Source organism: Nuphar pumila, chromosome 7 (assembly GCF_984573655.1).
Source record: "Nuphar pumila chromosome 7, dmNupPumi1.hap1.1, whole genome shotgun sequence".
Classification (NCBI taxonomy): Eukaryota; Viridiplantae; Streptophyta; class Magnoliopsida; order Nymphaeales; family Nymphaeaceae; genus Nuphar; species Nuphar pumila.
Window position 1 is genome coordinate 81,783,339 of NC_143255.1, and position 72,089 is coordinate 81,855,427.

Genomic DNA, 72,089 nt, shown 5'->3' on the forward strand with positions numbered 1-72,089 from the left:
ATTCAGCCAACGCTAGGTGGGAATCCCAATCACCTTTCTATTCTAGCATACAGGCTCTTAGCATATCTTCAAAAGTCTGTATGGTTCGTTCTGATTGCCCATCTGTTTGGGGATGGAATGCTGTACTGAACTTGAGTTTCGTCCCCAGGGCTCTCTGAAGCTGCTCCCAAAAGTGAGAGGTGAACTTCGGGTCACGATCGGATATGATCGAAATCGGCACTCCATGGAGTCTAACGATTTTCCGAATGTAGATCTCTGCCAATCGTTCAGTTGAGTATCGAGTGTTGATTGGCAGGAAGTCAGCAGACTTGGTGAGTTTGTCTACGATCACCCATATTAAGTCATGTTGTCTCTTGGACCGAGGCAATCCAACAATGAAATCCATCGTAATGCCCTCCCATTTCCATTCTAGAATCTTGATCCGTTGCATTTTTCCACCAGGTCGTTGATGCTCGATTTTTACTTGCTGGCAGATCAAACACTTTGAGACAAATGTAGCCACATCACGTTTCATACCCCTCCACCAGTACTTTCTCTGTAAGTCCCGAAACATTTTTGTACCCCCAGGGTAAATGGTGTACTTGCTATTATGAGCCTCCTGGAGTACTTCCTGTCTTAGCTCAGGGTTATTTGGAACCCAAATTCTTTCTTCCATCCATATTCCTCCATCCTCTTTTAAATGGAAGAAAGTGTCATCTTTTGCAGCACGAGCTTTTAATTCCAAGTACTGGGGGTCCTTGAACTGTTCGGCTACGATGCGATCGAAGATCTCGATATGGATTGTCAGGCATGACAATCGAATCTTTCGTGGGTCAGCCAGGAATGGCTTCCAACGGACAAAATCCTCCATCAGCTTCCATTGTCCGGTGAGGCTGGCCAGAGTGCCAACAGTCTTGCGACTAAGGGCATCTGCTACAACATTCGCTTTTCCAGGGTGATAGGAAAGCGTGAATTCATAGTCTTTGAGGAATTCCAGCCATCGTCGTTGCCGCATATTGAGTTCCTTTTGAGAAAAGAGGTATTTTAGGCTTTTATGGTCCGACATGACCTCAAATTTCTCTCCATAAAGGTAGTGTCGCCATATTTTAAGTGCGAACACTACCGCGGCAAGCTCAAGATCGTGGGTTGGATAGTTTTTCTCATGAATTCTTAACTGACGGGATGCATAGGCGATTACTTTGCCATGCTGCATCAATACGCAACCCAAACCTATTCCCGAGGCATCGGTATAAGCCACGAAGCCTCCCTGACCAGCAGGTAAGGTAAGGACAGGGGCAGTGGTAAGCCTCTGTTTGAGAACCTCAAAGCACTCCTTACACTGGTCAGTCCATTCGAACTTGACTCCCTTTTTCAACAATTTTGTCATCGGTACGGCGATTCGGGAGAAGTCTTGTATGAACTTCCGATAATATCCAGCAAGTCCAAGGAAACTGCGGACCTCAGTGATATTTTCTGACTGCTTCCAGTCTATCACAGCTTCGACCTTCGCAAGATCTACTGCGATTCCATCTTTTGAGATCACATGGCCAAGGAACATTACTTTGTCTAGCCAGAATTCACATTTTGAAAACTTGGCATATAACTGATTATCTTGAAGGGTTTTCAAGACGATTCTCAAGTGCTCCTTGTGTTGTTCCTCATTCTTTGAATACACGAGAATGTCATCAATGAAGACGATGACAAAAGTGTCTAAGTATGGCTTGAACACTCGGTTCATCAGGTCCATAAAGACATCAGGCGCATTAGTAAGTCCGAAGGGCATTACTACGAACTCATAATGGCCATATCTCGTTCTGAAGGCAGTCTTAGGTATATCCTCCTCCTTAACTCTGAGCTGATGGCATCTAGACCTGAGGTCGATCTTGGAGAACACTCTCGTTGTTCTTAGCTGATCGAATAAGTCCTCAATCCGAGGCAACGGGTACTTATTTTTAACGGTTGCCTGGTTAAGCATCCGATAATCGATGCATAACCGAAGGGATCCATCCTTCTTTTTTACAAACAGTACCAGGGCTCCCCATGGTGACATACTTGGTCGGATGAACCCTTGTTTCATCAGTTCTTTCAACTGACATTTCAACTCACTGAGTTCAGCTGGTGCCATACGATAAGGGGCTTTGGATATTGGCGCTATTCCAGGTAAGGATTGAATTCCAAATTCAACCTCACGAAGTGGCGGAAGTCCTGGCAATTCCTCAGAAAATAGATCGGGAAACTCCCGCACTACTTCCAAACTCTCAAGGGGTTGGTCGTTGGATTTTTCCACCGAGAGACTCAACAGGAAGGCCACACAACCCTTCCTAAGGTATTTTTGTACCTTAAGTGCTGATATGAGCCTTTTTTGTGAAACTGGTTTGGATAACCGGTATTCCATCTTAGGCAATCCGGGTCGAGATAGAATCACTCTGCCCTCGCGGCACAGAATCTTGGCATTATTCTGAGCCAACCAATTCATTCCCAGAATGACATCGTACTGTATCATATCGACCAGGATGGCGTCAGTAGGCAAGTGTTGCCCTGCTATCTCAATATCCAAAATTTTCACACACCGGATACATTTGGTGCGTGAACCCAACGGGTTATATACTTCGATCATTTTATCAATCGGTTGCACCGAGGCATGGAGTTGTTCGGTGAAATCATCAGAGATAAACGTATGAGTAGCACCACAATCAAACAAGACGTAAGTTGCATGTCCATTAACAGGTACGGTGCCTTCAATGAGGTCACCGGTTTCGACTTGTTCAGTCGTTACAGCGTATACACGACCTGCAGCAGGCCTTTGTTCTACTCTAGGTGGGGGTCGTTGGACTTGTGTTCGTTGTGGTATTTGTTGAGAGGGTCCGGCAGATCCGGCATTCCTCCTTTGCTCATCAGCAAGCTTCTTCCTGCACTGTCTTGCAATGTGGCCCATTTTGCCACAATAGAAGCATCCACCTGTGTCACGTGGACATGGTCCTCTTGCGTAATTTACATGGCATTTTGGGCAGTTCGGGTTGGACTGCAGATTGTTTGGAGCCATGTTCTGCCTTGGCCTCACGACTTGTTGAGTGTTGTTCCCACCTTGGAACCTTTTCTTTTGAAAGGGTTGTCGTGAACCCTGGTCACTTGGAAACATTCTCTTCTTGTTCCCACCATCAACTACGGGTCTTTTTGCTATGATCACTTTGGATCGTTCCCAATCCACTTGTATTTTTGAAGCTGCTGCCACAGCCGTTTGAAAAGTTTGGGGCATGCTGGTGATAACCCGTGACCTTAGCCCTTCTCGCAGTCCGTTGATGTACTTGTCGGCCCTTTCTTGGTAGGTCTCAAATAACCGGGAGCAGTACCGTTCAAGATTTTGAAATTTGGTGGTGTAGTCAATCAGACTTATGCCACCCTGCTCCAATTCCAGAAACTCCATCTTCTTCTTGTTTCTGGAGTGTAAGGGAAAGTAATTATCCATGAAAGCTCTCCGGAAGTCAGTCCAAGGAATGACTTCAACTTCCGAGAACTGGATAATCTTAGTGGTATCCCACCACTTCCGTGCATTGTCTTTCAGCCTGTACGTGCCAAAGTTGGTCTTCTTTTCTTCTGGTACTCCCAGTACCAGAAAGGCACGTTCGGTCTCTTCGACCCAACTCTCTGCCAGTTCAGGATCGGCTCTACCGGCGAAGACTGGTGGATCGAGCTTGAGGAATTTTTCATAGGTTATTCCCCCAAGGTTTTCGCTTCGAGGTGCGACTGACTCTGGCCTTGTTTCTCGAATGGCAGTAACCAAATTGTTGAGCATTTCCAGCAGGAATCCTTGAGTATGGGACTCCTCGCTCGGCATGGTTCTCCTCGTCGTAGGAGCCATTTATCTACCACATACAAGCAACGTGTTTTAGTTTCACAATGTATATATCGAAGCAAAGTTCTATTTACTTAATATACATCACATTTACACAAGCATCGCCTTAAACAAAACGTCATGCCGCACTGGCAGACTTTTAGGCGTTGAGAAACTATGTACATGAGTCTATTGACTCCAAAACACTACCAGTCTCTTCTAGGAACTGGATTTCTTTCTTGACCCAAAGAACCCGAAGTATCGTTTACTTCCACATTGCCTTGGTGCAGGCACTACTAGTTTTGGCTTGGGCGGCACTTCCGCACTCTCAAGCGACTCTTGTGGATAGATCAGTGATGCCGGTCCACTTTCCCATTCAGTGGCATCATGGCTCGGGGAATCCGAGACCATAACGGGATGATATAGGTTGTATCCCTCTCCTTGGCCATTCAGGCTCGGCGTTGGTGAAGCCGCTCTGTTCCCCCATATAATCGTACTATGATTCGAGGAATCCGAAATCATAATGGGATTATAGAAGGAGTTGTTGCATCCCTCCTCCCGACTGTGCAAGCTAGGCGTACATGATGCCTGTTGATAGCCTTGCGATTGACCAAATCCCTCAAGGAAGTTCAAGTCAAATCCTACCAGAGATGGTAGTTCAGCAGAAGTCGCTGGGGTACGACTACTCCCTCTACTGGAGTAATGTGGCCCACTAACACGCGAGGTCTCATCCCTAAGACCAAGCGATCCCCACCGACCCATATCGGCGGTATGCTTCATTTGGCATTCGTTGGCGGAATGCCCTTCTTCGCCACAATACTGGCAGTCTTGGATCTCATATGGGCATACCCACTCATCGTGCATGATCACGCAACGATAGTAGTATCCTTGGGAGTCATGAGTTGCCATCTATACAAAGATGCACCCAGATCAGAACAAAAAGTATAAAATATACTTACAGTGCGATATGGTGGACAAGACGGATCTCGAACCAGGTTTTTCAGATTCTTGCTCTGATACCAATTCTGTAACGCCCCGGATTTCCAAAACAAAGCTAAGTTAAAATTTTCATGAATTTCTTTTTTTTTTCTTTGCAGCGGAACTTAGAAAAGCTTTTAGCAGCGGAATAAGACGATAATGAGTCGTCGGTTTTAGAAAACTCCGAGCACGTTGCAGGTATGTGGCCAAGCAACTCATTGACCACCAAAGTGTTCCATTTTATCGAAAGCACATGTTTATTACAACACTACTGCTTAGAAAAGCAGTGAAGGTTCAATAAAAAGGAAGCAGTACAACTCTGTCTAGAGAAACCCTGGAACTTGATGCCGCCGTGCTCCGCATATCGCCACGCAGGTTCAACACCTGAAATCCCCATTAAACGGGGTCAGAACTACTGATGGTCTGGTAAGTAGGCAAATACCTATCTATTCAACTCAAGTAAATGCATAGACCACTCAGGGTCGCAGTTCGTAATACGACGCTCAAGCCTCCATGACCTAGCGTATATCGCAAAAGCCTCATCAGGTCTATGAGTTGAACATCCACGCAAGTCTTCATGACTTCGCATAAGCCTCTTTAGGGCTGTGAGTTAGAATAACCTCTTAAGTCTCTACGACTTAGCCTTGACTTCCTCCGAGTCACGAATGGATGTCTAGCTCAAGCCTTTATGCTTGGCACATCCGTATCCTACGAATCTAAGGACAGCTCTCTGAGCTTCACTTAGTCGTACGGATATCAATGGGGTTCTTTCCCAATCGGTCCAGTAGTATACCGACCATGACACATTCACAAAGGTTATGCAGGACTAACTCAACAACGTCATCCACTCATACATTCAAAGTAGCGCTGTACCTAAGCTAATGCTTTGTTTCGATAATTGCACCTCCCCCTGGGCTTAGGGGACTCATATCTGGGCGACAACGCGACGATCTGGGGGTTGATTATTCTATGTATTTTAGATACCCCAGAGGCCTGTTGACCCCATCACCCTAGTAGGACGGTACAGCATACCAGAAGAGATCCTTACTAGGTATCCGAATGCATTCTGCTACTGCAGTAGTTGGGTTCAATCCTTAGGTATTTAAGGATAACCACGACCTCCATACCTCTGAGTGACGAAGGCCATCAATGAACTCTATCTGGTTCGGGTGAAATATATGTCACTCAAGGCTGCGCCATCACTGAATTCCTCGGTGAGAAATTCTGAAAGGGGCCTGCCGGTCTTACAATTACTTGACGAACATTGCATGCCTATAGGGCAGCCTTTGAGAAGTATGTACCCGACCCCAATTAACCACACGGTTTTCACCGTGGAACAAAGGTTTTATTCATATGCATGCTTAACTCTGCTCTCGGCACTTCGGCCTTGACGAGCGCTTCACCTCTTTCGGTGGAAACAACACAGTCCTGCTCAGCGGCCCTTACGAGTCTGGTTGTCTGATAATTCTCAATGAGCATGCACATGACTCGATCTCTACGGATCGGCTACTCGGCGTATTTTTACGCAACGAGCTCAGGACCTCGTCAAGGTGCTACCACTACTTTGGCGCAGCGGCTCTTACAAGTATGGTGCCCTTGCAGGTGCCAGGGAGACGAGTTATTCTGACATCGTTCCAACAAAGGACATCATTGTGCCACTTAACTGGTTCTGGCAGCTCTTCTGCCAACCATTCTGTCAACACCTTCTCTGCTCTACCGGCAGTGGTGCGACGGACCTTTCTACATCGTAAAAGGCGTTCCATAACTGGGTAGCACTTCTGCTACGTTCTTTCTGAGCCATTCTTAGCTCCTTCAGGAATTTCAGCAGCACTTCCTCTCTTTAACGGAGAAAGCGTGCGTTTTCTTTTATCCATTTCAGCGGCATCTCCCCACTTTGGTGGGAAATCGCTACGCTTAACTCGGGAAATGGATGCGCACCGTTGTGCGTACTTTGCATCCATCAAGGTTGCAGAAACCTTGGGCCATAGCCAGGTCATACGTAATTGATTTAGTCTTTACGTAAAGAGCATTTTGCCAAAAGGCGAAGCCTTTCCAATACGGGCTTCATTCGTCAAGCAGAATCTTGTACGAGGAGCGGTAAGGGAATCGCATGGGCGATTTGGGAGTTGATCTCCATTTGAACGCTCACTTACGCGCCATATATGTAATATAAGCAGAAGCCTATGCTTTATACAGCGGCAGCGTAAAGGAAATGCATATACTATTGTTCAGGGTGTGTAACTGAATGAAATATTCTACATATATAACAAAACAGGAGCCTTGGCATCGTTCGACGCGACGGCGTAAGTAAATACATTGTAGAAAGCAGGAGCCTTGGCATCGTTCAACACGACGGCGTAAGTAAATGCATAATCGGAAGTGCTTTAATCGGAAGTACAGAAAGCAGGGAGCCTTGGCATCATACGACGCGACGGCAAAGGTAAATTACATAGCCTGTGTGATATAAGACGCGTCGGCAGAATCAGCAGATATACACCTAGATCTGTATTCAACGATAGTTACGAGGCGAGCGAGTGAACACCGAAGTGTCCTAGAGGGCTCAACCAAGAACTAGGGTGAGATACTATTTTGAAGAACGCATATACTGCGTATTCGAACATATATATCCGACGATAGTTACGAGGCGAGCGCGTGAACACCGAAGCGTCCTAGAGGGCTCAACCAAGAACTAAAGCAAGATACTACTTCAGAAAGTATATGCTATATACAAACAATCAAATACTTGAGAGAGATGGTTTAATGAAGCGAACTTACTTCAATTTGAGGAAGAAACGACTTTGATTGCTTCAAATGCTTCGAACGAGGCTCGACTTCGAAAAAGGATCAACTTCGAACTTCGGACGAAAAAGGACTTGGACTTTGACTTTGAACCAAACCAGGTTCAGGTCAAGTCAATTGGGTTCAGACTTAGGTCAAGTAGGTTCAGACCTAGGTCAGGTGAGTTAGGACCAGGTCAGGCAGGCTCAGACCAGGTCAAGTAGGCTCAGGCTAAGTCAGGCAGGCTCAGACCAGGTCAGGTGGGCTCAGGTGGGCTAGGCTAGGTAGGGGAGGTTTGGGAAAATGAGGAGAGAGAGAGGGGTTGGCATTTTTCTAAAGGAGGGGGGGTCCTCTATTTATAGGTTCTGAAACTTGGGCCCCAAGTTTCAGAATCCCCTCTTTACCCCTTGGCTTTTCAGAAATCCCTTCCATGGAAGGTGCTGGAAGGAGCTGGAAGGTCCTGGAAGATGCTAGAAGGTGCCAGAATATTCTAGAACATTTTCTGAGAAATATTTCTGTGGGTCCCACCCATATTTCCGTGGGTCCCACAAGAATTTCGGGTTTTCGGTGATTTTTTTCTGAAAAATTCTGAGTACGCCGTTATCTTCGTATTGATGCCACTAAGAAAGTTGGCTCGCAGGAATCCTTTGATTTCGTTTAGGTAGGAAGTTATGGCTTCCAGAGTGTTTGAGCATATAATCGCGTTTCGACGAATATCCTAAGTGTAACTGGCTCGCAGGAATTGATTCATTTCGCATTCTGAGAAAAATGTCATTTTTAGCGGTAAATGCCTCATGAATTTTATTCAGATATTTTCTGAAAAATTGCTGGTCTTACAGCCAGCTTCTAGGAAGATGGATCTAATCTCAGCATTAGGCAAAATGAAAGTTTCAGAAGCACCTGCAAAGTCAGCCCCCAAGCCAAAGGGAACTCCTGACTTCCTCAAACAAATCATCAAACCTAGGCTAGAAAGTTCAAGTCAGAAGACTCTGACCGCTCTGTCCAATGTCTCTATCTTTGACTTTGCCAAGAATTCTAGCAAGCACCGACAAGTACTGGATGATCTGCTCAGAAAGATCAAAGTTAAGCCCAGTACCACTCCTGAAGGCATGGCACAGATTGTGAACTCCGCCATGACCAATGCGCCAATCACTTTCTCGGATGAGGACCTTTCAAAGCCTCATTCCTTTCATAATAATGCGTTGTACATTGTCGTTCGTGTCAGGGGCATGACAGTACCACACGTGCTAGTTGATGGAGGTAGCAGCCTCAACATTTGTCCCGAGATGACCGCAAAAGCATTAGGGATCAAGGATGAAGAATACATTCCAGATCCTATTACCATCTATGGGTTTGACAACCACGGTCAAACGGCAAAAGGAAAGATATTTCTGGAGGTATTCATCAACTATTCGGTGGACTCCGTCCTTTTCCATGTGGTTAATGTGCCACCCACTTACAACTTGCTGCTCGGAAGGACGTGGATTCACAATGCTAATGCAGTGCCTTCCACCCTGCATCAATGCGTAAAGTGGTCGAAAGGTGGAATGATTACCACAATACTGGGAGAAGACCCAGAAGAAAGGCTCCTGCAGCCCATGATTCCCCGGCCATCATTTAATGCAGATATTCCCAGCATTAGGGAAAGTGAAGAAATCAGTCACAGAGAGAATCGAGAAATACTCCAGGCATCATCAGAACCACCTCTGCACACGGTAGCCATGACCCAATGGAGAGGTCCTCAATTCTTCAAGGTTGGAGGCCGGATCAACTACAGCACCATTAAGGATCATCCCTTGTTTCCTCAATTAATGAAGTCAAAAAAGGGATTCGATTTGCTCCTGAAACATGGTTATCAACCCTTCAAGGGACTCGGCAAAAACGAGGATGGCCGCATCGAGCCAGTAATCCAGAAGCATCGTCCCCACAGAGCAGGGCTGGGGTTCTCCAGCGGAAGCTCGCCAAAGAAGACGGTTTTTGTCAAAGGGGCACAATAAAGACCATTTGTTATTTCTTTCTATTCTTTTCAAAATAAGTGTCTCATTTTATCAAATGTCATTGATCAATTCAATCAATAAAATTCCAAGTTTCTTTGTCTATCTGGATGCCATTTATTCCCTTTCTGTCTATCTCTTCATTTTATAATTTAATTTTATGCATGGTTCTCTTCAAATGATTGCTTGTCTTACTATAGGCCGATTTATCTGAACCAAAATTTTTCATCCAAAAATTTCAGAATGTCTTCCCGAGCAATCAAGAAACTCGTTCTCAATCCAAAGGCTTTCCAGAAATCGGCAGCAATTCACCGAGTCAAAGCAAGCACATGAGATAGCAAGGTTGCAAAGCAGTTAGATGATTATGCAGAATTTGATCCGTCTCTTCAAAAATTGCAGAGTTCGCCTCAGTTCAGAAGCAAGATGAACCATCTGCTCTAGTACAAGATCCGACTGAAGATGTTCTATCTTGCAGAGAGCATCAGCAACATCTAAAAGAATACTCGTGATACTCGATGGTTCATACAAGGTCCGGAAAGAAAATCCTATCAGTTGAAGGCATTGCATACTCAGTCGCTTCAGAAGAGGAAATGGACTCACCCCGTAGTCAAGGTCAGCAAGCAGAAGATGACGTAGATCCCCAGATGTACGTCATGTTCAAAAAGATGATGAGTAAGATGCTGGCAGAGCAAGCCGAAGACAGTACTAAGCAGATTCAGATAAAGCAGAAGAAAAATGAGAAGGCCAGGGATTTCATTCATAGATGGAGATCCGCTTGCAATAAGATGCGTCAGCCAATAGCAGAAGGACATGCACTATCTTTCATCCTGAGCAACTTCTCGCAACCCCTGAGGGGACTGATTTCTACATCTCCATCAAAGAGCTTCATAGAACTGACAGAACGAGCTGAATGGATTGAGTTGAGTATGAAAAATGGATCTTATGAAGGTTTCATGTTCACCAAAAGCAGCAGTCAGCAGGAATCTAACAAGAAAACCCATTTTACCTACTCTACCAGCAACAACAAGAACCATTATAAGGGAAATATGAAAGATCACAGCTCTGGCCCAGGGGGACCAAACCTCAGCAAAAATGAGCAAAAAGGTGAGTCGATTCCCCAGTATGATAAGCAACCTCAGCGATCTTTTGAGCAAGGGTCGAGACCTCAAAAAAAGTCGAAGCACGACAACTGGAGTTTTAAACGTGACTTTACTCCCCTAGATCAACCGCGTGAAGAAATCCTTGAATATATGTTGGCCAAGTAGATGATTAAGCTCCCAAGAGTCGATGATCCTTCTATCATTAGGGGAAGATTTAAAGATCAATTCTGCAAGTTTCATCGGGTCATGGGGCATGATACCGAGTACTGCTTCGTTCTCAGAAATATTATTCAAGACTATATCGATAAAAATATCCTTGTGGAAAGCAAAGAAGAAGATAAAACAGTCAGCTCATCAGCACCTTAAGAGCGACAAGGCCATCACTCTTTCATTCTTGCATTTTGCTTTCGTTATTTTTTATGGATGGCATGGTCTCATCTCTTTCATCAATAAAATTATCAATCTTCCTCATAGTCTGGAATCATCTTTTGTATTTCTCCTTTACAAAATGTCTTTTTATAAGGAGTAACCTCTTTCAGAGTGTCTCCCGAATTCATCAAGAATGACATCGTCAATCTTTCCACTGTTATCTTCAGAGAACATTCCTCAGATATCAATTATTTATCTTTTCATCCAATATCTTACTCCCCCATTACACTGGGGCATTATTTTGAAAATTGTCTTCAAAACATCCTGTATGCAGGCAGGATCAAACAAATCTCTCATTTTGCACACATGTGCACCCATTTGCATTCATCTGCATTAATCTGCATCGATTTGCATTCATCTACATCGATTTGCATTTGCATCGAACTCCCCATTCAGGATAAGGGATAAATCCTGAGGCCCCGACAGTTGTCCAAGTTGTCGTAAGGGTGAAGACTGAAAATCTTCCATCAAAATCAATTAGTAATTCTTCAAAATCCAGTGTTCGTGCTGGTAATTTTTTTAAAAAATCCAGTGTTCGTGCTGGTAAACTTTCAAAACCCAGTGCTCGTACTGGTAACCATTTAAAACCCAGTGCTCGTACTGGTAACCATTTAAAATCCAGTGCTCGTACTGGTAATCTTTCAACATCCAGTGCTCGTACTGGTAATCTCTGAAAATCCAGTGCTCGTATTGGTAATTTTCCAAAATCCAGCGCTCGTACTGGTAATCTTCCAAAACCCGGTATTCGTACTGGTAATTTTTCAAAACATAATGCTAGTATTGGCACATTTTCAAAATCCGGTGTTTGCACTGGTACACTTTAAAATTCAGTGTCCACTAATTTAGTTTTCCTCCGAGATTCGAGTTCCGACTCGAATTTCCTTTCCCTCTAATCGCTTTAAGTTTCCCTGCGGGATTCGAGTTCCGACTCAAATCCTCTTTCCTTTTGGTTAACATAGTTTTCCTTCAGGAATTCGAGTTCCGACTCGAATTTCTTTTCCTTCCAACCGGTTTAGTTTTCCTTTGGGATTTGAGTTCCGACTCGAATTTCCTTTCCTTTTAATCGATCGAGTTTTCCTTCAGGAATTCGAGTTCCGACTCGAATTTCTTTTTCTTCTAACCGGTTTAGTTTTCCTTTAGGATTCGAGTTCCGACTCGAATTTCCTTTCCTTTTAATCGATCGAGTTTTCCTTCAGGAATTCAAGTTTCGACTCAAATTTCTTTTCCTTCTAACCGGTTTAGTTTTCCTTTGGGATTCGAGTTCCGACTTGAATTTCCTTTCCTTCTAATTGATCTAGTTTTCCTCAGGAATTTGAGTTCCGACTCGAATTTCTTTTCCTTCTAACCGGTTTAGTTTTCCTTTGGGATTCGAGTTCCGACTCGAATTTCCTTTCCTTCTAATTGATCTAGTTTTCCTCAGGAATTCGAGTTCTGACTCGAATTTCTTTTCCTTCTAACCGGTTTAGTTTTCCTTTGGGATTCGAGTTGCGACTCAAATTTCCTTTCCTTCTTATTAATCTAGTTTTCCTCAAGAATTCGAGTTTTGACTCGAATTTCTTTTCCTTCTAACTGGTTTAGTTTTCCTTTGGGATTCGAGTTCCGACTCGAATTTCCTTTCCTTTTAATCGATCGAGTTTTCCTTTAGAAATTTGAGTTCTGACTCGAATTTATTTTCCTTCTAACCGGTTTAGTTTTCCTTTGGGATTCGAGTTCCGACTCGAATTTCCTTTCCTTCTAATTGAACTAGTTTTCCTCAGGAATTCGAGTTCCGACTCGAATTTCTTTTCCTTCTAACCGGTTTAGTTTTCCTTTGGGATTCGAGTTCCGACTCGAATTTTCTTTCCTTCTAATTGATCTAGTTTTCCTTCAGGAATTCGAGTTCCGACTTGAATTTCTTTTCCTTCTGACCGGTTTAGTTTTCCTTTGGGATTCGAGTTCCGACTTGAATCTTCTTTCCTTCTAGTTGATCTAGTTTTCCTTCGGAATTCGAGTTCCGACTCAAATTTCTTTTCCTTCCAACCGGTCTAGTTTTCCTTCAGGATCCGAGTTCCGACTCGAATCTTCTTTCCTTCTAGTTAATCTAGTTTCCTTCAGGATTCGGGTTCCGACTCGAATTTCTTCTCCTTCCAAATTGATCTACCTTCCTTCAGGATTTGAGTTTCGACTCGGATTTCTTTTTCTTCCATAATGGACCTGGTTTTCCTTCGAAGATTTGGGTTCCGACTCGAGTTTTCTTTTCCTTCAGAGTTGGTCTAGAAAATCCAAGTTCCGACTTGAATTTTCTTTCAAAATCCAATTCATCTAGTTTTCCTTGAAGAATTGAATTCCGATTCGAATCTTCCCTCAAAAACCCAGTTTAGCACCTGGTCCATTCAAAGCTCACAAGTTGGAATCATTCCTTCTTAAGTTATGATCCTTAGGTTGAATTCCTATGAAATTGATAGTTCGTAGGTCGAACCCCTACGGGACCAATGCCATTCTCAATAGAACCAATGTCGTTCTTAGGCTGAATCCCTATAGAACCCATGTCATTCTCAGTAAACCAATTCACAATTTCGACCTTTGGGTCAATCAATTTCCAATTTCCAATTTCCAATTATCAATTTCCAATTTCCAATTTCTAATTTCCAATTTCTAATTTCCAATTTCCAATTTCCAATTTCAAATATCAAATTTCAAAATTCCAATTTCCAAAATTTGACCCTTTTGGTCATCCAATACCAATTTCAATCATTTTCTCTTGCGAGAGACCCTTTTTATAGGGAGAGTTCGAGGGAGCTCGCTCTTTTCGCATGCTATCCAATTCGTTTACTTAGCCCCTTTTCAGGGAGAGTTTGAAGGGACTCGTGTCTTTGTGAACCGTTTGCAAAACAAAATTTCAAATTTCACACAAGGAACCCTTTTTATAGGGAGAGACTCGACGGAGACTTGCTTTCCTTGTGGCCCCATAATTTCAGACTAGGCCATTTCATCATGAAGGACCCTCTTTTCAGGGAGAGTGTGATGAACTCGTTCCTTCATGACCAATTTACCAACCTCACCAATTCCGGCCCCCTTTCCATAAGAGAAGCCTAATGTTAGGAAGTTTTGACGAAAGCTTAATTTCTCTTCGAAAGTTCGTTTTGCAAACACCTCCTCTTCAGGGAAGAGATGAGTAATTTCTAATTCCAATTTCTGAATCTTCTCTTTTGGGGAAAGGAGAAAAGAATTTCTGTCACGGATGTGTTGCGTTGTGCTTCAAATGCTCGCTTTCACAAAAGGATTTCAAGAAAGTTTTGCCAATTTGTCATTAAATATTTGTTGATTTCAAAAATCTTTATTGCACAAAATTATTACCTCAGAATACCCTCAGTATTACTTCCGAAAGGATAAAGCTTTCGCGAAAAAGGATTCAAAGTTCAAAATCTTTCTATTGGCCAACCAAAAGGATGAAGAATAAATCCGCGATATGGCCAGTAAAGAAAACTCAATGTTGTTGCAAAGCCATAAGTGATTGATATTGATCGCAGTCAATGGCACATTTTTAAAGACCTTTCTTGAAGAATAAAGCAGTCAAAATATCCTGAGTGACACAGAAAAATCCACTCAATTTCCATATCTCCTCAATCACCTAAGCTGCAATTAAATATCTGCAAAAGGGATCTCTCAATTGTCGTCAAGATAAAGGCGAATTAAGCGAGTCGACCCCCGGGGCCAAAGAAGATTTGGATCATCTCCAAGATGACGGAGTTTGTGACGGATCCTTGCAGGGAAAGTTCAGATCACCGTCAAAATAAAGGCGAGTGTGATGAGCCTACCGACAAACCCTAAAAGATATTTAATTTCAACTATCATCAAGAGATTTCCTACCAAAGAGCCAATAATCATCATAATAATCCCTGAGAGAAAAGAAGGAACGGAACATCTCTGAGATGAAGGAGTTTGTGACGTACCCTTCCAAAAAAAAGAGAGAGAGACAAGTCAGGACATCTCCAAAATGAAGGATGATGTAATTCCCGAAAAATCCAAGAGAGCTCCAATTTGCTAAAAAAAGAGTGCAGAAAGATCATCATGAGAAAAGAATCCTAGGATATCAGACTGCCAAATCTATCAAGAATCTTCTTTAATTTTGTGAAATTCTTTTATCAATATTCTTTCACCAATAGCTCTCGCAATATCAAGAATACTTTCTTTTCCGTCCATATCAAGAAAATTGATAGCTTCCTTGAAAGAAAGTCAATCGCAAGCAATTTGAATTTGAATCTTGATTCTACGGAGTTAAGCCCAGTCGGAGGTAATACTTCAGGTAGAAAACAGGGAATACTTTCAAAACAATGTGCATAATTTTCAATTATTTTGAATTAATAACAATTTTCAATATTTTGACAATATTTTCTAGTTATCTTGGCATGAAGCGAGAACTTGAGGTTCATCTTTGGCGCACCCTGACACCATCCCTTTTTAGGACTTGATAACGGGAGTTTTCAAGATTCCTTCCCTTCTTTGATATAATCTGAGCGCACGGGCTCTCAGATTCGCACACTTCCCTGTGTCCCCACTGTCCCACCGTAGACAGTCCAATTTCGGCTTGAGGTTAAGCCACCAATTTCAGCAAAAGGCAATTTCAAAAGCTATTTAGTCTCAACAATGAGACGCCCAAAATCAAACCCTTTTCAAGCTTTAGGGACCCCAATTTCCTTCCTTTTGCAAAACCCCTATCAGATTCATTGTGCGGAAATCCGAAGGTTTCATCACGGTCTCTTCTTTCGAGGATTCCGTCCATTTTCTGCCCGATCAGGATAAGGGTATAAACCTGGGCCTCCTTTGATGAGGTATTCCATTTTCTGCCCAATCAGGTTAAGGGTATAAACCTGGGCCTCCTTTGATGAGGTATTCCATTTTATGCCCAATCAGGTTAAGGGTATAAACCTGGGCCTCCTTTGATGAGGTATTCCATTTTTTGCCCAATCAGCTCAAGGGTACAAACTTGAGCCTCCCTTGATGAGGTATTCCATTTTCAACCCGGTCAGGTTAAGGGTTAAGCCTGAGCTTCATTCCATACGAGGTATTTTCCGTCCCATCCAGGTTAAGGGCAAAACCTGAATCTCATTTCTTTTTGAAATAAAATTTTCTCCGTATTCTCCATTTCATATCTACCATCATCATTTGAATTAATTCTTTCATACCTAGTCAGATTTATCTAACTGGGGCATTTTTATAATCCAAATTTGGTGTGTTTTCTTTGCCACTAAGCTCGGCTTACAACCTGCTTAGTAGCAAAGAGGGGCATCTGTAAACATCCCAAATTTTCACCTTCATCCAGTGTTTGTCCATTTCATATGTAATTGCATATCACTGCATACATTTTTGCATATCATTTCATCGCATTGCATAGCATTGCATGTCATTACATCTCATTTTCGAGATCCAGCACTCTTGTTTTCAAAACATTCAATCCAGATTTGAGTTTTAAAACTTTTCTTTTAAAAACAATTTTAAAACCTGGGTTTTTATTCAACATTCTGTCATTTTCCAACCTTCGGGACCTTATATTTTGAAATACTTTTTTAGAAAACGATCTGGATTCATTTCAAACTCAATTTCAATTGATTTTAATTCTCAGATGAAGCCCATTTAGGTGGTGTTGCTTCTGGATTCCTTAACTTATCAAAAATCTCAAAAATCTTAGAGTCCTAATTGGATCAGGACTCTTTTTCCAGAGTCTTAGTCGGATCAAAACTCTACTTTTCACTACCTTTTTACCTGTCTTTGAAGAAAACCTTTTAAAATCTTCTGTTTTGGCCAAAATCTCAGAGTCCTGGTTGGATCAGGACTCTTCTTCAAGAGTCCAATCGGATCAGGACTCTTCTTCAGAGTTTCAATTGGATTGGGACTCTAATCTTTTACAACTATTTTTATCCATTTTCAATCAAATCTTTCAAAATCTTTCAAAAAGAGTTAGAAACTCAGAGTTTAGTCAAAACAAGACTTTGTTCAGAGAGTCCTAATTGGATCAGGACTCTGATCATGATTTCAATTTTAAGAGAATCTTTCAGAAATCTTTCAATCTACCAAAACTATTACACTTTTATCAAAGAATTTCAAAATTCTGAGATTTTATCTCAGAGTCTTGATCAAATGAGGACTCTACCCCAGAGTCCTGATCGAAGTAGGACTCTATCCAAAATTGATGTTCTCGCTTTATTTTCACTGGTTTTCAAAAGCTTTGCCCAAGTTTCATCATTTGCTCATCAGAAAATTAAAATTCTTAGAGTTCTGATCGAATCAAGACTCTTTCTTAGAGTCCTAATCAGATCAGGACTCTGAACCAAAATTCAATTTCATTCTGTTTTCACTTTTTTTTTCAAAATTCTCTCATTTGTTTTCTTAGAAAATCCAAAAATCTGAGAGTCCTAGTTCAATCAGGACTCTGTCCTTAGAGTCTCAGTTGAATCAGAACTCTCTTTTATTTCAATATTCGTTATTGTTTTCACTGTTTTGACAAGTTCTTTCATTTGTTTTTCAGAAAAATACCAAAAAAATCTAGAGTTTCAGTCCGATCAGGACTCTGTCCCAGAGTCCTAGTCCAGTCAGAAGTCTGTTTTTACTTCTATTTTCATTTATTTCCATTTATTTTCAAAATTTAGGTCATTTTTGTAGAGTCCAGTTAATCCAGGACTCTAATTTAGAGTTCTGATCGAGTTAGGAGTCTAACCCTGATTGTATTTTCTGACTTGTTTCACCATTTTCGATGAAATCTTTTCAAAAATTTCTTTGTTTGACTTTTAAAAACCAAAATCACAGAGTCCTAAAAATCCAGGACTCTAGCCCAGAGTCCAGTTCGCTTGAGACTCTATTTTCAAAAATTTTTGAATTTCAACTATTGATTTTAACCCCTTTTGAAAGCCATTTTCAGTATTTATTTCAAATTTTCAAAACTCTGATATGGGGTCCACTCAGTTGGTGCCATATCCAGAGGAGTTCTGACCCAGTTGGAACTCTGTGCCATTTCAAAACTATAAAAAAGGACCTAAGGGGGGTCAAAAGAGGGAGCTTTTTCTCTCAAATTTTCGTGGCCTCTCTCTCCTCTCCAGCACCTCTACCTTCCTCCATTGCAGCTGCAGCCCCAAGGTGAGTTATTTAATATTATTTTATTATTATTTTATTAGTTTTTTTATGATTTTTCATTGGATTTCACCATGGAAACTCTTGTGTTCATGGATTTAACCATGGATTTCATCCAAGAACCCCAAAATCGACCCAAGAAGATGATCTAACTCAGTTTGAGGGTGATTTCAAGGATTCTAATCCATTACAATCGCTGAGAGGTACGTTTTTCATATTCTTAACCGACGAAACATGAGATTTACCCGTTAAATCCATGATTTCAAAGGTGAAAGCAAATTCCAGCCATTGATTCCCTGTATTTTATTTATTTATTTGTTTATCCATGTTTATTACACGTTTTTCAGCATAGAAATAATTTTTACTTACTGTTTTAGTGTTTATTTTATTGTTTTTCATTAGTTAATGCATGTTTTCTCAAGTTTATTGGATTTCTGTGTGTTTTTAGTTTAGAACAGAAAAGAGCATGTTGTTTCGGATTGAAATACTTGTTGTTTATTTCTGATTTTTTTATATGTGATGAATGCATATGTGATTGAACTACCGTAAAAAAATCAGAGATTTTGGATTTCGGGAACCCTGTCAGAAAAATCAGACATCAAATCGGGTTTTTTAAAACTTTAAAATCGTTGTTAAAATCAAGAAGGTCACTTGCTGTTATGATATTTTTCTCATCCTATATCCGTTTTTACATTTGTAAATTGCTGTGGATTCATGTTGATTAGATCTGTCCACTGTGAAATTTTCATAATTTTTTATCACTGTTTAGTATTTTTCCTCTGTCAGAGACTCTGATTTTCAATTTAAAACTCGTTAAGGTTTATCAAAACCCTAATCAGACTTGTGTTGTTTATAAATACCAAACTACAAATATGATTCATGATCTGTAAAAAGTGAGTATTGTTATTTTTCTGTCAACTGTTCACTTCTAAAATGTCAGATATTTTGGAATAGTACTGATATTTATCCCAGAATTTGTAATATGCAGTGTCTGTTTTAACTCATGTTTGGTTTGCAATATTCAAGCCCGGATTGCCGGAAGCGGATCTCCTTGATCCTAAGTGCTTTTTCAAATATGTAAAATAGAAGAGTTCTGTTTCTCTGTCTATTTGGTCTTTGTAAAATTTCATAGATTTTTATGGAGGTTTGACCCCTGGTTTGGGTCTTGGACTGAGACTGGTTGGTGAATTAGGTTAAAAATAGCATATTTTTAGGGTTTGATGCTATTTTCGGATTAATTTAATGCCAAAAAATTATTTTTATAATTTCAATCCAATATTAGGGTTATAATAAGTGCAGGTACCAAATTTGATGAATTTTGGAATCTGATTGATGGCTGAATTAAGCAAATTGCAAAATAGGGCACCCGAAGAATTCCAAAACACTGCAAAAATCACAAAATTTGTGATATTCTTGGATTTTTGTGTATAAGCATATATTTTTAGGGTTTAATCATATTCATAATCATATTAGGATACTTTAGGTTAAATTTGATGTTCATTTGATTTCATTTAGTGCATAAAACCTAAGTTTTTACCAAAATCTATTTCAGAAAACCCTGATTTCAAGGCCATAGTCTTGCTATCGGGGGCAATTTGGTCATTTGACCTAAATTTCAAAATCCCTAACCCTAATTTTCATATTTTTAATCATGTCATAGCATATTTAGTTTGATTTATTTTCATTTGAACCTCAAAACTTGCATTTTATCAAATATCTTTCTGAAAACCCTAATTTCAAGGCCATAGTCTTGTTATTAGGGGTATTTTGGTCATTTTGACCCCAATTTCGAAATTTCATATCTTCTCTTATTTATTCAATTTTATTTCATATCAATTTTTATTTAAGGGAATCATGAAAAAGGCTTATATCTAGCAAAATCCAGTAATTTCTAGATATTACTGGATAAACCTAGAAAAGCCAACATATTTTCATTAACCAAGTTTTCTAGTTTTGCAGGTACATTGAAGACTTTATTTTTCATGTATTTAAATTTCAATAGTGATGTAAATTAAATTAAATTTGGAATAAGAATTTAAATTTCAGCATAGATTAGGATTTGCATTTCATATAGTTTAAACTTTGATATATGACTGCCATGTATGCTAATTCATGCACATTTTATTAATTCACTATGGTCCACACAAATGGCACATACACTAGCTTTTATGAAGTTTACAAACTTGGTGGAGTTCGTATTTATGGCCATAGTCAGAATATGAATGATACCCAGATTTATGATCTTCACATTAGCCACATTCAGCCTACACTCTTAGGCTAACTTCAAAAATGCACTGCATTTCTCAAAAATACAAAAAGTATTTCTCAATTCCTCAAATCCATATTCATTCATTTCATGCATTTGCCAATTTCAATTCAAATCTCAATTCAAAGAAGTTCATTTTCTCAAAATTTTCTAAGTCTATTTCAAAATCGATTTTTTTCAAAATGTTGATTTGCCAATGATATTTCAAGTATTTCCCAAGTTTTAAATTCGATTTTCTAAGTTATATTTTCAATTTCAAAGTTTGAATTGAAAGAAATCAAGTTTTTCAAAGTTATTTCACATTTCTCAGAATCAATTTTGACAAAATCTCTAGATTCTTCAAGAAATCGGTTTTCACTTTCTCAGATACAATATCTCAACCATGATTCATGATTTTCCAAGTGTTATATTTTCCAAGAATCTCCAAATATTTTCCAATCTTTGAAGCAAACATCATGTTTTCAAATATGCATTTTCAGAAAATTCATAGCACATGCCTGATTCTTTGTACATTTAGAAATTAGAATATGATTTAGACAAGTTGAATAGAGCAGAGCAGTAGATTGATCATTGGTTCCATTACCCCTATTAAAGGTGGCAGGAACGGTCGAACCTCGTACCGACAGGCGAGTCCCATTCTATGGAATTTTCCCGCATTTTAAAACGGAGGTGAGTTATTTTCAAAAACTTTTTCAAAGGTCAGTTTGACTCGCAAAAGTTAAAAATTTTGCGATGATAACAAAGCCCACATCGAAAAGGGCCAAGGAGAGACTACAGATTGCAAGTATGCGGCTGGTGCATGAATAAAAGGTGCGTGCATTTGACATTTGACGCACTTCCTTACAAATTGATGGCAATCCTGCTGCATGGTTTTCCAGTAATACCCTGCCCGGATGATTTGCTTGACGAGTGTTTGGTAGCTGATGTGACCACCACAAATTCCTTCGTGTGCCTCTCGGACAACTTCCATGGCTTCATCCTTATCTAAGCATCTGGCGTACTCAGAACTGAATCCACGATGGTAGAGCGTATTGGCGAGGATGAAATAACGAGCTGACATGCGCTGAATCGCGTGCTGCTCCTTTCTTGGCATTTCTGATGGAAATTCACCAGTTTCGATGAAGTTTTTAATGTCTTGGTACCAAGGCTTCTCTTTCTGAGCGGCTTGGTTTACTTGCTCAGTTGGAATGTAGGCAGGTTATTCAAGTCTGCCGATCTTGAAGGAACGACAGGATTTACTGTCTTTAAAAGATAAAATGGAACCCAGACAGGCTAGGCCATCTGCTATATGATTGTACTCCCTCTTGACATGGTTGAGCTGAAATTCTTCAAAATTGTCTATGAGAGCTAAGGCAATCTTCTGATAAGGGATCAACTTTGAATCCTTGACTTGTCATTCAGCATTAACTTGGCTTATAACAAGCAATGAGTCGCCGAAGGCATGTACTCTCTTGACATTAAAGTCTTGAAGAATCTTGAGGCCTTGTATTAGAGCTTCATACTCGGCCATATTGTGAGTACATTGGAAGTCGAGCTTGAGGGAATAAGGGAGCATCTCCTTTTTAGGAGTGATTAGCAAGATCCCAATCCCTATACCGGACATATTTCGGGCTCCATCAAAGAATAGAGTCCAAACTGGGGACTCCTGAACAATGCAGATGTGATCATCAGGGAAATCATCTTCTACTTTGATCTCTTCTGTCAATGGGAAATCTGCCAACCGATCTGCGATGGACTGACCCTTGACCGAGTTTTGAGAAACATATTCCAAATCGTACTGCATCAAGAGGACTTGCCATTTCGCAATCCGTCCAGTAAGAAAAAGCTGCTCAAGGATGTACTTGAGAGGATTGAGTCTTGATAGAATTTTGATTTCTGATGCCAACAGATAATGTCTAAGCTTTTGACACATCCATACTAAGGCTAGACATGTCTTCTCCATCTGAGAGTATCTTTTCTCATAATCGATGAAGGTCTTGCTGATGTAGTAGATGGCATGCTCTATCCGGCTGCCTTCCTTGTACTGCGCAAGAAATCCGCCACAAGCATTATGGTTGACGGAAATATATAAAAGGAGTGGCTTCCCTAGTTCTAGTGGTTTCAGAACAGACGGATTGAGAAGATACTGCTTGATGCGTTCAAGTGAGAGCTGACATTCTGGTCCCCACTCAAATTTCACTTCTTTTCTCAACAAGTGATTGAAGGGTTCACATCTCATGGCTAAATTTGAGATGAAACGTCAAATAAACTGAATGCGACCCTGAAGGCTTCGTAGTTTTTTAAGATTAGTGGGAGGTGTCATATCAATGATCGCCTTTGCCTTGGTAGGATCCACTTATATGCCTTTCTTGCTGATCATATAGCCAAGTAGTTTGCCTGACTCTACTCCGAAGACGCATTTCTGTGGATTGAGTCTCAATTTGTAGAGAATAAGTCTTTCAAAGACTTGTCCGAGAGCATCAAGATGATCCTCTCATTCTTTTGACTTGACCAAGATGTCATCCACATAAGCATCCATGTTCTTGTGCATCTGGTCATGAAAAATGACTGCCATCGCTCTTTGATAGGTTGCCCCAGCATTCTTGAGCCCGAACGACATGACCATATAGCAAAACGTGCCCCAAGGCGTGGTAAAAGAAGTTTTGGATTGGTCACGAGCGGCCAATTTGATTTGATTATAGCCTAAGTATCCATCTATGAAGGAAAACAAGGCATGGCCTGCCGTGCTATCGATCAAAAGATCGATGTTGGGGAGTGGATAATCATCTTTTGGGGTTGCTTTGTTCAGATCTCTGAAATCAATACAGATCCGGACTTTGTCATTCTTTTTGGGAACTGCCACGATGTTCGCCAACCAATCTGGGTATTCGATAGTCCGGATGAATCCTGCCTTTAACAACTCTTCAAGTCCTTCTTTAACTTGCGGTGCCACTCGAGGATCCATTTTTCTTAGTTTCTGCTTGATTGGCTTTCAATCTGGCTTCAGCACGAGGCGATGCTCGACCAACTTGGGGTCTAAGCCTGACATATCCTCATAAGTCCAAGCAAAGACTTCCTGATGTTGTTTGAGGAAGTAGATGAGCCTTTCCTTCTCATCTGAACTTAAGCTAAAAACCAATTTTGAGGATTTTTGGATCATCTTCTGAACCGATGTTGACATCCTCTGCTGGATCTTGAACCAATGGTGATGGTTTATCCTGCTTCTGAATGCTGGCAAATTTTGGCAAATCCTGAATCGAACTCTGCTAATTCTTTGATCTGCCCTGTCACTTTGCTGACTTCTGTCCCTGCTTTTGTCTTGCGGATCCTGGCCGGTTTGGTTTTATTTTGAAGAAAGTTGGTATTGATAACGAGCTTTCTGAGCGATTTAGGAGCCATGATTCCGGCAATCCTGAAAGCGCAAAGAAGGTTTTTGAGAAAGGATAAAAGTTTTTGAAAGTAGCCCTTTATACAGTAATAAAGGATGACAATCATAGCAAAGGATATAAACAAAGAATTTGTGTACACCAAGATGAATAGGGTAAACAAAACTTTCATTGATTGAGTAATTTTGATATTTACAGATGATTGCTTGGTGGAAAGAAAGAAACTAGGGCGGATCTTTTCCCTTTACAAGATGACATTGAAAAAGAAAAGAGAAAAGCAGAAAACACTGGCATTGTCTTCTTTAATGGGCTCCTTTGACGAAGGTGGTCCTCCTACCGGATGATTGATCTGTGAAACCCAAGCCTGTACCTTCGACATGCCGGGCGGGGATGATCGGTTCCAGAATGTCGTCTTCCTTGCTGCCCAGGCCCTTGAAGGGCAGATAACCGTGCTTAATCAGAAGATCAAACCCTCTCTTAGTTTTTGAGAACTGAGGGAAAAGAGGGTGATCCTGAAAAGAAGTGCAGTCGAGGCGCCCACCTAGCTTGAAGAAGTGAGGCCCCTGCCACTGGGTTACTGTCGTTACACTTTCTGTTGGCTGGACTTCTTTCAATTTCAGCATGTCCAGGCTTTCACTTAGATTGATTTCATCGACCTCCCTGATGCTTGGGATGTCGGCACTGAAAGTAGGACGGGGAATCATTGGCTGCAGAAGTCGCTCTTCCGGGTCCTCTCCTAGGACCATGGTGATCATGCCTCCCTTCGACCATTTGATACACTGGTGAAGGGTTGAAGGGACAACGTTGGTGTTGTGAATCCAGGTTTGCCCGAGCAACATATTGTATATGGGCGGCACATTGACCACGTGGAAGAGGATTGTATGCACTGAATAATTGATGAAGATTTCGAGAAATATTTTCCCCTTGGCTGTTTGCCCGTGGTTGTCAAAACCGTAGATCGTTATGGGATCTGGGGTATATTCCTCTTCTTTTAGTCCCAAAGCCTTGGCCGTCATTTCAGAACAGATATTGAGGCTGCTGCCCCCGTCAACTAGCATATGAGGGACTGTCATGCCCCTAGTTCGCACCACTATGTAGAGAGCGTTGTTGTAAAATGAATGAGGTTTTGGAAAATCCTTATCCAAAAATGTAATTGGTGCGTTTGTCATGGCCTGATTGACGATCTGAGCCAAATCTTGCAGAGTGGTGCTAGGCTTGACTTTGATCTTTCTGAATAGGTCTTCTAGCACTTGCTGGTGCTCGGACGAAGCGTGGGTTAGATCTAGGATAGAAATGTTGGATAGAGCAGTGATTGGCTTCTGAACTGGCCTTGAAGCCTCTTCTTTCTTCGAAGCTGTCTTGATGAAACACTTTAGAATTCTGGGGATTATCTTGGCAATGTCTGCCGCTATTTTTGTTGGTTCTTTGGTTGTTTTCTTGTGAAATGCAGTAATATCCACCCTCTTGGTGGAAGACTGCGCTTGGCGAAGGACCAGGACCTGATGTTGATCCTGAATGTCTTGACTAGAACACGACTGAATGCTGTCTTGGAGAGTGAATATCTGCTCCGTGATGACTGAAGTTGAATGCTTGGGAAATGGCTTGGACAAGATTTCCGGTTGTTCTTCCTCATCCTCGATCAATAAATTCTTGTCAATGCAATCTTGGATGATATTCTTAAGAACAAAGCAATGCTCGGTATCATGTCCAACAGTCCGGTGGAATTTGCAGAATTTGTCAGTCCATTTGCCCATAGTGACCGGAGGATCTGCCACCTTGGGGAGTTTGATCATTCCCTTAGACATCATATATTCCAAGATGTCTTCGCGGGACTGCTCCAAAGCTGTAAACTCTCGGTCATAACTCCAACCCTCGTGTTTTGGCTTTTTTGGTTGTCTCGCTTCTGGCTATGGTGCTGACTGAACAGGCTGTGGCTTGACAAATTTTCCTTTCTGGGTTGCCGAGTTTGTCCTTTCGGCCTTGGAATGCCCGACATTCTTGCTACGATTTTTCTTGCTCTTCTTGTTGCCAGATCTGCCGCTGCCCTGATTCGAAAATTCTGTAGAATAGGTGACATGCGCCTTCTTCTTTTGATCGGAATTCCCTTTGACAAATGGATATCCCTCGTATAGACCATTGTCCAAGCCAGTCTCGAGCCATTCGGCTCTCTCAATCAGTTTGATGAATGATTTGGCAGGAGAAGTAGAAATGAGGTTCCTCAGAGGCTGAGCGAAGTTGTTCAAAATGATTTGTAAGGCGTGCTCCTCTGGGATGGGAACCTTCATTCTGTTACATGTGCTTCTCCACCTGTGGATGAATTCGCTAGCCTTCTCGTTCTCATTCTGCTTCAGATTGTATAGGTGATTAAGAGTTGGTGACGCTTCAACATTGAACATGAAGCGTTCGATGAACAAGTTAACAACTTTATCGAACTCTTGTAGTTCGATAGGATTAATATGGTCCGCATACCATCTGGCCACCACACCTTCTAGGCTGCGAGGAAAGCAAATGAATAATGCCCGGTTGTCTTTCCTGAAACGGCTGCATTCAGCATAGAAAGTGGCCAAATGAGCCTTAGGGTTGCTTGTTCCGTCAAACTTAAGGAACTTGCGAGGGAGATTTTCGAGTTTGTCATCCCCATCTAGGCCATGGTAAAAATCTTCACCAGAGTAAGTCTGTTTGCCTTTGCTTTTGGTCTGAATATCCTTGATGGCCCGATTCATTTCTTTTATCTGCTCTTGCATTGGATCATTAGCCGGAATGGGCTTGTTTATTGATTCGGGCTCTGCAGCAGTCTTTACAAACTGCGGCGGAGGATTCTGATGATAAACAAACTGTTCTTCCTCTTCTGATTCCTCTTCAACTGATTTTGTTTCTTCAGAAGTGGTGTTAGGCTGGACTTTCTTTCTGATGATCTTGATTGGTTTTTTCACAGCTTTCTTCTTTGGTTTGCTTTTCGGAGCAACCTCCTTCTGACTGGCCTCAGCCTGTTCTGACATCATTTTGGTCAATATTCTCTTGAATAGGTTGTACATGGCGGGGTCTATGTCATCGGTTTGGTTCTGATTCTGCCCTCTGACTGACTTAAGAGAGTTTGTTGCCTCGGCATCGCTGTCGCTGAGCTGAGGGGTTGTCTCCTTTCCAGCTCTGGTTTGAACCATCTTGCAAATGCCAGTGATTTCTGAAGAGGTAAAGGAATAATTAGAGCTCAGAGGAATTTTTTAAAATGCGACCCTTTGAAAAAAAGACATGAAAGAAGGAATTGATAGACAATTTAGACAAGTTATCCCATCATCAGGGATCGGGTCATCACAAATTTTGCGATAATTGTGTCACCATTTTGCGGCAACAAAAATGCGCCTTATGACCTAGGCGAGGTCGTCCATCCTGATGAGAGATAATCGAAGAAGAATAAAAAAGAAGTCTCATCACTAAGGATGAGGTTATCGCGTGGATCATGACTATATAAAAATAGAAGAATAAAATTTTGGTGAGAAAGAGCTTTTTATCAGAACAAAAGTTGCATTTTTATTAAGGACAAAATTTAAATACAAAGAGAAGGTGGGCAGACAGTTTGCCACCATTCTTGATATTCCGAAGATACATTAGGACCAGGAAATATAGACAAAGGAATGAAGGAGTCCCAAGTGTATTTGGTTACATGGTATGCCCCAGACCACTGATCCGATTGCAGATCGAACTCTGGCATGCGGCCCGTTGGGAAGCGGGTGTTGACACGAATATGCCGCTGCAAGAATTGTCTGAGACACCTCTCTGGCTGATAGTCGATGCAGAAGAAGGGGCCGAGCAATCTATAACACTTGCTACGAGCATAAGTGTAGCGAGAAACTGATTCTCGTTTGTCAAAATAGTCCCAGAGGATCTCTTCCTGGTGCAGACTCTCGATCAAGGCTCGACACTGAATGTCGGACTTCGGCTTCTTGCTGTTGAACCTAAAGGAACTGGATTTTGATGGCACATGTCGTAGAAACCACGACTGCAAGGCATACGTGCATCCTTCCACCAAAATGGTCTCTCCGAGGGCGAAACGAGCTAAGCCTCTATAGAGAAAAGCTAGAGCTGCCATGGATACTGAAAGTTGACGGGTCTGTTTGCTTTCTCATCTTCGAAAGAGTTGGGCGACTCTAACATCGATGAAATTCTGGCCATCCTGAAAGAACGCTAGTCCCACTGTGCATAGGACCATGGCATGCTGGATTCTTTCTTTAGCTGCTCGAGACAAGGTGTCAACTTCCTCGTAGGCCCCATACTTGCGATAGAGTCCGAACAGGTCGATGAACTAACTTCCGTTGATCTCCGTGAGGGGCCAAGATCTGCTCTCTGTATCTCTGGCCAATGCTTCTTGAACATCTATCCCCTTGACATTGATCAGGAACTGCTGCTCGACCGGATCGTCTGACTGACCAGCTGGTTTTGGCAATCCCATGATATCACTAAACTCGTCCATTAGCAGAGTCATCTCTCCCCATGGAAACCAAAATGTGCAGGTACATGGATTCCACCGTTCTGCCATAGCCTGAATCAAGCTGTCGTTGATGGTTCGCTTGCCCACTGCCAATGCCATCTCCAATCCACAATCGTCCAAGTGGTCTGGGAACATACGCGAGAAGGTGGCGAACCAAGAATAATACCACCGAGGGAAGAAGAAATGGGACTGGATGACTCGATGATCCGGGGTTCCATCCTTTATTTGATAGAAGACATGATCCCTGGGAAAGATAGTATCGAGAGATTCTGATGCCATCAGAATGATACTGGGGCAAAAGAGGAAGAGAGTCAGATAGAATGCAGGACTTACAGACAGACTTTGATGACAGAAGAGGATAGACATAAATCCTGGAAATTTTTGAAAGATCAAGGGACTTAGTTTAAACACCCCAAATTTTTACCCTCATCCAGTGTTTGTCCATTTCATAAGTCATTACAGATCATTGCATGTCATTGCATGTATTCTGCATAGCATTGCATGTCATTGCATAGCATTGCAGGTCATTACATCTCATTTTCGAGATCCAGCACTCCTATTTCAAAACATTCAATCCAAATTTGAATTTTAAAGCTTTTATTTCAAAATCAATTTCAAAACCTGAGTTTTTATTTAATACTCTGTCATTTTCCAACACCAGGACTTTATATTTCGAAATATTTTCTCAAGGAAATAATCTGGATTCATTTCAAATTCAAATTTTAATCAATTTCAATTTACAGATGAAACCCATTGAGGTGGTGTCGCTTCTGAATTCCTCTATTCATCAAATTTCTCAAAATTTTGAAAGTTTCAGTCCGATCAGGACTCTGTCTCAGAGTCCTGATCCGGTCAGGAGTCTGTATTGAAGTCTGTTTTACTTTCATTTTTAATCTTTTTCGTTTGTTTTTGAAATTTAGGTCATTTTACAGAGTCCAGTTAGTTCAGGATTCTATTTTAGAGTTCGGTCGAGTTGGGAGTCTAACCCTGACTGTGTTTTCTGACTTATTTCATCATTTCTTGATAAAATCTTTTGAAAATTCTTTCATTTGGCTGTTAAAATTTAAAATTTCAGAGTCCTAAGAGTTCAGGACTCTAACCCGGAGTTCCAGTTTGCATGAGACCCTATTTTCAAAAATCTTGAATTTCAAATGTCAATTTTAACCCTTTTTCAAAGCCATTTTCAGTGTTTATTTCAAAATTTCTAAAACTCGATGTGGGACCACTCAGTTGGCACCATATCCAGAGGAATTCTAATTCAGTTAGGATCCTATATCATTTCAAAAATTTTAATTTCAAAGTTTGCTTTTGGAAATCTTTTGAAAACTCCTTCAATTTCAAGTTTTAAAATCGCTTTTTGAAAAACTCAAGTAGGGCCCACTCGGGGTGGCGCCATATTCGAGTAAGTCAGGGCTAGACTAGGGTTAGTTGATGTCTTGGTTAGTGTTAGAGGTTTAGAAGAGTCAAAACCATTTTGAAAAACTCATTTTTGAAAGTTAGTTTTTAAAACTAGTATTTTTAAAGGTTTTTAAAGGAGTTTTAAAAACCCAATGTGAGAAAATGCCAAGTGGCATTACATTTGGGGATTTTTTAGGAGAGTCTAGGGGTTAATTAGGTATTAAATAGGATAATTTAGGCTAGGGGTAGGATAGTCTTTACACCCCAAAATCGCCCCCCTTAGAAGAGTCCAATTTTTTTAAAACATTTAATTTTTAACCTAAATTTTTTTTATATAAATAGAAGGCTATAGGGGGTCGATTTTCCCAATTGGCTTTCCTTTGGATTCTTGGAGCTTCTCTCTCCTCTCCAGCCCTTCCTCCATTGCAGCAACCTCAAGGTAACTATTTTCTCTAATTTTTAGTTTTTATTTAATTTTTTTCATTGTTTTAAACATGATTTAGCCATTGGTACCATCATCTTCATGGATTAAACCATGGATTCAACCTCAAGAACCATCAAGAATCAGCAAGAATGATCCAAGAAGGTGATCCAACCCTGTTTTGGGTGATTTACAGAGATTTTAATCCATTAGAATTGATTTTAATATGATTCTTTGCATTAATAACCAATAAAATATATGATTTGCCCTTTTTAATGGGTTAAATCTATGTTTTAAAGGTGATATCAAATTCCATCCATTGATTCCCTGTTTTTATTTTATTTTCATGGTTTATTCATGTTTGTTTTACGTTCTATAGCATAGAAATAATTTTTATTTACTGTTTTATGGTTTATTTTATTTATTTACATTAGTTAATGCATGGTTTTTTCAGTTTCTTAAATTTCTGTGTGTTCTAGGTTTAGAACAGTAAAGATGATGTTATTTCGGATAGAAGCCCTCATTGTTTATTTCTGATTTTTTTATATGTGGTGCATGAATGAGTTATTGAGTTACTGTAGAAAAATCAGAGGTTTTGGATCTCGGGAACCCTGTCAAAAAAATCAGACATCAAATCGGGTTTTTAAAGTTTTAAAATCGTGGTTAAAATCAAGAAGGTAACTTTCTGTTATGATATTTCTCTCATCTTATATCCGATTTTAGATCTGTAAAGTGCTATGGATTCACATTGAGTAGATCTATCTTCTGTGAAATTTTCGGATTTTTTGATCACTGTTTAGTATTTGTCCTTTTTTAGAGAATCTGTTTTTAATTTTAAAACTCGTTAGGGTTTACCAAAACCTTAATCAGACTTGTGTTAGTCATAAATCCTAAACCACAGATCCGATTTTAGATCTGTAAAAAGTGAGTATTGTTATTTTTTTATCTACTGTTCACCATTAAAATTTCAGAGACTTTTGTTTAGAATTGTTATTTATGTATGTATTTTCAATCTGGAATAGTTGTTTTAATCCCTGTTAAGAGTGATATATTTTAGCTCAGATTGCCGGAAGGGTTTTTCACTAACCGGAGATGATTTTTCCGATCTGTAAATTGGGAAATCTGTGTTTTCCTTCCTAGTTAGTCTCTGTAAAATTTCATAAATTTCCATGGAGATTTGACCCCTGGTTCAGGTCTTGGACTGAGACTGGTTGGTGAATTAGGTCAAAAATAGCATATTTTTAGGGTTTAATGCAATTTTCGGATTAATTTAATGTCAAAAAATTATTTTTATACTTCCAATTCGACATTAGGGTTATAACAAGTGCAGGTACCAATTTTTATGGATTTTGGAATCCATTTGATGGCTGAATTAAGCAAATTGCAAAACCGGGTTCCTGAAAGATCCAAAAACACTGCTAAAATCACAGTTTTTTGTGATATTATTGGATTTTCGTGCATAAGCATATACTTTTAGGGTTTAATCATGTTCATAATCATATTAGGATGCTTTAGGTTTAATTTTGTGCTCATTTGATTTCATTTAGTGCATAAAACCTAAGTTTTTACCAAAATCTATTTCTAAAAACCCTGATTTCAAGGCCATAGTCTTGCTATCGGGGGCAATTTGGTCATTTGACCTAAATTTCGAAATCCCTAACCCTAATTTCATATTTTTAATCATGTCATAGCATATTTGGTTTGAGTTTATTCCATTCAAATTTTAAAATTTGCATTTTATCAAAATATCTTTCTAAAAACCCTAATTTCAAGGCCATAGTCTTGTTATTAGGGGTATTTTGGTCATTTTGACCCCAATTTCGAAATTCCATATCTTCTCTTTCATATTTATTCAATTTTATTTCATACTTTATCATTTTTATTTAAGGGAATCAAGGAAGAGTCTTATATCTAGCAAAATCCAACAATTTCCTGATATTGTTGGATAAATCTAGAAAAGCCAACATATATTCATTAACCAAGTTCTCTAGTTTTGCAGGTACATTGAAGACTTTATTTTTCATGTATTTAAATTTCAATAGTGATGTAATTTGTAATTAAACTTTGGAATAAGAATTTACATTTCCTGCTTAGCTTAGGTTGCATTGCATATAGTTTATTTTTATAATTTTAATGTGTGATGGATGATGATTCATGCATATTTTTACAAATTCACCATGGTCTACACGAATGGCACATGCACTAGCTTCTATGAAGTTTATAAACTTGGTGGAATTTGTATTTATGGCCATAGTCAGAATATGAAGGATATCTAGATTTATGATCTTCACATTAGCCACATTCAGCCTACACTCTTAGGCTAACTTCAAAATGCACTGCATTTCTCAAAAATACAAAAAGTATTTCTCAATTCCTCAAAATCATATTCATTCATTTCATGCATTTGCCAATTCCAATTCAAAATTTCAATTCAAAGAAGTTCATTTTCTTAAAATCTCCTAAGTCTTATAGCAAAATCGATTTTCCCAAAGACATTGAATTTCAAAGAATATTTCAAGTATTTCCCAAGTTCCAAATTCAAATTTTCTAAGTTAGAATTTCAATTTCAAAGTTTGAATTCAGAGAAACCAAGTCTCTCAGAATCGATTTTCACCAAATGTCAAGGATTCCTCAAAATCGATTTTTACTTCTCTCAGAAGTACATTTCAAATCCCATTTCACGATTTCTCATGTGATATCATTTCCAAGATTTACATTTTCTAAAAATTTCAATCATTCAAAGCAAACATCATGTTTTCAAATGTGCATTTTCTGAAAATTCATAGCACATGCCTGATTCTTTGTGCATTTAGAAATTAGAATATGATTTAGACAAGTTGAATAGAGTAGAGCATAAGATTGATCATTGGTTCAATTACCCCTGTTAAAGGTGGCAGGAACGGTTGAACCTCGTACCGACAGGCGAGTCCCATTCTACGGAATTTTCCCGCATTTTAAAAACGGAGGCGAGTTATTTTCAAAAACTTTTTCAAAGGTCAGTTTGATTTGCAAAAGTAAAAATTTTGTGATGATAATAGGTTTGGCGACCGTGATGGGACCTTCGGATTTCCGCACAATGAATTTGTAAACACCCTAAATTTTTACCCTCATCCAGTGTTTGTCCATTTCATAAGTCATTACAGATCATTGCATGTCATTGCATGTATTCTGCATAGCATTGCATGTCATTGCATAGCATTGCAGGTCATTGCATCTCATTTTCGAGATCCAGCACTCCTATTTCAAAACATTCAATCCAGATTTGAATTTTAAAGCTTTTATTTCAAAATCAATTTCAAAACCTGGGTTTTTATTTAATACTCTGTCATTTTCCAACCCTAGGACTTTATATTTCGAAATATTTTCTCAAGGAAATAATCTGGATTCATTTCAAATTCAAATTTTAATCGATTTCAATTTACAGATGAAACCCGTTGAGGTGGTGTCGCTTCTGAATTCCTCTATTCATCAAATTTCTCAAAATTTTGAAAGTTTCAGTCCGATCAGGACTCTGTCTCAGAGTCCTGATCCGGTCAGGAGTCTGTATTGAAGTCTGTTTTACTTCCATTTTTAATCTTTTTCGTTTGTTTTCAAAATTTAGGTCATTTTACAGAGTCCAGTTAGTTCAGGATTCTATTTTAGAGTTCGGTCGAGTTGGGAGTCTAACCCTGACTGTGTTTTCTGACTTATTTCATCATTTCTTGATAAAATCTTTTGAAAATTCTTTCATTTGGCTGTTAAAATTTAAAATTTCAGAGTCCTAAGAGTTCAGGACTCTAACCCGGAGTTTCAGTTTGCATGAGACCCTATTTTCAAAAATCTTGAATTTCAAATGTCAATTTTAACCCTTTTTCAAAGCCATTTTCAGTGTTTATTTCAAAATTTCTAAAACTCGATGTGGGCCCACTTAGTTGGCACCATATCCAGAGGAATTCTAATTCAGTTAGGATCCTATATCATTTCAAAAATTTCAATTTCAAAGTTTGAATTCAGAGAAACCAAGTCTCTCAGAATCGATTTTCACCAAATGTCAAGGATTCCTCAAAATCGATTTTTACTTCTCTCAGAAGTACATTTCAAATCCCATTTCATGATTTCTCATGTGATATCATTTCCAAGATTTACATTTTCTAAAAATTTCAATCATTCAAAGCAAACATCATGTTTTCAAATGTGCATTTTCTGAAAATTCATAGCACATGCCTGATTCTTTGTGCATTTAGAAATTAGAATATGATTTAGACAAGTTGAATAGAGTAGAGCATAAGATTGATCCTTGGTTCAATTACCCCTGTTAAAGGTGGCAGGAACGGTTGAACCTCGTACCGACAGGCGAGTCCCATTCTACGGAATTTTCCTGCATTTTAAAAACGGAGGCGAGTTATTTTCAAAAACTTTTTCAAAGGTCAGTTTGATTTGCAAAAGTAAAAATTTTGCGATGAAAACAGGTTTGGCGACCGAGATGGGACCTGTCTTTGCCTGATCAATTTATTGTTCTACTTAGTTCAATTTGTCAAAATCGATTTCCATGGAATGTCAGCTTTGCTTTATGATATCATGTGAACCTAGGAGCCTAGACTTGAACCCAGCTGACATGGAATGCATATAGACTAGGTATGGTTTGGTAGGACCATATTGAGGAGAATTATTCATGCTCACATAGACTTAGGTCTAATACAACACTCCTCAATTTAGGAATTGTATGAAAACAATGTTTGCTTCTTCAAATATTTCAAAAATCTATCTCTTTAGGACTTAGAGCCTTCTGTTTGATTGCATGTGCTCATGTTTTTCAAAAATCACCCCACCTATATTGTCCCGGTCTTCACGTTGCTGGGCTCTCTTTCAGAACCATAGTTCGGGACAGAGCCTCACAACTGGGCCACTTATTTGGGTGAAAACCCCCCTGCCACGTACCAAGGGCCATAGTCCAACGTATATCGGCAGGTGCTCAAGGATGTTGGAAAACTTGAACCTAGAACTGGAGAAATTGATTTTATGCCACGTACATCGAGCCTTGGCTTGAGTATATAGGCATAACTGGATTGGATACAGATGATTTGAGCCTTAGAGTTAGGATTAACGTCCTACAGCCATTTCAAAATTTGTGCATCTAGAGTCAGCTTTTAGAGAATGTTGTTTGTGCATACTTGTTTGTGCAGAATGTGATTGAATATGTTATAGTCATCTCCTTTTATTTTCCATATTTTTCCCAATTTTCTAAAAATACTGGACGATTTTCTCAAAATTCCCCAATCTATGTCCATGTACTGTCCATGTTTTAAATCTTGGACGATTTTCCAAAATACTTCATTTTCCATTTATCTCTTCATATTTCATCAAACCCTGGACGATTTTCCAAATTTCCCTTCATTTCCTTCAAAACTCCAGGTGATTTTCCATCCCCACTTTCTTCTGGATCTCGAATTTCTGCTTCATTTTATCCTGCCTGCATTTTCCTCAAATTTCCTGTATTTTCCCAAGTTTTATTCCAATTTCCATGTCTTCCAGTCCAATGGCATCCAGTCAGCTTGATTCAGTCTTCCCCAAGGGTCACATCTCCTACGAGGTGCGACAAAGTCTTCCCGAACATCGAGTCCTCAGCACCGGATCCTTCTTTCCCCGGTGGTACTATTCATGGTTCAAGAACTTCTCTCGTATGTTTCCGGACCACTTGGACGATTGTGGGTTAGAACTGGCGTCCGCGGTGGGAAAGCAGACAGTCAACGACAATTTGATCCATGCACTAGCAGAGCGGTGGAATCCGAGCACTTCTACCTTCTGGTTCCCGTGGGGCGAGATGACAATACTGATGGATGAATTTTCAGAAATCATGGGATTGCCTGAGCCAGTCGGTCAGCCTGGAGATCCATTAGAGAAACAGTTTTTGATCAATGTCAAGGGTCTGGATCCCCGAGATGCTTTAGCTCGCATGACAGGACGCAAGTCTTGGCCTCTGATTGAAGAAGATGGAAATGAATATGTGGATCTGCTCGAAATCTACAGACAACATGGGGCATTTGTGGAAGTCAGTTCGTTGTCCAGGACAGCTCGAGAGAGAATTCAGCACGCGATGGTTCTGTGCACTGTGGGATTGGCTTTCTTTCCCGACGGACGAAATTACATGGATATCAGAATAGTTCAGCTTCTAAGGAGATGGGGAAGTCGACAGACCAGCCGCCTCTCAATAGCCATGGCCGCACTCGCCTTTCTATACCGAGGGTTGACTCGTTTCGCACTCGGAGAATCCATTCTAGTCGAAGGGTGCACCTATGCCTTGCAGTCTTGGTTCCTCCGACATGTGCCAGTCCGAGCCAGTTCCTTCAGATACAATGGTGAAAAGCTTCTTCCAGTTGCGCGATATCGGTTCTTGATCGACAACCTTCAGAAGGAAGAGGTCGTATGGGACTACTTTGATCGCCAGGAATCACCTCCCAGATATACTTATGCTTACGGCAAGCGATTCAGACTACTTGGCCCGTTTTTCTGCGCATACTATCATCCCGAGCGCTGTGTCAGGCAGTTCTCTCAAAGGCAGAACCGCGTAGAGATTCGTCCACTAGCGGGGGTTCTGCCAGAATTCGATCTCATATCAGATCAGTGGTCCGGAGCATACCATTCTGCCAGACATGGCTGAGATTCCTTTGTCAGTCTTACTATTTTTCCTGGTCCTCGTGTGTCGTCTGATTTTGTAGAGTGGTGGAAAATTGTTCATCCCCCTCCCCTCTGTCAAGTGTATTATTGATAAAATCATGTTTTTCCCCTCAATAAAATTCCTTTACATTTCACTTTGGTTTGACGACCTCGCCTAGGTAACAAGGCATATTTTCAGTTGTTTATCTTGCAAAGAATAGCAACGCAATTGTCGTAATCCCAGCGATGACTCAATCCCTAGTAATGGGATATTATTTCAATTGTCTACCAAAATTCTCAACAAATATTTTCCTCCAAACCAAATTTCCTTCAGAAGCCTAACCATCAGTTCTGCCCTGCAGAGAGCATCAACAACATCCAAGAGAATATTTGCAATACCCGATGGTCAATACAAGATCCAGAAAGAAAACCACATCAGTTGAAGGTGTTGCATATTCAGTAGCTTCAGAAGAAGAGATGGACTCACCTCGATCAATCTAGAGTCAGGGTCAGCAGACGGATGATGGCATCGATCCCCAAATGTATATCATGTTCAAAAAGATGATGACCAAGATGCTGGCAGAGCAAGCTGAGGCCAGTACTAAGCAAATTCAAACTAAATAGAAAGATAAGGGTCAGGCCGTCAAGAATGTGAAGATCAGCAAAAAGCAGAGTCGTCACGAGGAAATATTTGATGAGTCAGAATCAGCTGACGATGCTGACAAGGAATGTGAAAATAAATATGAATTCAGAAGGTCGATTCAGGGTCAGGGGTCAGCTTACAAATCCAAGAATCAGTCTGTTGACGACCCTGCGCAGTCACAACTGAAAGATGTGATGAAAATGGTTAAGGATCTGCAGGCCCGCGACAAGGGCAAGAAAATCTTCACCAACGAAGACTTCTATGATGAATTGGATGGGGATGATGATCTCGATAACCTCCTCAAGAAATTTATTAAGTTTGATGGTTCGGGTGACCCAAAGGCACACCTCGCCCTTTTCTTTGCAGAGTGTTCCAAGTTCAGGAGGAATAACAGAGCCTTATTTCTTTGTTTCCCTCGCAGTTTGGAGGGTATTGCAGCAAAATGGTATTCAGAGCATGTTAATCCCATAGAGCTGAAAGAGTTTGATAAAGTGGTCAATTTGTTTATTGAGCACTTTTTATTCAACGCTGAGGCACTCCCGACCCTCAGCCACCTCTGTGGCCTGAAACAGAGAGAAAATGAAAAGGCCCGAGATTTTATCCACCGCTGGAGATCAGCTTGTAATAAAATGAGAGATCCCATATCAGAGGGGCATGCTTTGTCCTTAATTCTAAGCAATTTCTCGCAGCCTCTGAAAGGCCTCATCTCCACCGCACCATCCAGAACCTTTATTGAATTAACAGAGCGAGCCGAATGGCTCGAATTAAGTCTGGAGAATGGCTTCTATGAAGGTTTCACTTTCACCAAGAACAGCGGCCAGAACGAGTCAAAGAAGAAGACTCACTTTACTAATTCTGTCAATAATAATAAATGGAATCATCGTAAGGGGCAGAATAGAGACTTCTGTTATGGGGCAGGAGGTTCAAACATGAATGATCAGAAAGGGAAGTTGATCCCGCAATTCAATAAGCCGCTTCAGCTGGAGCAGGGACCAAAACCCCGAGAAAAAGTGAAGCATGAAGGATGGAGCTATAACAGAAAATTCACTCCATTAGATCAATCACTCGAGACTGTGCTCGAGTACATGTTGACCAAGGAGATGGTCAAGTTGCCAAGGCTGGCTGATCCTCCCGTTCCTATGGGAAAATTCAAAGACCAATTCTGCAAGTTCCACAGAATAGTGGGGCACAATACTGAGAACTGCTTTGTTCTGAAGAATATTGTTCAAGACCTTATTGATAAAAATCTTCTGGTAGAAGGCGCGGAAGATGAAAATATAGATATTCTAAAAGAGCCATTTCCTCGTCATTCTACAGTAGTCATCACCGAACAGTCATTTCAACCACAAGAGCATATCAGGCCATGCTCTGAAAATGACATGCAAGCTCAGCATCAAGTCCTGGTATTGCAGCAGGCTCGGTCCAAGGCCCAGAAGATGGACCTTATTTCAGCTTTCGGCAAATTGAAAGTGTCTGACAAGTCCGCTGGGATATCTCCCGAGGTAGCCAGAAGTATGCCATGGCTCCCTAAGCATCTCATTAAGCCCACCACGAAGAAAAGCGAGACATCAACTCTAAAGCCTATTACAGCATTATCAAATGTCTCAATTTTGGACTTAACTCAAGCCTCCGCCAAGCATCAGCAGGTGTTGAATGATCTGCTACAAAAAAAATCAAGGTGAAACCAAGCACAACTCCTGAAGACATGGCCCATATAGTCAATCCGATCATGACTAATGCTCCAGTTACTTTCTTCGATGAGGATCTCCCTAAACCTCATGTATTTCACAACAATGCCTTGCATGTTGTAGTTCAAACCAGAGGGATGACAGTTCCTCATGTGCTGATCGATGGAGGCAGCAGCCTCAATATATGTCCGGAAATGACCGCCAAAGCTTTGGGCATAAAAGAAGAAGAATACATTCCAGATCCAATCACCATTTATGGGTTTGACAATCATGGCCAAACAGCGAAAGGAAAAATATTCCTAGAGATCTTCATTGACTACTCGGTCCATTCAATTCTCTTTCACGTGGTCAATGTGCCGCCCACTTATAATCTACTTCTCGGAAGACCATGGATCCACAACACAAACGCAGTACCGTCTACTCTGCATCAATGCATCAAGTGGTCAAAAGGTGGTATGATCACGACAGTCTTAGGCAAAGATCCGGAGCAGAGGCTAGCACAGCCCATGGTTCCCAGGCCCTCTTTCACTACTGATATCCCTAGCATTAGGGGTATTGAAGAGGTCAGCTTCGAAGAGGATTCAAGAATAATGCAGACGGCAGAGCAGCCCGAGCATACAGTGGCTGCGACCTGATGGGGAGGTCCACAGTTCTTCAAGATTGGAGGACGAATTGATTACAGCACTCTTAAGGGTCATCCCCTATTCTCCCAATTTTTGAAGGCTAAAAAAGGATTTGATTTACTAGTAAAGCATGGCTACCAGCCTTTTCGAGGCCTAGGCAAAAATGAAGATGGTCGTCTTGAACCAGTGATTTCTCAGCACTGCCCTAAAAGAGATATAAATCTTAGAGTTAGGATTAAGGTCCTATCAGCCATTTCAAATATTGCATATAGAGTCAGCTTTAGGGAGTGCTATTTGTGCATCCTTGCTTATATATCTGTGATTGTATGATATTTTATATATATATCTTCCTTATATTTTCCAAAACCCTGGGTATATACTTCAAAATTTCCTCTTTTGTTTTTAAAACCCGGGTGTATTTTTCTTTCTCTTCTTTTTCTCCTTCTTCTAAATTTCTTCAAAAAATTCTTCTGATCCTGCCTGCAAGTTTTTCAAAATTTAAATCCTTACCATTTATTCTCAAATTCCATTTTTCTTTTTATTTTTTTTCTGTTTTTTTCTTGTTTATATTTTCATAAAAATCTCTTTCCATCAAGAGATATCCTTTTCAAAATGGTATTTTCTTTCATATTTTAGTTGGTTACTCTCCCTCGTGGAGTAAACAACACAATTGTCACAAATTTTGTGGTGACTCAATCCCTAGTAATGGGATACAATTGTTTAGATTTCAACCTAAATCCTCCCTCTTGTCAAAACTTCTCCAAAAAGTTTCTCTGGTCTAAAAAACTCCTCTTTCCTCTACAGAGAGATCACTGATATCCGAAAATGGTTACGACAAGAGCGGGAAAAGAAACAGTTCCTCAACTTAGCGACAGTGAGGCGGAGGAGATAAGCTCTCCTAAATCAGTCAGGGGACAGAGTCAGAACAGGAAAGACGACATCAACCCTGCTATATACGATATGTTCCAAAAGATGATGGCAAGGATGATGTCAGAGCAAGCCGAGGCTAAGTTGAAAGAGACAGTTCCTAAAAGCAAGCTGAGGAAGAAGCCTGTAAAGAAGCAAGTCAGAATCATCAGGAAAAAGGTGCAGCCAGACACTGCTTCTGAGGAATCAGAGTAAGTCGAGGAAGAGTCAGAAGAGGAAGAGCAGATTGTCTACAAACAGAATCCTCCAAGACAGTCTACAAAGATAACTGCAGAAGAGCCTGAATCCGTCAACAAGCCAAAGTCTGGGGCTCCAGCAGAGGACCTGATGATCAAGCAGATGAAGGAGATGAATCGAGCTATTAAGGATATTCAAGCCAAGGGTAAGGGCATGCAGACCTATACTGGCGAAGATTTTTACGATGGTCTAGATGGGGATGATAACCTGGAGAATCTTCCTCGCAAGTTTCTCAAATTTGATGGAACTGGCAACCCTAAAGCTCATTTAGCCACATTTTATGCAGAGTGCAGCCGTTTCAGGAAAGATAACAGGGCTCTGTTCATCTGTTTTCCCCGCAGTCTGGAGGGTGTAGCAGCCAGATGGTATGCTGATCATGTGAATCCTATCGAACTACGAGAGTTCGATAAGGTAGTAAATATGTTCATTGAGCGTTTTCTATTCAATATTGAGGTTTCACCTACGCTCAATCACCTTTACAACCTAAAGCAGAATGAGACTGAAAGAGCAGGAGAATTCATCCACAGGTGGAGAAGCACCTGCAACAAGATGAAAGTTCCCATTCCAGAGGAGCATGCATTGCAAATAATCCTCAGCAATTTCTCTCAGCCCCTGAGAAGCCTCATTGCCACTTCTCCAGCAAAATCCTTTATCAAGTTGATTGAACGAGCCGAATGGCTCGAGGCAGGAATAGAAAGTGGGCTTTACGAGGGCATGCCTCTTGCCAAAAATACCCAAGATCAGAAAAAGAAAGCGCAGTTCACTCATGCAGCGGATACCTCTGGCAATAATCATGATAACAACAGAAGAAACAGAAATGACAGCAAAAATGGTCAGAACCATGGCGCAGCTCAAAGGGAAAAGTCTTCCAAGCAGAATGACAAGCCGTCTCAGTCTAACCTTCCGCAAAAAGAAAAGATAAATCACGATGGTTGGAGTAATGATCGTGAGTTCACTCCTCTGAAGCAAACGCTCGAAGAAGCCCTTGAATTCATGCTGGCCAAAGGATTGGTTAAACTTCCGAAAGTCGCGGATCCTCCCATGGTCATGGGAAGGTTCACAAATCAGTTCTGCAAGTTCCATCGAGCAGTGGGGCATGACACCGATCACTGCTTCGTCTTCAAAAATATTGTTCAGGATTGCATCGACAAGAGTCTCTTTGTTGAAGACGAAGATGAAGATGACCTAGCCGTCATGACCAAATTTCTCCCCGGCTACTCAGAAGACTGAAGATGCCAGAATTCTCCTACTTTTCTCCCCTTTTTTGCTAGTCACCTTGTAGGGGGCCAATCAGCCCAGTCCTTTTGTGACCTTTTTGGTCAAAGTATTTGTAAATATTTCAGTCCTTTGTTATCAGTTTTGTCCATCAATGAAATGTCAATTTTCCTTTATATCTCTAATATCACAATACTTTCTTCCTCTGCTACGTAGGGGCATTTGCTTTTGAAAATCTATATTTCAAAAATCTCTTCATCGGCTTCTATTAAAACCACATTTAAATTCCTGTTCTTTTCAGAATGCGGGACCAATCCTGACTTCATTCATGAGAGAAATGATATTACCTATGAGGGCCTTTTCAAAAATCATGAAATTTCAAAAAGTCTTCCTTATGACCAAAGAGTTCAAATATTCTTCGGTCCAAGCTTCGTTCAAAGATCAACCCTCGTGTTGATCATGTTTTCAAAAATAGGTTTTCGAACCATTGCATTAAAGGATCAACCCTTGTGTTGGTCTTATCTTCCAAAATAGATCTCGAATCTTGTGTTGATCGTATTTTCCAAAAAGTGGTTTTTCAAAACATTATATTTAGAGATCAATCCTGGCATTGGTCTTATCTTCCAAAAATTGATTTTAAATCATTATAGTCAAAGATCAACCCTCGCATTGATCTTGTCTTCCAAAGTGGGTTATAAATCATTACATTTAAAGATCAATCCTTGCATTGGTTTTATTTTCCAAAAATGGGTTTTAAATCATTATATTCAAAAGATCAACCCCCGTGTTGGTCTTATCTTCCGAGATTGATTTTTAAACATTATCTTCAAAGATCAACCCTTGTATTGATCTTATTATAAGTCTCAAACTATTGTTTTTAGAAATCAAATCTATTGTTGATCTTCTTCTTCAAAAATATATTTTCAAACCATTGCCTTCAAAAATTGACCCTCATGATGATCTCTCATGTTTGATTTAAAGGATCAGTTCTCGCACTGATCAATTTTCTTACGGTAGATTTTCTTCCCAAAATGATTTTTCACTTATCTTTTAAATAAACATTTTCCTTTCAAAAATCCCATATGCAGGCAGGATCAGAAAACTCCTTTTTCTCAAATCTTATAAATTTTCAGTTAAATTTTTGATATTTTTATCTGTTTCATTCATCTTATTCACATTTTTATCAAGTTTACATCAATTTTATCAAGTTTTATCAAGTTTATCAATATTTCATCAATTCTATTAAATTTTATCAATTCTTATACCCTTTCAGGTTAAGGGATAAACCTTATGCCTCTCTCCCATGAGGTATTTCCTTTATTTTATTTTCCCCCTCAGGTTAAGGGATAAACCTGACCCTCGTTGTCTGAGGTGCTCCCATTCAGGATAAGGGACAATCCTGAAACCCCTCGTAGGAGCCACAATGCGACCTATGAGGATTCCTTTTGTAAATACAAGTTTTTGCCAATCTTTATTGATTTTCTAGATTTATATCAATTTCCCTTCATTAAATTTTCTTAAATTCTATCCTTTTTTCCATTCAAGATAAGGGATAATCCTGAAACCCCTCATATGAGCAATAGTGCTACCTGTGAGAATTCTTTTCCAAAATAAATTCTCAAATAAATTTCTTTTCTTCTTCTCCTTTTTTATAAATTTTATTCTTTTTCCCCTTTCAGGTTAAGGGGTAAACCTGAATCATTCTTTTCTGAATCCTCATCAAATGTCTATTTCATTTTCCCCTTCAGGATAAGGGAAAATTCTGAAAATACCGACAATCATTCTTGCTCAAATCTCAAAGTATCTTAAAGAATGTTGGTGTCCCCTTTTTCTTCAAATCTCTATCAGAAAACCCAATACTTACACTGGGGCATTTTTTGAAAAATTCAATACTCATACAGGTAAGCCTAGCACTCGTGCTAGTGTTTGGCTGACCGATCAGTTAGCCCTCAGGTCACAATCTTTCCTCAAATTTCCTCAAATTCTGCAATCTTCCATCAATTTCTCATCAATTCTTCTTTAAGATTCGAGTTTCGATTCGAACTTCCAACTTTTTTCCTCGAGGTTCGAGCCTTGACTTGAACTCTCCAACTCTCCTTCAAAGATCTGGGTTTTAACTCGAGTCTTCCTTTCCTTCAAAAATCTGAACTTCCAAAATTTCCTTCAAGATTCGAGCCATGACTCGAACTTTCCAGCTTTCCTATAAAAAATTTGAATTTTATCTTGATTTTTCTTTCCTTCAATAAATAAAACTTTCAAGTTTTCCTTCCAAATTCGAGCCCTCACTCGAACTTTCCTATTTTCCTCCGAAAAATTGGGTTTTATCTCGAGTTTTCTTGCCTTCAATAAATAAACCTTCAAAATTTTGATTCGGGCCCTGACTCGAACTTTCCTGCTTTCCTTCGAAAATTTGGGTTTTTATCTCGAGTTTTCTTGCCCTCAATAAATGAACTTTCAAGTTTTTCGAGCCCTGACTCGAACCTTCCTGCTGTCCTTCGAAAATTTGAGTTTTATCTCGAGTTTTCTTGCCTTCAATAAATGAATTTTCAAGTTTTCCCTTGAGATTCGAGCCCCGACTTGAACCTCCCAGTTTTCCTTTGAAAATTCGAGTTTTAAACTCGAATTTCCCTGTTTTTCCTTGTAGAATCTGAGTCCTGATTCGGATACTTTTTCAAAAGCCTACCCTCAAAACCCAGTTTTATGCCAAACTTGCCTTCAGAACTTTAAATTTACATTTACCTTCAGAATTCAGCCTCATGTTGGATTCTTCCCCAGAATCCCACTGATATTATCAAAATTCGATGTTAAGCAAAGGTTTCGTCATCAAGAATTTCAGGAATATATTGCCAACTCGCCATAAAGTAGTTGATAATCTCAAAATTATATAAAGAATTTCCTCAAATCTCCTTTAGTATTCCTTCCAAAAGGGTGAAGCTTCTATGAAGAAAGGCTCAAACTCCAAATTTTTTGTTGGTCAACCAAGAGGATGAAGAAAAATCTTCGACATGACCGGTAAAGGAAATATTCAATGATGCTGAAGAGTCATAAATGAGCTGATATTGATCATAGCTATGGCATATTCTTAAAGATTATTCTTTGACAGTAAAAACAGTGGAAATATCCTGGGCAATCTGAAAAGAACCTACCCAATTCATGTATCATCAAGTTAGCTAAGCTGCAAATCAAATATCCGCAAAAGGGATCTCTCAATTGTCGTCAAGATGAAGGCGAACTAAGCGAGTAGACCCCCGGGGCCAAAGAAGATTTGAAACATCTCCAAGATGACGGAGTTTGTGACGGATCCTTCCAGGGAAAGTTCGGATCACCGTCGAGATGAAGGCAGATGTGATGTAGCCTACCGACAAACCCTAAAAGATATTTGATTCCAGCTATCATCTAAATACCTTTGAGTCAATACCATCATATATAATCCCTAAGATAAAAGAAGGATCGAAACATCTCCAAGATGAAGGAGTTTGTGACGTACCATTCCCAGAAAAAAGAGAGAAAAGTCAGGACATCTCCAAAATGAAGGATGATGTAAAAGCCCAAGAAAGCCCCATGACTCAAAAGAGTGCAAAAAGATCATCATGGGAAAATGCCCAGGATATCAAACTGCCCAAACTACAAAGAATCTTCTTTATCTATGTGAAATTCTTCTATCAATATCTTCTCATTTAATTACTTTTATGAAGCTAAGAAAATTTCCTTTCCTTTCATATCAAGGAAATTGATAGCATCCTTGAAGAAGACCAACAACTAAATTTGACTTTGATCCTGGATTCTATAGAGTTAACCTAGTTGGGGGTAATACTCCAGGTGGAAGAGGGAACGTCTTTCAAAAAGTGCTTACCTTCAATTACCTTGAAACAACTATAAATGTTATCATTTTGGCAAAAATTTCCAGCTTTCCTGATGAGAAATAAGAACCTGACATCTATTTGGATATATCTTGGTGTTGCCTTTTCCTTCCTTCGCGTAGTCGAAAGAGTTGCCTTCCCCTCTTTCATAAGAGTTGTCTTCCTCGTCTTTCGTTTTGTCGAGAGACTCGCCTTCTCCTTGATAAAAGGATTGCCTTCCCCGTCTTTCATTTCGTCGAGAGACTCGCCTTCTCCTTGATTAAAAGATTTCCTTCTCCGTCTTTCGATCAGTCGAGAGACTTGCCTTCTCCTTGATGAAAGGATTGCCTTCCCCGTCTTTCGCTCCGTCGAGAGACTTGCCTACTCCTTGATGAAAGGATTGCCTTCCCCGTCTTTCGCTTTGTCGAGAGACTTGCCTTCTCCTTGACAAAAGGATTGCCTTCTTCGTCTTTCGCTCTGTTGAGAGACTCGCCTTCTCCTTGATAAAAGGATTGCCTTCCCCGTCTTTCGCTCTGTCGTAAGACTCGCCTTCTCCTTGATGAAAGGATTGCCTTCTCCATCTTTCGCTTTGTCGAAAGACTCACCTTCTCCTTGATAAAAGGATCGCCTTCCCTGTCTTTTTGAGTTGTCAAAAGATTTGCCTTTCTCCTTGATTAAATGATCGCCTTCCTCGTCTTTCGCTTTGTCGAGACACTTGCCTTCTCCTTGTTAAAAGGATTGCCTTCTTCATATCTTACACTTTTGACTTCTCCCTGTTAAAAGGATTGCCTTCTTCATATTTCACATTTCACCTTCTCCTTACTATTGCCATCTTCATATCTTCATATTTTACCTTCTCCTTACTAAAAGGATTGCCATCTTCATCGCCATCTTCATATTTCGCTTTTAGCTTCTTCTGTCCAAAAGATTTGCCCTATTTCATCTTTTTGCCTTGTCAATAGATTCATCTTCTTGATAAAAAGTTTGCCTTATTCATCTTTCACCCCATCGAAAGATTCACCTCCTGTTACCTTATTCATCCTTCATTTTGTCTCACATCTCCTTACTTTCCATTTCTCACATTTTCCGGAAGAGTTACCCCATTCAGTTGAAGTATCTCAACTGTCCCATCACGGTTTCGAGAAATCCGTGTGGTTGTTCCCGCTCAGGTTAAGGGTCAAAACCTGTATTTTCTGCGAGAGGTCATTAAATTCAAAAGCTGATTTAGTCTCAGCAATGAGACGTCCAAGTTCATCCATTTTTCAAAGCTTTAGGGAACCCTATTTCCTTCCTCCTTTCGCAAACCACTTTTTGGATTTGTTCATCCAAACTCCGAAGGTCCCATCATGGTCTCTTCACTCGAGGATTCCGCATGGTCGTCCCCTCCAGGTTAAGGGTTAAACCTGAACCTCGTACCTTGAGGTATCTTCATTTTTCAAGTTTGGGTTAAACCTGAGTCTCGTTTTGACGAGGTGTTTCTTCCTCTAGTCCCATCATGGTTCTTCCCATCGAGGAATTCATGCTTTGTATATCCATCCAGGACAGGATCCTATTTGAGCTCCATCTCGCGAGGCATTCTCTCATAAATGTCCCATCAAAGTCCTCATACATTCCTTTCCCCATTCAGGTTATTTTGATATATCTTTGTTCCATCCAGGTTAAGGGCCAAACCTGAGTCATTTCAAAAGATTGATCTTGTCTCGCCCACGAGATTTGATCTAAATTCTTACCTTTCATCATTTCGGGATCTTCACCCAAAGTCCCACCACGATTTCCTCATCTCTATCATTCAATCATATCATTTTGGAGGATTTCGTCCTCCCAAAGCCATTCAAGGATAAAGTTTTAAATCTGAAAAACCATGCCTTTTAAATCAAATTCTTCCACACCCAGTTCAGATCTGCTGACTGGGGCATTTTCAAAATTTTGAGCATTTTTCTTTGCCACTAAGCTCGGCTTTCAACCGGCTTAGTAGCAAAGAGGGGCATCTGTGAACACCCCAAATTTTTCAAAATCTTTTAAATATTCCCTTTTTGCCCCTGAATTCATTTTCTAAGCAAACGGGTCATTTCAAATCTAAATTCCAGTTCATTTCTCTAGTTTTATTGAAATTAAGTTCATTTCATATGTTTAAATTGATTTTAGATCTGGATCCATTGTCCAGATCCAAATCTGAATCTCCTTGTTCAAATTTTAAATCAAAATTATAGAAAATACCAAAAATAGCCTTTAAATAGCTCGGACAGTCCATTCAGCATCCGTTTGGATCCATCACATTGTATTTCTCGATTCAAGGGTCAAAACTTGAGCATTTTTCTCAAAACTTGGGTCCAAACCCATTCTTCTGAAGAAATTTTCTCGAAATGGTCGGAAATTCTCAGAAAAATACTTTTGTAAATATTTCTCAGAAAAATACAAAAAAAATAGTGTTTGAAACTTAGTTTTCTTTTTTAATCTTAGTTTTCTACTACAAAACTACAAAAAATGGGAAAGCAATACAAAAATAAAAAAAATTGAGGAAAGCAAATGGTTTTAAAACTTGAAAAATGGAATTTTTGCCAAAAGCCTCCTTTTAAACATTTTTTTACAAAAGATCTTTCAAAGGGGCCTTCTTTTGGAAATTTGGAAAAGAGGCAACGGCCTCTTTCCCGCGCATCCTCCCTCTCACTTGCCGACCCTTCATCTTCAAACCAACTTCTTCTCCATCAACCCCTTATCTTCAACCAACAGCCTCTCTCGAAGGCTCCTCTTCCCCTATAAAAGGAAAACACGCAGAGTGAAGAAGGGATCCGTCTCCTACCTCTCCACCGACCTCCGATCGATCCACGATTCACTCAACTCGATCATCCATCTTCTTCCCTCTGCTGACCCGTCTTCTACCCCTCCACATTCTCCTCCTTCACGGATCCGTTTCCACCCTGCCATTGTCTCCTCTTTCTTCTTCACGACCCGTCTTCTATCCCTCCACCTGCCTCTTCTTCACGATCTCATTACTGTGTTTCACCCCTCTAATCAATCGAAGCGAGCCCTCCAAAGCTTCAGAAATCAGCAGGCTAACAAAGGGGCATCATACTGCAACAATATACAAGATACTGATGTTCCTTCCTTCAGAACTCTAGCAATCTGGTAAGTACCCCCTCCTTCCCTCTGATTTTTCTGATTTCCTTTGAAACTTTCCTGTTTAATCGCCTCTTTAGAAGCACTACTATGGTGATGGTTTGCATATAGCAAATATTGATCCACACACATTGTGCAATATGAAAAGGAATTCTCAGAATCCCACAACGTCTCCCTTTTTGTTGCAATTTTTCCTTCAATCTTTGATTTCCGATTTTCATTGCATATTGTCTTTCGAATCTCGATTTTTTCCCCCTGAGTCTTCATTACAGCATACGAAAGTGCCCTGCTGTAGCATGAGTCTGTTTTTTTTTTTTTATTGTTTATTTTGAAATCCCTTCTGATTTGTTGTTAATTTCATTTACCATTGTTATTTTTTGTATCTCTTTACTGATTTTATTTTGTTTTTGTTTCTTTTTCTTTTCATGCACCATGCCATCCTTACTTTTTCTTTGATTTTCTTCATTTTCTGATTTTCACTGTATATTAAGTCTCACATGCCATGTTGATCTGCATATAGCAGTATCAACTCACACAGAGCAATATCAAACGGAACATTCATGTTTCCACAATTCCTTTCTGATTTTATTTTTATTTTGTTTATTCTTTTCTCTCCATTTATTATCGAATTCCCTTAGTTTATTTGCGTTCATCGCATATTAGAGTCAGCATTTTGCATTCCAACATCGTCTTTCCTCTTTTATTTACCATTTATTGTTGAATTTCATTGATTTATATGTGAGTTTGATCGGTGTTCCTATCATCGACCTGTACATTCCAGACCATATCTGATTTCATTTTAATTGCTTTTCCTTTTTTTTTCTTCTTCTTCTTTCTTTCTTCTCTCTTTCCTTTCTTTCATCTTTTATTTTCTGTTTGCAGATTCCTGTAGTTTCATTTTCTTGTCCTTATTATCCTTTGGATCTTAATTGCCCGTTCATATTTCTGATTTCTTGCTTTCATCCCCTTTTCTGCCGCTGCTTTTTGTTGTATTCTTTCTCTTTGTTGTTTGTTTTGAGGGATAACTATTACAACAAGAGTCATCTAGAGGCTTGTTGCCATTTCATTTTGGTTACAATGCAGTATTGTCAACACTTTGCAAAATTTTGATGCCTATCATAATACGCTCTCTGTTGCTAAACAAAAAAAAAAGTGTGAACCAGATTCTGATGCATTTCTCAGAGGCAAAATTCTAGTTCTTTCACATGTGATTTTATCATAAAGTCCGGATTACAATTCCAATATATCTTGCTTAAACATCTTGTGTTTTATCACGATCGGTTCTACATTGAACTCAATCATGATGGGGCATCCAGGAGGTACGATCTGATCTTTTCTGCATCTTGATAGTTTTGGATATCTACTGCAAAGGCTTGTTGAAAAGAGGAGCCTTTGAAATTTATTAAGGCTGGACATGCAGATTGATTCTGTGCAAAATGTGTTAATTGGATGATCTCTTGCTAGAAGGCTTGAAGAATATACGAATGTCAAGGTTATTGAATCCCCCAAACAAGAGGACCTCCTTACTGTTATTAAGGAAAAGGGTGATCAATGGGGGGGGGGGCGCTTGGAAATCACGCTATCCTAGATCTGGTACCTTTGTTTGATCTCATAATCACCCAGTTGGAAGCAAGCGATGCCAATGGGGCTCCTGGAAATCTCTGGCAGGAAGCTCTTAACACTCGTGGCTGGGAGTTGAGAAGATTTTCACATCTGATTGGTATTGCCCTCTTTTGCTCTGTTGTTACTTTTTTTTTTACCAGGAGTTCTGAATGATGAAATACTATAGGTAAAATGTGCCAAGGGGTGTTTTCTCAAAAGACTTCGTGAAAGGGATCCAGGAACGATAAATTATAAGATTCGGTAGAGGATACTCATCAATTGCAATGGCCCTTGCTTGCTGAATTAGAATTTCAAGTCTCGGTACCTTTGATAATGAGCATATTGCCATCTTAAGTTTAGGTTTATAACTTGTTATAATACAGACTAGGTTTCTTCTGTTTTGTCTTGTAATTTCCCTTCTCATTTATATTTATTTCGTTCTTTCAAAGTCATCTAAGGTTATTATTTTTCATATGAAGGCCATACATGGATATGTCTGGCATCTTCATCTTGTTAGAAATCAAGGAATGAGATGTAAATAATTGGTAGCTCTCATTGCATGTCATCTGTAGGATATACATTTCACTATGGGTAGGTAACTCTCTCACTTACCTTTGTGTATCTTCCACTACAACCCTACAGCGTATATCCCAGCCTCCGAGGCCCAAACCTCTCCATCATACTTCATTTCCCTCCAACACAGCTCCACTAACATCACCACCATCTCTGTGCATATACTTTGACTGTTGCACACCTTATGAATTGCACCCACTGTGTCCCCTGCACCCTACATACTCTATGCTACCACTGCTGTCTTTGGGAACCAATCAAGGATAGAGTTTCCCTCGTTTGATATGTTGCATTTAGATCTCCTTTTGTCCTGTTGTAAATTAGCCAGTTGTATGTCTAATGGTGACAGATTATGGTATGATAACAAGTGTTTTATTTCCCCTTCAATTCCTCTCTTAAATACTTACTGTAAGGAATATTTGTATTATACTTTGCTCCCAATAAACAATGAAGCTTTTGTCAATGAATTCTAGATTTTGAACAATGAGCAACTGTATCACTAACGTATATTCTTTCATTTTGTTTTCATGTCTGTCTTTGCCATGATTTATTTTTCATAACTATGATTCAGCTGAGGGCTGCCATAGTCTGCTTTGGTGACCTTTAACAGGTAATTGTGCATATACACACAGATTCCCCTTTTCTGCAAAATATTGATTAAATAGTTCTCTAGTGGCCCTGGAGCAGCAAGGCCTCGATGCATTCAGCCTGCCATGGATAAAACAAGACTGAATCCCGAGAAGATAATAAATCCACTGGATATGATCAGACATCAGAGCTTGCCAATATTATAGCACTTAATTTTTTTTTTCTTTGAAGTTCATAGCATGAACTTTTGCTGTAATTTATACTTCACTCACCCACCTCCAATACACGCACTGTTTTCCTTCATTTAGCAACCTCCACTATATGACACTATGTCATTGTTCACAGCAAGTTCCCACTTGCCTTTACCTTCACACCGCCGTCACAATACTTGTCGCAACACTCCCGCCACCTGCAATCAGCTATCCCATCTTGCTTATACATCCCTTTAGCCTGTCCATTAGAGAACATTACAGAATCAGCTGATGGGAGACTGGATATTGTAAAAGGAATTTGCATCCAGATTGAAGAAGGGGTTTCATCATCTTAGACCCCTCGGGCAGATCTCATGTCACCTTTTCACTAAGCAAGCATTATGCTTCCGTCAGATAAAACATCACCTGTGCATCTCAATTAGTTTAAGATACCATTCGTAGGTCTCAGCATTTAGTTTTCACCATTAGTTCAAAAATACTTTAAGCATATTTGGATATTCACTCCCCATTTGCTTAGTACATCACCCTGATATATGTTTTGTCATTTGCATCACATTTCCAACATATGTGTGAGCAATTTATCGGTTGTATTCTAGATTCAACGTAATATTTTGCTAATCTCCCCATATATCTGCAATCTGTCACTAACTTTATTTTTCAAGAAAGATGTAAATTGTTGAACTTCTTTCTCTGGATTAGGAAATTGAATTTCAATGCAATTCTAATGGTATAACAGTTATATATATATATATATATATATATATATATATATATATATATATATATATGAACATACATATATACCTATATATGTGTATACATACATACATATGCATATATGTATATAGGCATACATGTCATTTTCCATCCTTCCATCATTACATCTTGGCATATAAGCATTTTGCCATTGACATCTATATGATATGTACGATTTTCTTCCATATTAACCCAATTGTTTTGTAGGAAATAGATGGAAAATATCATTATTTAGAGTTGTATATTTGATTTCATGTATTGTAATAGCTAGATATAATGAGAATTTACATTTCCGGTCTTAGATAGAATGAATGAGCATTGTAAACATCATGAATTGATTGTTTTTCATGCATTTTTGCCTTTATTTTTCAAATTCTCACAAATGGCAACACGAATGGTACGTGCACCATTTCATAAATAGGTAATTAATCCTAAGTTGATGATTTACATCAATGGCCATAGTCAGGATGTAAACAAAACTTAGGATTGTTATCTTTTATAAAATAACATTGGATCCACACTGGATCCTCTTCAAAAATCATCATATTTTCAAATATTTCCTTCTTTTATTAGAGTTTAACCTAGAATTGGTTCAAAATATATACCAATGGCCATAGTCAGGGTATATTGAGAGTTAATTCCATTTTAAACTCTATAAAAGCACAAAATACATTTCATTCTTCACCTGAATCTAAATATAGATTATTATATAATACATTCAATGACCATAGTCAAGTATGTATTATATCTTCAATCTTGTTTTAAATTCATTCAAAGAATGGGATATGCTTTTCAAAATCCAATTTCAAATTCTTTAAATTCATTCATCATTTAGGATAGAACTGCATCATATTTTCGAAATTCCTTTTTCAAAAACTCCAAGTAAATGTAAATATCTTCCTCAATCTATCTTCAATCCTTATCAAATCCGATTCATCCTTTCATTTTTCAAAATTCTATTTAACTTTGAGACTTCAAATTCATTTTATATTCAGATTCAAATCAGATTTCAAAAAAATCAAATTTGTCTTTGAAATTCCAAATTCATTCAAAACTCCAATCCAATCTCCAAGTTCAATTTAACTTTGAGATTCTTGATTCATCTTCTAAACTTTAAATTCAAGGTCTAATTTGACTTTGAAATTCATTTGTATATTCAAAGATTCAATTTCTAAAAATTCATTTTCCAAGTTCAAATTAAACTTGAAAGTCCTTGATTCATCTTCTGAATTTAACTCCAACTCCATGTTAGGATCCAGAGTCCAACTCTACATTAGATCTCAGACTTCAGATCCAAATCCCTTTTTTAGGATCCGAAATCCAATTTCACTTTTGGATCTCAGATTTCAGATCCAATTTCACTTTAGGATCCAGCATCCAACTTCACTTTGGATCTCTGACTTCAGATCCAATTCCACTTTAGGATCTAGCATCCAACTTCACTTTGGATCTCAGACTTCAGATCCAAATCAATTCTAGGATCTAGAACCCAATCTTGCATTGGATCTCAAACTTCAGATCCAAATCCATTCTAGGATCCAGAATCCAATTCTACATTGGATCTCAGACTCCAGATCCAATTCCATCTTAGGGTCCAAAGTCCAACTCTATCTTGGATCTCAGATTTTAAATCCATCTTTAGATCCAATTCCATTCCCAATTCTAGATTTTAAATCCAAGATCATTTTCAGATCTTATCTAAACTCCCTAAATCTATTTCTATTCTTAAATACCATTTGATCATCTCAGATCCATTCCAAACTTAAAAATACAAATTCAATTCCATCTCAAGTATTCATTTCCTTTCCTAAATTCAAATTCAAATTCAAAGCCCATTTTGACTTTGAAACTTCATTTCCTTTCATTTCAAAGCTTCAAGTCATTCTTTTTCATTTATTCTTTCAATCCTGATTTACTTCAAAAACTTAGAACTCCTCTGATCTATCTCAAGTTCTAAGTTAGATTAAATCATTTCTTCACTCCTTTACCAAGTTCATCTCAGAATACTTGGAAATTTCTAAATCAATTTTCAAAAGAGCATACATCCTTGCATTGCACAAGTATGATTCTTTGTGTATTTAGAGTTAGAATAAATTCTTAGATTATATTTAGGCAAAGCAAAAGGCATAGATTCGATCCTTGGTTCGATTACCCCTGGTAAAGGCGCCAGGAACGATCGAACCTCGTACCGACGAGCGAATCCCGTCTCTCCATTTTCCCGCAATATTTTTAAAAACGGAGGCGAGTTAAATTTCTAAATATTTTCAAATTAAGGTCAAGTGAGACCGCGCAAAATAGTTCCTCTTCTTTCTCTCTTTCTTTCTTTTCTTTTCTCTTTCTCTTTTCTTTCTTTTATTCTTCTCCCTTCAAAAAAGGAGGAAAATAGAGGTTAGAAAAGGGAAAGAGAAGGAAGAGAGAGAAACCACAAGAGAGGAAAAATTTTGCGATGATCACATCCCCCCTCCCTTTGGTAGGCTCGATCAAGCTCTTGCTTTACAGAAACTCTGAAGGATGAAGGAGGAAGGCTTGGACGGCGAATGGTGGATTGATAATGGCTCACCGGATATGCAATGGATGCTAATGGGAGGGGTAGAAGATCGATCATGAAGGAAAAGAGGGGTGCTGGGGTGATAACGGGTGAATTTTAGGGTTTCTTGAAGGCGGTTTATGTACAGGGTGGAGGATCCTTCTGGAAAGGGGGAGCCTGCGGCTGATGGAGGTATGAAGGAGAATCGGTGGTTGAAGATGAGGGGTTGAGGGAGAAGGAGTTTGTTCGAAGATGGAAGGTTGTCCGAAGGAGAAATCGTTGAAGATGGAGGGTCGGGCTAAGAGGGAGGAAGTGCGCGGGAGATGTTTGTTGGAGATTTTCCAAATTTCCAAGAGAAGGCCCCCTTTAAAGAATTTTTGTAAAAAAATGGTTCAAAAAGAGGTTTTTGGCAAAAATCTTTAAAAATTACTTATTTTTCTCGTAGTTTTCCAATTTTTTTGGTTTTTTGCATGATTTTTCCATTTTTTTTGTATTTTTGTAGTAGAAAACTAAGGTTTTTACACGAGAACAAAGATTAAACACTAAATTTTTGGTATTTTTCTGAGAAATATTTACAAAAGTATTTTTTTCTGAGAATTTCAGACCATTTCGGAGAAATTTCTTCAGAAGAATGTGTTTGGACCCAAGTATTGAGAAAATGTTCGAGTTTTGATACTCGAATCGAGAAATACAATGTGATAGATCCAAACGGATGTCGGATGGACCGTCCGAGCTATTTAAAGGCTATTTTTGGTATTTTCTATATTTTTAATTTAAAATTTGAACAAAGAGACTCAGATTTGGATTTGGACAATAGATCCAGATCCGAAATCAATTTAAACATATGAAATGAATTTAATTTCAATAAAACTAGAGAAATGAACTGGAATTTAGATTTAAAATGACTCATTTACTAAAAAAATGAATTTAGGGGCAAAAAGGGAATATTTAAGAAGATTTTAAAAAAATTTGGGGTGTTCACAATCTCCTTACTCGTTGGCTTCAAAAGAAGAGATGGGCTCCCCACGATCCAAGAGGAGTCAAGATCAGCAATAAGAGGATGATGGCATAGACCCTCAAATGTATGCCATGTTCCGAAAAATGATGAATAAGATGATGAATGAGCAGCCCGGGACCAACTCAAAAAGAAATCCATTCAGAGAAAAGTTCCACGGCTACAAGGATAAGAAGGCTTCCAAAAAGCAGATCCAGCCAAAAGAGATTTCAGATGAATCAGACTCAATTAAAGACACCGATAAAGAATATGAGGTGCTGCCGGTATTTCAGAAACGAGGCCGAGAACAAAGGAAAAACCGTAAATCAAAGAGTCAGGTCACAGAAGCGCCTCTGCAAGCATAGTTCAAAGAAATGACCAGAGTTGTTAAAGATCTGCAAGCCCGCAACAAGGGCAAGAAAGTCTTCACCAGTGAGGACTTTTATGATGGCTTAGAAGGGGGCAATGATCTCGAGAACCTTCCTCGTAAATTTATCAAGTTTGATGGTTCTGGCGACCGAAAAGCTCATCTCGCCACATTCTTTGCTGAGTGCTCGAGTTTCAAGAGAGATAACAGGGCACTATTTCTATGCTTTCCTCGCAGCTTGGAAGGAGTTGCAGCTAAGTGGTATGCTGAGCATATGTAAACACCCCAAATTTTCACTCACCTCCATGACATTGCCCTCAATCACCCCATTTCGGTTCCCCGAAACCCATGAAGGGCAAAATGGTCATTTTCTAAGATTGAACCTTGCAGAAAGTCCTAAATTTCACTCTTGAGCCTCAAAATTTCTATATTTAGGTTCAGAGACATCTTCAAATTGCAAAATTTCAAAATCCTCTTTCTGGACAAAAAAAAAATAGAATTTCCAAGTCTAAGCTCAGGGTGACATTTCACAGAACATGTCTTTGCATAGCATTGCATCATTTCACCGCATAGCATGTCAGTTTGAGATTCAGAACTCCTGATTTTCAAAATTATCAATCCAGATTTGATTTTTAAACTTTTTTTCAAATTGATTTTTAAAACCCTGGGTATTCAAAATTACCAAATTTTCCCATTTTACCCCCAGGACTTTGAATTACAATTTTTTATTTTTTTAAGAAAAACAATCTCGATATTTGGATATTGATTTTAAAGATTTTATCTCAAGACTTTTTGCAAAAAGGATTTTAAATCTCTTTACAAAATTTTTACATTTACTTTATCCATATTTTTGCCCTGAAAAACCAATTTTTTCCAAATTCTTGAAAACAAATAATGTTTTATCTGGTATTTTCAAATAAATGGAGCGGGACCCGCCTTTGAACTAGCATCATACTCAGGCTCCCAGGTAAATTTCTTATTCTCAAGCGGGACCCACCCGGAGATCGAACCCATTTGCAAATTCTCCTTAATGTTATTTTTTTTATTATTTATTCTTTTAGTTAGTGGGCCCACACACAAGTGGCACCCTAATTGAAAATAAAAGATTTGCAAAAAAAAAAACTTTATTTTCAAAAGGATTTTAAAAGTAGAATGAGATGGCATTTCCATAAAAGCCTCTCATTTATTTCCTTTTTATTTATTTGTTTTAGTAATTTTTTTTTTTATAAAGGAGGCAGCCTTAAATGGCACAGCCGAACTTCCCAAAAAAATAAAAAATAAAAACTAATAAATTTCATTTTTACCTAGAACTTAGGTAAATGAAATGAAACATTCGAAAAAAAAAAAACAAGATGCGCCCTTTTGAAAACGGCAGCATTGAAGTCCGATTTGAAAAAAAAAAATTCAAAAAAAAAATGATAACGGACCCTCATGAATGAGGAGGAGGCTGCGTTTTTTTGGGGGGGAAAGGAAAGTTTTAAAAAGGGCAGACACTCACGAAGGAGGGGGGATTAAAAATTTTCTCTTTTGGGGATTTTGCAGGAAGGAAGCTCTGAAGCGTGAGGGAGCATCCGATCATCTTCACCTCAGCCGCAGGGGTCATCCACCTCCAAGCCACAAAGAGGTCAGCCACCTCTAGCCATCTGCATCTCCTTCAGCCCACCAGCAAAAGAGGGAGCCATCTCCAACATCTGCGTTTCATCCACCTCCAAGCCACAAAGAGAAGTTGTCGCACATCCTTCAGCCTAGCCAACGTGGTCTTCAACTTCTTCAGCTTCCAGCCATCTCTGCTGCCCACCGCCCAGCCATCTCAGCGTGCCCACAGCCCAACCAACGTCTTCAGCCCACCTGCAAAAGAAAACGTCATCCAGCCAGCGTGTGGATCTTTCCCTTCAGCCCTTCAGCAAAAACTGCACGGTTGCTGCCTCTTCCTTGAGTCTAACAGCAGAGGGCCCAATACAAAAGGGGTCTGCGTTTTCTCTGAGAAGGCTGTGATTTCCTTGGAGAAGGCCCACCTCTAACGGCTGTTCCTCTCTCCTTCAGCAACTTCTATTGAACCAAGGTGAAATCCCTTCCTTTGCTTATATTTCATTTTCTCTTTTCCATTTTAGCGTAACACCCTCTCATACATATCATTTAGTCAATCTCTATCTGCATTTTTTTTCCTTTCTACTGTGATTGCTTGTTTTATATTACCTATTTTTTTCAGCATTGTGCATACACCTTCATAATCTGCAAACAACCATTATTGCATTCAATACCCCTGAATGGTCTGGGATTACTCTGTGTCTGTTTGTGTTGCTCTGATTCACATTCTATTGAACCCAGATTGATCTAACGCAAGGCCTTTCTCAACCTATGCACCTGAAATATAGTTTGCCGATATTACCCATTTCTTTTTTTTGTTTTGTTTTCTTTGTCTGCCAAATCACTGCCATCCTGCACCTACAGTTCATTGCTGTAACTAATATCATTGAGGGCCTTCTATCATAATACTCATTGTGAGGGTGCATCTATTGAAGTCATTTGTTACTGCTGATTGATCTCATTTATAAGATCAATTCGTTTAGTTTATGGTAGTTTTGATAATACATTGTTAGCATACATTTGAGATGTTATACCATTGATGTCCATGTATAGCTTAATATCATCAAGATTTTCAATCATGTTCTGTTATCTCCAAAATTTCGGTTCACTGCTGAACAAAAATCATGGATTTAGTTAATGAGGGTTGGTCCACCTGAAAATCAAGTTGATCATAGGGAATAAAGGATCATTGTTTCTGATTTTCATTGTAGATAATTGAAAATCATTCATTTAATAATATAGTGAAGCATACTTTGTCAAAAAGCTGGAAGTTCCTGATTGAGTTATTTGATTTTCTACTGCAAAATAGCAAATATCTCCCCAAACTGTTGAATGTTAATCTGATGGACAACATAATCTAACCATGTTAGTTAAAATCACAGTTGCATTACACGGGACACCCTTTTCGTGGCATCTTCACATCTCCCTTGTGCTTTTCACAACACTTTCACAATATGCTTTTATACCCATACCCTTCCTTTTTCTGCAGGAGTGCAGTCTGGATATTCGGCCACCTTCATGGATGGATATTTTAATATCCGTTCATGATTTCTTGGCCATCTTTTTCACGTGTCATTATTGATATATAGGAAAGCTCCATACCCGATTTCGTTGAGAAATATGTTGTAATTTGAGAAATATGATTGCGTAAAATCTCCTACAGAAACTGTATATACCTGCATTTTTTTTATTTTACCCATTATATGGAATTTTCATTAAATATGTATATTTTCTCATTATAAGTATATATATACCTATGTATATGTATGTCTATTGTATATCTACCTATATGTATACGTATATATGTATATACATATGTATATATACATATATACATATATATATATATATACTTATATATATATATATATATATATATATATATATATATATATATATATATATATATATATATATATCCCTTCATGTGCATTTGTTATCACATATATTTTCTTTTCTTTTACTTTTTGGTAAATATATCTTCATTATCATATATTATTTATCATAAATTCAAATATTTCTATATCTATATGTATCTCTTCTTTGTATATATTATATATATGTTCATTTCCTTGGTTATCTTGTACTAACTCTCATTTTGCAGGAAAATCTAGAAGATGTTGATTCCTTGGCTTCATTTCAATTTTTTTTTTTTTACTTTATGTTAGCAATGTAACAATCCAATGTAAACCTTGGAATAAGATTTACTTTTACTGCTTAGATTAGGTCGCATCTCATATAGTTTGATTTCAGTAATATACTGATTCTATGATGCATATATATATCAAATTTTCAAAATTCACTATGGATGAACACGAATGGCACGTGCACCAACTCTTAGAGAGTTGATGAACTCGGTGGAATCCATATTTACGGCCCTAGTCGGAATATGGACGAGTCCCAGATCCATCATCTCTCTACCAGTCACATTGAGCCTACACTCTTAGGCTATCTTGAAAATGCACCTCATATTTCCAATGTTTTCAAAATATTGTGAATTGACTCAAATAAATTCGAAACATTATTCATGGCCACAGTTAGAATATGTGAAGGATTTACTTTGGCTTAATCCACATTTTTTTAACAAATTTTTCAAAAATCTTTTCAAAAAGTGCATTCATTCATTCAAATCATCTGCATCATTTGTTTTTCTCATGATTTTCTCAAGAAACTTTCACTTCATGGAATCGATTTTCTCAAGAAACTATGATGATATTCGAAGTTGGATTTCCCAAATCAAAGTTTTCCCGTGATTTTCCTTGGAAATGTTATTTTCTTAAGATTCTTTTCAAAAGGAATTTCTCATGTTTCTCAAGAATCAAAGTTGATTTTCAGACATTTCAAAGACAAGGTTCTCAGGATTTCAATTTCCTAAGTTCTAAATTTTCTTCTCCAATGAATTTTTCCTATAAATTTTCTATCCTTTTCTTAAGAAAATTCTCAAAGTCTGCGTTTTCCCAACAAGTGCTTTCCTTTTCAAATGTTCATCTTTTCTCAAGAATTCTTTCAGTTTTCCTGAGATTCACATTTCTTCATGGTTTTCTAAGTCTTTCTAAACTTTCTTGAGATTCTCATTTCTTCATGGTTTTCTAAGTCTTTCTAAACTTTCCTGAGATTCTCATTTCTTCATGGTTTTTCAAGTCTTTCTAAACTTTTCCTGAGATTCTCATTTCTTCATGGTTTTCTAAGTCTTTATAAACTTTCTCAAGATTTTCTCGAGATTCTCACTTCTTCAAGATTTTCCAACTCTTTATAAACTTTCTCGAGATTTCAAACCTTCTTCGTCTGAGTTTCCTGAGAGATTGATTTTCATCTTTTTCCTGAGAAATGCTTTTCAACTCCAAATATTTTCTAAACATACATCATATTTTCCAATTTACATTTTCCAAAATTCTCATAGCACATGCCTGAATTCTCTGTGCATTTAGGATAGAACACAATTTTGATAATTTTGCTAAGTCAAGCATAATTTTGGTCCTTGGTTCGATTACCCCTATTAAAGGCGGCAGGAACGGTCGAACCTCGTACCGACAGGTCGAGCCCCATCCCATGGATTTTCCCACAATTTTCAAAACGAAGGCGAGTATTTCAAAACATTTTCTAAAATCCGGTCAAGTTTAAATCGCGAAAGCATTTCTCTCTCTCTTCCGCAAGGAAGGGAAGACGAGAAAAATTTTGCGACGATAATAGGTTTGGCGACCGAGATGGGACCTGTCCTTGTCTGACTTAGATTGTGCTTGACTTAGTTCAATTATCGAAATTATGTTCACAAAATGTCAGCTTTTTACTTTTGCTATCATGCGAACCTAGGAGCCTAGATTCTGACCTAGCTGACATTGATTGCATATAGCCTAGGCATGGTTTGGTAGGACCAGATTGAGGAGAAATTTTCATGCTCACATAGACTTAGGTCTAAATACAACTCTCCTCAATTTAGGATCTGAATGCAAACAATGTATGCTTCTTCAAAGATTTTCAAATGTCTATCTCTCTAGGATTTAGAGCCATCTATTTCTTGCATGTGATCATTTTTTTTCAAAACCCCAATTACCTATCATTACTCGGTCTTCACGTTGCTGGGCTCTCTTCCAGAACCCTAGTTCGGGACAGAGCCTCACAATTGGGCCACCTATTTGGGTTAACACCCCCCTACCACGTACCGCAGGCCACAGTCCGAAGTATATCGGTAGGCGCTCAAGGATGTTGGAAAACCTTACCTTAGAACCGGAGTTGAAATTATATGCCACGTACCTCGAATTTTGATTCGGGTATATTGGCATAACTGGATTGGACAAAGAAGATCTGAACTTAGAGTTAGGATTAGGGTCCTACAGTTGTTTTCAAAATAATTCATCTAGAGTCAGCCTTTTAGGGAGTGTTGTATGTGTATGAATGTTTGTGCAGGATGTGATTGTTTGTATGTTACCTGTATTTTCTTATATTTTCCCAAAAATATTTTCAAATACCCATATTTCTCATCTTTTCCCTTTATTTTCTCAAACCCTGGATGATTTTCTCAAATATCCCATTTCTTTCAAAACTCCAGGAGATTTTTCATTCTACCTTTCTACTGGATCTCGAATTTCCAGCTACATTTTATATCCTGCCTACAAAATTTTTCAAAATTTCCTACATTTTTCTAAGTCTCATTTCGAGTCTTTTTCTGTTTCAGTTCGATGGCATCCAGTCAAGTCGATCCTATCTTTCCTGAAGGTCACATCTCCTACGAGGTGCGACAAGGTCGTCCTGAACATCAAGCCCTCAGCACCGGAACTTTCATTCCCCGGTGGTACTATTCCTGGCTAAAAAGCTTTTCCCGAATGTTCCCAGACCATTTGAGCGAGTGCGGATTAGAACTGGCGTCAGCAGTCGGAAAACAGACCATCAACGACAACCTGATCCATGCAATGGCGGAGCGATGGAATCCTCGGACATGTACCTTCTGGTTCCCGTGGGGAGAGATGACCGTTTTAATGGATGAATTTTCAGAAATCATGGGGTTACCAGAACCAGTCGGTCAGCCAAGCGATCCGTTAAAACATCAATTTCTGATCAATGTCAAGGGTTTGGACCCCCGAGACTCCTTAGCTCATATGACAGGCCGCTGATCCTGGCCCCTGATCCAGTTGGAGGGAAATGAATATGTTGACCTGCTTGAGTTGTATCACCAGTACGGGACCTTCGTTGAAGTCAGTTCGATATCCAGGACAGCTAAAGAAAGGATTCAGAATGCAATGGTGTTGTGCACTGTAGGATTATCCCTCTTTCCAGATGGACAAAACTACATGGACATCAGAATAATTCAACTCATGAGAAGATGGGAAAGCCGACAAACCAATCGCCTCTCCATAGCCATGGCAGCACTCTCCTTCCTATATCGTGGTTTGACTCGATTCTCACTTGGGGAATCCATCTTAGTTGAAGGATGCATCTACGCACTTCAATCCTGGTTCTTCCAACATGTTCCAACCCGAGCAAGCTCTTTCAGATACAATGGTCAAGAACTTCTTCCAGTGGCACAGTACCGGTCTATGATCAATAACATTCAAGAAGATGACATAGTCTGGGACTATTTTGATCGGCGACTATCTCCTCCCAGATACACATACGCTTATGGCAAGAGGTTCAAGTTACTGGGACCATTCTTCTGCACTTACTAGAGAGATGTGTTCGACAGTTCTCCCAGAGACAGCAGTACACCGAAGCCCGATTGTTATCAGGAGTTATGGCAAAGTTTGATCTCACTTCTGCACAATGGTCCGGGGCATATCATTCTACCCGCTATGGCTGGGATTCCTTTGTCTCTCTTAAAATTTTTCTTGGTCCTAGAGTGTCTGCTGATTATCGTGAATGGTGGCAAATTGTTTGTCCTCCACCTCTTTGTCAAGATCAATAAAATCATATTCTCTAATTTCAATAAAATGCTCTCTTTTTCTATTGTGGTTTGACGACCTCACCTAGGTAACAAGGCACATTTTCGTTGTTTGTTTCTCGTGCTAAAAGAATTGACAACACAATTGGCGTGATTCTCGCGACGACTCAGTCCCTAGTAATGGGATATCCTCTTCAAATTGTCTACCATGTTTTCAATAAATATTTCTTCCAAAAGCCAATTCCTTCATAATCTAATCCAGTCTTTGCCCTGCAGAGAGCATCCACAACTACATTAGAGCATCCGCAGCATTTGATGGTTCGAACAAGGTTAGGAAAAAGAACCACATCACCTCAGCACTCCTCAGCCTCATAAGGAGAAATGGATCATCCCGTGAAACAAGATCAACAACAAGAGGATGATGGCATAGATCCGCAAATGTATGCCATGTTCCGGAAAATGATAAACAAAATGATGAGTGAACAGGCAGGGACGAGTGCAGAAAAGAATTCATTCAAAGAAAAGTTCCACGGGCATAAGAGCAAGAAAACTTCCAAAAAGCAGGTTCAGCCAGAAGAAATCTCAGATGAATCAGAATCAACGGAAGACACTGAGGAAGAATATGAGGTGCCTCCGGCGTTTCAGAAACGCGGCCGAGAACAAAGGAAAAGCCGCAAATCAAAGAATCAGGCTACGGAAGAACCTCTGCAGTCACAATTCAGAGAAATGGCCCGAGTTGTTAAGGATCTCCAAACCCGCGACAAAGGCAAGAAAGTCTTCACCAGTGAGGACTTCTATGACGGCCTCGAAGGGGATAATGATCTTGAAAACCTTCCCCGAAAATTCATCAAGTTCGATGGTTCTGGCGATCCGAAAGCCCATCTCGCCACTTTCTTTGCAGAGTGCTCAAGATTCAAGAGAGATAACAGAGCACTATTCCTGTGTTTCCCTCGCAGCTTGGAAGGAGTTGCAGCTAAATGGTATGCCGAGCATATTAATCCCATCGAGCTCAAGGAGTTCGATAAAGTGGTGAATTTATTTATTGAACGCTTCTTGTTCAACACAGAAGCACTCCCAACATTAAGTCATCTCTGCAGTCTGAGGCAGAATGAGAATAAAAAAGCACGAGACTTCATTCACAGATGGAGGTCAGCCTATAATAAAATGAGAGATCCCATCTCAGAAAGGCACGCCCTGTCCCTAATCCTCAATAATTTTTCGCAGCCATTAAGAGGAGTGATCTCCACTGCACCGTCCCGGACCTTCATTGAATTAACTGAGCGAGCAGAATTGCTCGAGCTGAGCGTAGAGAATGGAGTCTATGAAGGCTTCACTTTTTCCAAAAGTAACCCCCAAGGTGAGCAGAAGAAGAAAGCTCACTTCACCTTCTCTGCCAACAACAACAACAACAATAGCCGAAATCAGTACAAAGGGCACAAGAAAGATTACTGCTACAGCACAGGCAATTCCAACAATAAAGGAGATCAGAAAATGAAGCCTACTCCTAAATACAGCAAGCCTTCTCAGCAAGACCAAGGGCCGAAATTGCGTGAAAAAGTTAAACATGAAGGATGGAGTTATGACCGAAAGTTTACTCCTCTCGACCAATCACTCGAAGATGTGCTCGAGTATATGCTGTCGAAAGAAATGGTCAAGTTACCTAGACTGGCCGATCCCCCTGTTCCTATGGGGAAATGGAAGGATCAATTTTGTAAGTTCCACAGAACAGTGGGACACAACACTGAGAACTGTTTCGTTCTCAAGAACATCGTGCAAGATCTCATTGAGAAGAATCTATTGATAGAAGGAGAAGAAGAAGAAAAAATGGACATTCTTAAGCAGCCTTTTCCTTCACACACCACAGCAGTAGTGTCTGCACAACCATTCCTGCCTCACGAACACATCAAGCCATGTTCTGCACAAGATCTACAAGTTCAACATCAGGTATCAGTACTTCGACAAGCAACTCCAACTTCTAAAAAGATGGATCTAATCTCAGCATTGGGCAAGATGAAAGTTTCTGAAGCACCTGTAAAGTCAGCCCCCAAGTCAAAGGGACTTCCTGATTTTCTCAATCAAATTATCAAGCCCAAGCCGAAGAATTCAAGTCAGAAGCCTCTGACCGCTCTGTCCAATGTTTTCATTCTTGACTTGGCCAAGAGTTCCTGCAAACATCAACAAGTACTGGATGATCTGCTCAGAAAGATCAAAGTTAAGCCCAGTATCACTCCTGAAGACATGGCACAAATTGTGAATTCAGCCATGACTAATGCGCCGATCACTTTCTCGGATGAGGACCTTCCAAAGCCTCATTCCTTTCACAATAATGCTCTTTACATCGTCGTTCGGGTAAGGGGAATGACAGTACCCCATGTGCTAGTAGATGGGGGCAGCAACCTCAATATATGTCCCGAAATGACCGCAAAGAAGCTAGGCATTAAGGAAGAAAAATACATTCCAGATCCTATTACCATCTATGGGTTTGACAACCATGGTCAAATAGCTAAAGGGAAGATATTCCTGGAAGTGTTCATTAACTATTCGGTGCATTCAGTGCTTTTTCATGTGGTCAATGTGCCACCCACCTATAATCTGTTGCTCGGAAGGACGTGGATTCATAATGCAAATGCAGTGCCTTCCATCTTGCATCAATGCGTAAAATGGTCCAAAGGTGGAATGATTACCACAGTGCTCGGAGAGGACCCAGAAGAAAGGCTCCCACAGCCTATGATCCCTCGACTATCCTTCACTACAGATATTCCTAGCATCAGAGAGAGTGAAGAAATCAGTCTCAAAGAAAGTCAGGAAATACTCCAGGCAACATCAGAATTATCCCTGCACACTGTAGCCATGACCCGATGGAGAGGTCCCAAGTTCTTCAAGATTGGAGGTCGTGTTAGCTACGACACTGTCAAAGATCATCCATTGTTTCCACAATCCATTTAGTCAATCTCTATCTGCATTTTTTTTTCCTTTCTACTGTGATTGCTTGTTTTATATTACCTATTTTTTTCAGCATTGTGCATACACCTTCATAATCTGCAAACAACCATTATTGCATTCAATACCCCTGAATGGTCTGGGATTACTCTGTGTCTGTTTGTGTTGCTCTGATTCACATTCTATTGAACCCAGATTGATCTAACGCAAGGCCTTTCTCAACCTATGCACCTGAAATATAGTTTGCCGATATTACCCATTTCTTTTTTTTGTTTTGTTTTCTTTGTCTGCCAAATCACATTGCCATCCTGCACCTACAGTTCATTGCTATAACTAATATCATTGAGGGCCTTCTATCATAATACTCATTGTGAGGGTGCATCTATTGAAGTCATTTGTTACTGCTGATTGATCTCATTTATAAGATCAATTCATTTAGTTTATGGTAGTTTTGATAATACATTGTTAGCATACATTTGAGATGTTATACCATTGATGTTCATGTATAGCTTAATATCATCAAGATTGTCAATCATGTTCTGTTATCTCCAAAATTTCGGTTCACTGCTGAACAACAATCATGGATTTAGTTAATGAGGGTTGGTCCACCTGAAAATCAAGTTGATCATAGGGAATAAAGGATCATTGTTTCTGATTTTCATTGTAGATAATTGAAAATCATTCATTTAATAATATAGTGAAGCATACTTTGTCAAAAAGCTGGAAGTTCCTGATTGAGTTATTTGATTTTCTACTGCAAAATAGCAAATATCTCCTCAATCTGATGGACAACATAATCTAACCATGTTAGTTAAAATCACTGTTGCATTACACGGGACACCCTTTTCGTGGCATCTTCACATCTCCCTTGTGCTTTTCACAGCACTTTCAGAGTATGCTTTTATACCCATACCCTTCCTTTTTCTGCAGGAGTGCAGTCTGGATATTCGGCCACTTTCATGGATGGATATTTTAATATCCGTTCATGATTTCTTGGCCATCTTTTGCACGCGTCATTATTGATATATAGGGAAGCTCCATACTCAATTTCGTTGAGAAATATGTTGTAATTTGAGAAATATGATTGTGTAAAATCCCCTATAGAAACTGTATATACCTGTATTTTTTTATTTTACCCATTATATGGAATTTTCATTAAATATGTATATTTTCTCATTATAAGTATATATATACCTATGTATATGTATGTCTATTGTATATCTACCTATATGTATATGTATATATGTATATACATATGTATATATACATATATATATACTTATATATATATATATATATCCCTTCATGTGCATTTGTTATCACATATATTTTCTTGTCTTTTACTTTTTGGTAAATATATCTTCATTATCATATATTATTTATCATAAATTCAAATATTTCTATATCTATATGTATCTCTTCTTTGTATATATTATATATATGTTCATTTCCTTGGTTATCTTGTACTAACTCTCATTTTGCAGGAAAATCTAGAAGATGATGATTCCTTGGCTTCATTTCAATTTTTTTTTACTTTATGTTAGCAATGTAACAATCCAATGTAAACCTTGGAATAAGATTTACTTTTACTGCTTAGATTAGGTCGCATCTCATATAGTTTGATTTCAGTAATATCCTGATTCTTTGATGCATATATATATCAAATTTTCAAAATTCAGCATGGATGAACACGAATGGCACGTGCACCAACTCTTAGAGAGTTGATGAACTCGGTGGAATCCATATTTACGGCCCTAGTCGGAATATGGACGAGACCCAGATCCATCATCTCTCTACCAGTCACATTGAGCCTACACTCTTAGGCTATCTTGAAAATGCACCTCATATTTCCAATGTTTTCAAAATATTGTGAATTGACTCAAATAAATTCGAAACATTATTCATGGCCACAGTTAGAATATGTGAAGGATTTACTTTGGCTTAATCCACATTTTTTTAACAAATTTTTCAGAAATCTTTTCAAAAAGTGCATTCATTCATTCAAATCATCTGCATCATTTGTTTTTCTCATGATTTTCTCAAGAAACTTTCACTTCATGGAATCGATTTTCTCAAGAAACTATGATGATATTCGAAGTTGGATTTCCCAAATCAAAGTTTTCCCGTGATTTTCCTTGGAAATGTTATTTTCTTAAGATTCTTTTCAAAAGGAATTTCTCATCTTTCTCAAGAATCAAAGTTGATTTTCAGACATTTCAAAGACAAGGTTCTCAAGATTTCAATTTCCTAAGTTCTAAATTTCCTTCTCCAATGAATTTTTCCTATAAATTTTCTATCCTTTTCTTAAGAAAATTCTCAAAGTTTGCGTTTTCCCAACAAGTGCTTTCCTTTTCAAATGTTCATCTTTTCTCAAGAATTCTTTCAGTTTTCCTGAGATTCTCATTTCTTCATGGTTTTCTAAGTCTTTCTAAACTTTCTCAAAAAATTTCCTGAGATTCTCATTTCTTCATGGTTTTCTAAGTCTTTCTAAACTTTCCTGAGATTCTCATTTCTTCATGGTTTTCTAAGTCTTTCTAAACTTTCCTGAGCTTCTCATTTCTTCATGGTTTTTCAAGTCTTTATAAACTTTCTCAAACTTTTCCTGAGATTCTCATTTCTTCATGGTTTTCTAAGTCTTTATAAACTTTCTGAAGATTTTCTCGAGATTCTCACTTCTTCAAGATTTTCCAACTCTTTATAAACTTTCTCGAGATTTCAAACCTTCTTCGTCTGAGTTTCTGAGAGATTGATTTTCATCTTTTTCCTGAGAAATGCTTTTCAACTCCAAATGTTTTCTAAACATACATAATATTTTCCAATTTACATTTTCCAAAATTCTCATAGCACATGCCTGAATTCTCTGTGCATTTAGGATAGAACACAATTTTGATAATTTTGCTAAGTCAAGCATAATTTTGGTCCTTGGTTCGATTACCCCTGTTAAAGGCGGCAGGAACGGTCGAACCTAGTACTGACAGGTCGAGCCCCATCCCATGGATTTTTCCGCAATTTTCAAAACGGAGGCGAGTATTTAAAAACATTTTCTAAAATCCGGTCAAGTTTGAATCGCGAAAGCATTTCCCTCTCTCTTCCGCAAGGAAGGGAAGACAGGAAAAAATTTGCGACGATAACAGCATATCAACCCCATCGAGCTCAAGGAGTTCAATAAAGTTGTAAACCTGTTTATTGAACGCTTCTTGTTCAACACAGAGGCGCTTCCTACACTAACCCAACTCTGCAATCTAAGGCAGAATGAGAATGAAAAGGCGCGGGACTTTATTCACAGATGGAGGTCAGCCTGTAACAAAATGAGAGATCCTATTTCAGAAAGGCATGCCCTATCATTGATCCTTAACAACTTTTCGCAACCATTAAGAGGATTAATCTCTATTGCACCATCCCGTACTTTCATTGAGTTAATTGAATGAGCCAAATGGCTCAAGCTGAGTGTGGAGAATGGAGTCTACGAAGGCTTCACTTTTTTCAAAAACAACCCTCAAGGTGAGCAGAAGAAGAAAACTCACTTCACCTATTCTGCCAACAACAACAACAATAGCCAAAATCAGTATAAAGGGCATAAGAAAGATTATTGCTACGGTACAGGCAATGTAAACAACAAAGGGGATCAGAATGGAAAGCATGCTCCTCAATACAACAAACCTCTTCAGCAAGATCCAGGGCCAAAACTGCGCGAGAAAACCAAATATGAAGGATGGAGTTACGACAGAAAATTTACTCCTTTAGACCAATCACTCGAAGATGTGCTCGAGTACATGTTGTCGAAAGAGATGGTCAAGTTGCCTAGATTGGCCAATCCTCCTATTCCCATGGGGAAGTGAAAAGATCAAATTTGCAAGTTCCACAGGACAGTGGGACACAACACTGAGAACTATTTTGTTCTCAAGAATATCGTGCAAGACCTTATTGATAAAAATCTGTTGGTGGAAGGAGAAGAAGAAGAGAAAATGGACATTCTCAATCAGCCCTTTCCTTCACACACCACAGCAGTAGTATCGGAACAACCCTTCCTACCTCATAAACACATCAAATTATGTTCCGTACAAGATCTACAAGTTCAGCATCAGGTGTCAGTGCTACGACAAGCAGCTCCAGCTTCTAAAAAGATGGACCTAATCTCAGCATTCGGCAAGATGAAAGTTTCTGAAGCACCTACAAAGTCATCCACCAAGTCATAGGGAATTCCTGATTTCCTTAATCAGATCATCAAACCCAGGCCGGAAAATTCAAGTCAAAAGCCTTTGACTGCTCTGTCCAATGTTTCCATTCTTGACTTGGCCAAGAATTCCCACAAGCATCAGCAAGTACTGGATGATTTGCTCAGGAAGAATAAAGTCAAACCCAGTACCACTCCTGAAGACATGGTGCAAATTATGAATTCAGCCATGACCAATGCGCCGATCACCTTCTCAGATGAGGACCTTCCAAAGCCTCACTCATTTCATAATAATTCTCTGTACATTGTCGTTCGAGTAAGAGGGATGACAGTACCCCATGTGTTGGTCGATGGAGGCAGCAGCCTCAACATAAGTCCTGAAATGACCGCAAAAACATTAGGGATCAAGGAAGAGGAATATATTCCAGATCCTATCACCATCTATGGGTTTGACAATCATGGTCAGACGGCAAAGGGCAAGATATTTCTAGAGGTGTTCATCAACTACTCGCTGCACTCAGTACTTTTTCATGTGGTCAATGTAGCACCCACCTACAACCTGCTGCTCGGAAGGATGTGGATTCATAATGCTAATGCAGTGCCTTCTACCTTGCATCAATGCGTGAAATGGTCAAAAGGTGGAATGATTACAACAGTGCTAAGAGAAGACCTAGAAGAAAGGCTCCTGCAACCCATGATCCCTCGATCGTCATTCACTGCGGATATCCCCAGCATCAGGGAAAGCAAAGAAATCAATCTCGGAGAAAATCGGGAAATACTCCAGACATCCTTGAAATTATCTCTGCACACCGTATCCCTGACCTGATGGAGAGGTCCTCAATTCTTCA